This window comes from Rutidosis leptorrhynchoides, chromosome 8 (assembly GCF_046630445.1).
Source record: "Rutidosis leptorrhynchoides isolate AG116_Rl617_1_P2 chromosome 8, CSIRO_AGI_Rlap_v1, whole genome shotgun sequence".
In the NCBI taxonomy this organism is placed as follows: Eukaryota; Viridiplantae; Streptophyta; class Magnoliopsida; order Asterales; family Asteraceae; genus Rutidosis; species Rutidosis leptorrhynchoides.
The window spans coordinates 94,889,844-94,961,932 of NC_092340.1; the positions used below are offsets into that span (position 1 = coordinate 94,889,844).

The 72,089-nt window shown below is 32.9% G+C and overlaps 3 protein-coding genes and 1 long non-coding RNA gene across 11 annotated transcripts; 3 read left to right on the forward strand and 1 right to left on the reverse strand.

Annotated features, from left to right (window-relative positions):
* Nucleotides 1-14,560: 14,560 nt before the first annotated feature.
* LOC139861744 (UDP-glucose 6-dehydrogenase 3) lies at nt 14,561-17,047 on the forward strand. The gene is made up of 2 exons (XM_071850240.1): nt 14,561-14,602; nt 15,358-17,047. Exon 2 carries the CDS (start codon nt 15,370-15,372, stop codon nt 16,810-16,812), a length of 1,443 nt encoding a protein of 480 aa, XP_071706341.1. The 5' UTR covers nt 14,561-14,602; nt 15,358-15,369; the 3' UTR covers nt 16,813-17,047.
* Nucleotides 17,048-22,433: 5,386 nt separating this feature from the next.
* On the forward strand, nt 22,434-25,010 carry LOC139862140 (membrane-anchored ubiquitin-fold protein 2-like). Of its 5 annotated transcripts, none has more exons than XM_071850703.1 (5): nt 22,434-22,681; nt 23,026-23,071; nt 23,213-23,395; nt 23,588-23,752; nt 24,926-25,010. In XM_071850703.1, the coding sequence occupies exons 3-5, from the start codon at nt 23,263-23,265 to the stop codon at nt 24,979-24,981; spliced, it is 354 nt and encodes a 117-aa protein (XP_071706804.1). In that variant the 5' UTR covers nt 22,434-22,681; nt 23,026-23,071; nt 23,213-23,262; the 3' UTR covers nt 24,982-25,010. The 5 variants fall into 5 exon arrangements, with proteins under 5 accessions (XP_071706804.1, XP_071706803.1, XP_071706802.1 ...); XM_071850702.1 differs by having other exon boundaries at nt 22,434-22,676; nt 23,171-23,395; XM_071850701.1 differs by having other exon boundaries at nt 22,434-22,676.
* A 6,590-nt stretch (nt 25,011-31,600) lies between these two features.
* LOC139863632 (uncharacterized) lies at nt 31,601-32,969 on the forward strand. The gene is made up of 2 exons (XM_071852245.1): nt 31,601-31,649; nt 31,807-32,969. The coding sequence occupies exons 1-2, from the start codon at nt 31,601-31,603 to the stop codon at nt 32,967-32,969; spliced, it is 1,212 nt and encodes a 403-aa protein (XP_071708346.1).
* Nucleotides 32,970-34,682: 1,713 nt separating this feature from the next.
* LOC139861630 (uncharacterized) lies at nt 34,683-42,946 on the reverse strand. Of its 4 annotated transcripts, XR_011763859.1 has the most exons (6): nt 41,419-42,946; nt 39,987-41,196; nt 39,085-39,189; nt 38,024-38,208; nt 36,351-36,372; nt 34,683-36,000 (listed from the first exon to the last, which is right to left on the reverse strand). It is a non-coding gene; the product is annotated as an uncharacterized lncRNA (long non-coding RNA). The 4 variants fall into 4 exon arrangements; XR_011763858.1 differs by lacking the exon at nt 36,351-36,372; XR_011763857.1 differs by lacking the exons at nt 34,683-36,000; nt 36,351-36,372 and having other exon boundaries at nt 36,384-38,208; nt 41,419-42,108; nt 42,339-42,946.
* Nucleotides 42,947-72,089: the final 29,143 nt, after the last annotated feature.

A 72,089-nucleotide genomic window follows, 5' to 3' on the forward strand; every position in this document is an offset into this window, starting at 1 on the left:
TGTCATTATGTTTGTGGGCCATAGACATAGCCGCCTCAATAGTCTGGGGTTCACTAGACTCAACCCCGTGTTCAATCTTCTCGGACAAACCATCAATGTAAGCCTCAATTTTGCGGTCCTCATCCGCATAAACCCTAGGACACAGCAAAGTTAACTCAAAAACCTTCGTTCATAGGCATCTAACTCGGTGCCATGCATTTTCAAATTCTTGAGCTCAACCTCTAGCTTCTTAAGCTCACCCCGAGGTCTAAATCGGGTGATCAATCTTTCCTTAAAATCATTCCAGGCCAAACCATAAGCTACATCGCTTCCCAAACTACTAACCAGATTGTTCCACCATGTCAAGGCACTATCCTTGAGAGTGCAACTAGCAAAACTAATTTTATCCTCTTCACGGACCCGACTGACCCTGAAAATAGATTCGATCTTCTCGAACCAACGAGTAAGCCCTATTGGTCCTTCCGTACCACTGAATTCTTGGGGTCGACCAGCCATAAAAGTCTTGTGGGAGCATCCCACCTGGTTGTTGTTCACATTGGCATTAACATTAGCATTTGCTGCCATAGCAGCAGCAATTCCTTCATTGATCAGGCGTTGCATACGCCCTTCAGTGGACTCTCTTGGAGCCATGATTTTCAAAATAGAACAACACATCCGTTAGTACCAAGAATAATACTAGTGTCATAAAGGAATAGATCAAAACACGAAAAGATTAACCATCATAAATAATAGTTAACAAACACTATGAGTAATAACATGACAGTTATGATTGTTATAGAAATAACCATCACATGCATACATATTTTATGATAACATCATACGACATACATAGCACCTAACATACATGAACATATATTACGCATAATATAACATGCCAAGAGCCACAACATCAGAAATAAAACATGATAATGATAATAGATGTCATAAAAATAACCATCCATACATAATGAAAAATATCCCATAACAAAATCTTAATAAAATCCTCGGCAAAACGCCGTACATAACCCAAAATGTATGTATAAAAAGGACATTAAGTCTGATGAAATATATAATCAATATGAATAATCACATCACATTCGCTTAGAGCGGGTGTGATAAGCTGGTCCAGCATGAGTCTCAGCAGGATCCTCATACTTACGCAACTTCCCTTTCACAACATCCAACTCTTCCTTCAACACATGAACAGTGCTCTCGAGAGCCTCGAACTTAGCATTAACTTCTCGATCACGCTTACGGTTCGCATCCTCAACCCTATGCTTGAAAGTGATAAAGTTACCCATGTTGGCACGGATCTCGTCCATAACTTCATTATGTGGCAAAGTGCGCAAACAATCACTAAGGGTGTTAATACATGTCACCTCATTATAAGCCCGGTTCATATGAGTAATGGTAGAAAAATAGTAATGAACAGGATCATCGATCTCTGGTTGATTAGCACGACGTCTAGCAGGAGACGGTGGAGCAGGAGCAGCAACAGAGTTATCGCTCGAAGTCGACATCTGCAAACAGCAAAACCGCAAACCATATACCAAAAAGATATGAAAGCTAATAATATAACTTATACGAAATGAAATGCATAATAATGCTATAGCAAAAAGGTCGGGCTGTAGACTAGACTCTAATGCACCCTAATAACCACGGGTTGACCACATTAAGACCGCCTAGTTCCCTACAACCAACGCTCTGACACCATATGCGACGACCCCGTCAAAACACTTAACGGATCCGTCAGTTGGTCCCATAGCTTGATCGGACTTAAATGAATTAAATAAACAAAGTTGCATTCTTTTATTTCAAATGTTTCCCAAAAAGGAAACAAACCAAAATATGTAGTTTCAAAACAACCAACCATAGTAATAAACCAAAAGTTGACACAAAACCTTGCCAACAAACCCACAAGTTTAAATTATCCAAAAATAGAATGCAAGCTTAAGTTTCATAAATTGTTTCATAAAATCTGCCCAAATGCATGCAGACTCTTCTAAACACAGCGGAAGCATCACAAAACTCATGTACCTGTGAAAACATGCAAGTAAACTGTCAACACAAAGGTTGAGTGAATTATAGGTTTAAATTATAAGTAAACTTTAGACCACAAGATTTAAAAAAAAAAATGTTGGAAAACATTAAACATTATTCCATTATCAATGAGCCACGTGGTAACCACTTAACCCTTTATTTACCCTTGCCAAACACAATAAAAATATACACTTGGACAGTGTATCTACAACAAATTACGAAGTACTAAACATTCTGATTATAAATTGCTAGCGCGACTAGCTCGAAATGGGGTTGTCAAACCCGATAGATCTATCCATAGGTTTCGCGTTCACTGGTAGAAATCAATGATTACAGTTACCAGACTAGGGAATATTTTTGTCCAACTCACAATGAATAATTAAATTTAACTGTTACTTGTGTCTAAAAGTAAATAAAAATGCATGTAATCACATCCCAAAAATATACTTTGAAAAGTATGTAAAAACGAGACTATAACTCACCTTAAAAGCAACTGAAGAAACCACACAAACAAGCGAACAGCAAATAGAGTAAAGTGATCAGGAACGATCACAACGCCGACCTATAAATAAAGCAGGTCGATATAAATAACTAACTTAGGTCAAGTCTTAGTATGATAGCTATTGTACATGTTGCAAGTAGACATAGAACAATACTCGGCAAGCATCGGTTTGACTGGAACAGCGTACAGACACATACTTTCTATTTTTAGAAAGTTTCTATTTTTAGCAAGTTTCCATTTTCGGAAAGTTTCTATTTTTGGAAAGTTTCTATTTTTGGAAAGTTTCTATTTTTGGAAAGTTTCCAAATTTAGAAAGTTGCTATCTTAGGAAAGTTTATAAGTTAGGAAAGTTTCCTTATTTAGAAAGTCAACAAAAGTCAACTAAAAGTCAAAGTCAATCGAAAGTCAACTCAAAAGTCAACCTTGGTCAAACATAGTCAACATTAATTTAAAAAGTGTAAATTATAATAATAACATAAGTTATAATGTTTATTAAAGTTAAAAGTGTATAATTAAGTCATAACATAAGTTTAATTAAATAAAATGAATTATTAAAGTTAATATAAGTTGAAGTGATATAATTAATATAACATAAGTATTTAATTAATTAATTAAATATTAATCATAATATAAGTATTATTAATTAATAATAAATTTTTAAATCATATCATAAGTATTATTAATTAATAATGAATTATTAACCATATCATAAGTTTCTAATTATAATTATTAAATCATAAGTATTTAATAATTAAATCGTAATTAAATAATAATTAAGTCTTATAATAATTAAATAATTATTTAATCTTTATTATAAGTCTTATAATAATATTCTCATAAAATAAATTTAATACTTATCATAAGTATTTTCCAATAATAATAAAAGTATTATTAATCGTAAGTTAAATTAAAATGTTTATTAAATCATAAATAATAATTAAATGTGTAAGACCCAAATATTTATTGTACATAATGTATTTATAGTGTACGATGCGTGTATGAAGTGTACGTGTTGCTTGCTCGAACGCCGAAGAAAACTGGACGTTGTCTGAAGTGACAAGGTGTGTACGTATCTTTTCAACCCCAAATAAAGTTTGTGTTGATGTTTCAAAGCCTTACCATTGGAAAGGAAATCTTATTACGTTTCCAACGATATTTGATTCATCAAAAACGGAGCTACGGTCAAAAAGTTATGGCCAAAACAAGTTTCTGAAAACTGACCTGTAGGTTGGAGCGGCGCTCCACCTTTCGGCGCGGCGCGCCGAACCCGTCTGATGCAATTTTCAGCCTTTTTTAAAGGTTTAAATGAAGGGTACTTTGGTCTTTTCACTTAGGGTCGGTTTGGGGTCATCAAAGCTGATCTAGAACTCCATTGGAGCTCATTTCTCACCCACACAAACACTCTCATCCACATTTAGAGAGAGAGGAAGAGTTCTAGAGTGAGAGAGCTTGAATTGGAGAAGAAGGAGCTTGAATTGATCAAAGTCTCGGGTTTTAAAGTTGTTCACCTCGTTCCTAGCTACGTTTTGATTTTTGTGGTAAGTTCTAACTCCGAATTTCATTGTTTGATTTGATATTCAAAGTTAGGGTTTGAACTTAAATTGTTAAGAAACCCATTTAAACTCATGAAGTGAGTTTAGTGATGCTAGTAATCGGGTTTATTGTTAGTGTTGGTGGATTTTGGGTTGGTGAACAAATTGGTTATGTTTAGAACTTGAATTTGGGTTTAATCACTAGGTTTAGTGATTATGGAAGTATTGGAACCCATTTAGGGTTATTTGGTTGACTAATTTTGACTATGGGTCAAAATTAGGGTTTGGTGACGGTTATGATCCAATTGTTGATTTAGTAAGGTTTATAAACTTAAAATGGATTAAGTTGAAGTATAAAACCGAGTTAAATATGTTTTGGTGTCAAAACTTGCTAATGGCGTGATGTTGACTCCTTTGGGTCAAAAGTAGGGTTTAAGTGTCATTTTGGGCAAGATAGGTGTTTAACACCTATGATTGGGTTTGTTTGGCATATTAGGACCATTCTCACTTGTGTTAGTGATTATTGGTTAGTTTGGGCGCGTTTTGTGCTTGGAAGTGCTTTTGGGTCAAAATTGCACTAGTAGTCAATTTGGGTTGATTTGTATATCCACCCTAATTGTGTTACTTGTTATGTGATAAATGGAATAGGTACATTCCATCGGCGATTGCGGTTTATTTCGGTGGCATTATTCAAGACGACAAGGTGAGTGTTAATATCCTATGTGTATATGTATGTGTAGGATGGGTGCGGGTTGGGTGAAGCGGTTCTCGGTTATAGAGATCACTTCACATATAGGTTCTTGATGGCTCATTTTGGCGGTCATCTTATTGTTTAGGGAAATGAACCTCGGTTAGTGTGGATTCATGATGACTCGGCTTATGCGGTCGTCTTCTCGTAAGTTGTGAATTTCGGTTAGATCGGATTCATGGTGACTCGGTTATACGGTCACCTTATTGTTAAGGTTAAGTGTTTAGCCTTGGGTTCTAGGTTCGGGGATATTATTTTATCTTATGTTTTGATATTGATGTGTTGTAGCTAGTCCTTCGGGTGTAGCTTGGTAGTGTTGTTCATAACGTTGTGAGTGAACTTACATTGATGTTGTAGCTAGTGGTATCGCAATTGTACGGTAAGCTTAGTTTTGCTTGCTATATGCTCGGATGATCCGGTATGTGTTATTTGATATTGTGTGGCGTGTCCATTTTATGCATATATATGTATGTAGTATATTCTCACTCACTAAGCGTTAGCTTACCCTCTCGTTGTTGACATTTTTTTATAGATTGCTTGGATGCGGTGGCTCGGGTAAGCGGGGACTAGTGGACTTGCATAGTTGCTTTAGAAGGCTTGCTCTTGGATTGATTAGGATTGGGTAGCGTATCCCCAATCGCCATGCTCGGCCTTTATTTTGTATTACAAATCATGTGGTTGAAAACTTGTATTTTCGTACGAAAGTCGTAAAACGGCCGATGTGGGCCCGGTCTTCGTGAAACTAATTTTATTAATGGAACGTGTTAGTTTTATCTATTATAATATGTTGTGAAAACCGTTTAGTCTAAATGTGTCGGGAAGTGGTCAAACATTTTCGCATTTGGGACTTTTTGGGACAGCAGCCTGTCCAGGCCCTTTGGCGCGCCGCGCGGGGTCATGGCGCGCCGCGCCATGTGCTGCACAAAGAATTTTTTTTTTATTCCGCGTAATTGGTTGGTTAACGGGTTGGGATGTTACAAAATGATATAATAAATATTTATATCATAAGTTTTAAATAATAATAATTACTTCTTTTATCATAAGTAATTAATTAATAATGAAATTCATTATTTTTATCATAAGTTTTAGAATTAAGCATAAGTTTTAATTCAAAAGTTCATCGGGTCGTATCCTGAGCCCCGGGTGTCGATTTCTGGCGAGCCTTATATGCATCTCCGCCTATTCAAACCACCTGACACAATGGTGCACTCAAGAACACACCAAGAATAGTCCACAAGTCGTGGTAATCAGCCATGACACCACTTGGACCTTCAATTTACTCAAAACCGTGTTTTAGTCAAAACGGGTGAACCGTGGCTCGAATTTAGGTGACCCGAACATGAAAGTTCGTCCCACCATCAGTCCTAACACACTAACACACCCTAAAGACTCCAAGGAAGGTCACAAAGTCGGACCAAACCTGGTTCATGTCAATATCACAATTCAATTTTAACAAAATAGTAATTTGATCATAACTAGGGCTCCGGGAATCGAAACGACATGAATCTGGAGTCTAAAATTAATGTCTTGATGAGAGAAACTCATCTAAATAGTTTATTTTAACATTTATATCAGTCACAAACTCAGAATACACGAATTAGCTGCTGTCCAGAATTTTACAAACCGAATACATGTGATTTTGAGTACATCTATGCATACAAACACCATTACAATAATCCACAAATATCATACTACTAAATAATCATAAAAATACAGAAAATAAATGAAAAATTGAAAGTTCTAGGGTTAGAGTTTATACCCTAATCGAGAAACGATTAATGTTATCGCGTAGAGAACGGAACGAGGAACGCGTTTATACTAATCAATCCTTGATCCAAGCTTTAAATTTTGTGAAATGGAGGTGATGAAGGTGATGGTTGGTGATGGCACCCAAGGAAGAAAAGGGAGGAGAGCAAATTTAATTTTAGGTTTTGATAAATTGGACTTGGAATGAAAAAATGAAAAAAATGGAACAAAGTGTAAAGGGGTATCCCCCTCCCCCTCGGCTTCGGCCGATTTTGAGATGGGGTGGGCCCCATGGTGGGCCAAACTTGTTAATTGATAAATCCTTGTGGCCCGAAAGCCCGAACGTAACCCGAAACGCGAAAACGCACGTACGCGATTTAAAATCCGGAAAGATAACAAACGCGCGACGAAAAATAAATATAAATACACTATATAATAATATGATCTTAAAATATCATATTTAAAATATTTAGGATTTAAATGTCCCAAAAACTCGACCGTTGGTTTGAAAACCAAAAAGATTCGCCGAATGGAAATCCGCGAGACGTAGAAACGTATAAGTTTAAAATATGAATACAAATATTCACATAACACATAATAATTAATATATATATATATATATATATATATATATATATATATATATATATATATATTATTACAAAAATAATAATATAGGTCATAGAAATGACGTGGCACACTAATAGTTAACGGCCGTTAAATAATTAACTGAAAAAGATAACGGAAAAAGTAGGGTCGTGACACAATGTCCAAACCTTATTCCTATCAAACTGGGAGATCTCTTCTTGCATAGCTCCTGCCCAGCTTGGATCTTTGATTGCTTCATCATGACATTTAGGTTCAATGGTAGACACAAAGTTTACATGCATACAAAAATTGCTGGTTGCATGTCTTCTGGTTTTAACACCACTAGCCAGATTACCAATAACTTGCTCGATAGGATGCTCTTTTGTCCATCTAGTGTTATGAACAGGTGAGCTTGTCGTGGAACACACAGCATCTTGATCATCAGCTGGTTCGGAAGTATGAACAGCAGTTGGAGACAGCTGTTCATTATTGGTATAACCAGTATCAGCTTGTGATCCTTCAGAACCAGTAGACCTATGCTCAAGTTGTAAGACTTCAGTAGAGCCAATAGGTCTACCTGGTTTAGACACAGATGGAACAGAGTGTTCCATCTCATCATCAGAGAACCCAGCAGCATGAATAGGCGAGGGTTGTGCTGCTGGTTCTTCATCATCTAGAGCTGGCTGAGTAGGCTCTTCAAACAGTAGCTCTTCATCTTCATGATCAGAAGATGAAAAAGGAGCAGTTTCATCAAATGTAACATTAATGGATTCTTCAAAACAACCCCTTCTCTTGTTGAAAACCCTATATGCCTTTGACATATTAGAATATCCTAAGAATATACCTTCATCAGCCTTGGCATCAAATTTACCTAGCTGATCCCTATTATTGAGAATGTAACAGGGACTGCCAAATACATGAATAAATGAAATTGAGGGTCTTCTACCTTTGAGAACTTCATAAGCAGTTTTCTGATGTCTTTTCACTATAAGAGATCTATTCTGGGTAAAACAAGCAGTATTCACAGCTTCTGCCCAATATGAATTTTTCAACCCAGACTCAGCTAACATAGATCTTACTGCTTCAATGAGAGTTCTGTTTCTTCTTTCTGCAACACCATTTTGCTGAGGTGTTCTCACAGCAGAAAAGTTTTGTGAAATACCTTTGTCAGCACAAAATTCTTCTAAAGTTGCATTTCTGAATTCTGTACCATGATCACCTCTTAGCTGTTTCATCAGCTGCCCATTCAAAAGCTCCATTCGTTTGATAAAATTGATAATTTCATCAGCAGCTTCACTCTTTTGCTTCAAAAAGAATACCCAGGTGTATCTGGAATATTCATCAACAATAACCAGTGTATACTTCTTCCCACTACAGCTGACCACATTAACAGGACCAAAAAGATCCATATGAAGTAAATGAAATGGTTTCTCAACAGATGAGATTTGCTTTGATTTGAATGAGGCATGGTGATGTTTTCCTTTTTCACAACCAGGACACAGTTTATCCTTTACATAAGACATGGTGGGTAGCCCAGACACCAAACTTCTACTGGATAATTTGTGAATATCTTTGAAGTTGAGATGTGAGAGTCTCTTGTGCCATAACCATTTCAGGTTGTCTGCTGCCTTTAAATAGAAACAAGTATCAGTTGTTGTGACAGCTGTGTTCATGTCAATTTGATACATGTTTTCATGACGTTTTGCAGTCAGCAGTGGCTTCCCTGTCTTATCAAAAATAGTGCTAATTTTCTTTCTGAATTGGACTATCTTGTTCTTGCTTGTCAGTTGGCTTATGCTGAGTAAATTATGTTTAAGCCCAACTACATATGCAACATTTGAGAATGTGACATTCCCATTAGTCAAAGTACCAAAACCCTTTGTGTAACCCAACGAATTATCTCCATACGAAACAACTGGACCATCCTTTTCTTGATAGTCCATTAGCAGGGACTTACATCCGGTCATATGTCTCGAACATCCACTATCGAGATACCAGATTTGCTTGTTTTGAATGCCCTGCACAGTAGCTAAGAGATTAGTTCTTTTTGGGAACCCATCCAAGGATGGGTTCTGGAAGGGTCATCTTTGATGATCTCTTCCTGTCTGCTGGTTTGCTTGAAGAAGCATCAGCAGATGGGGTTAGGGTAAAAGGACACATGTTGGCTAAGTGAAACTTGCTGCCACATTTGTAGCACTTTCTCACATTTGGTATCGGTGATGGGTCATACACATTGTAAAGGGGATCGGGGCGATGTTTGGTTACTGCCTCAATAAGCTGGTCAAGCTTGACTGTCATAATCTCAGTGATAGACAGCTCTTCATTCGAGTCCACTTTTGCTTTTCCCTTAAGGGAAGCTTTCTTCTTGGAACCAGTACCATAGTCATGATGTATTGCTTTGCCTTTATCATTTGACGAGCCAGTGTGGGAAGTTACTGGCTTGTCAACTGAAGTTGATGAACTAGAAGATGTTTTTCCTGCTGCCTTGGACTTTCCAGTTTTACGTTTGACTGGCTTGTCTGCAGCTACTGGTTGACCAGTAAGTTTGTCATCAGCTGGCACAGCACAATTGAAACTCGAACACGAAGGGGAATCAGTAGATTTAACTTTTCTAAGATTATTTTCAGTGATTTCCCTTTTTATACGTCTTTCTTTTGGAGTCATGTAGTATATGCTTGAGGGGTCAGTAGTCTCATCAATTAAGGTACTGACTTTTCTTGCTCTAACCTCATCCTCCAAAATCTCTTTCATGGCAGGTGGTGGGGACACAATAGCAGGTCTAACAAATTTATTCGTCAAGACCTTTTTACCTTTAACTATCTTGGCAAAAGTATTTGGCAAGACAGCTTCAGGATCTGTTTCAAGAATTGGGTCCATGAAAGTAACCTCTGCAATAGCAGCAGCAGCAGCATAGTCACCAGCAAAGAAGGCTTCAACTTGGGCAGGCACCTGCTCGTTAACACACTTTGCTGTGCGTTGAGCAGATGTACACCATGAAGCGACAACCTTTTTAAGATTATCCAGCTGGTTCTTGACTTCTGCTACCTCAACGTGAAGAGACTTTAAAGCAAAATTTTGTTTTTCAAGTTTTGAAATATCATCTTTCAAGATTTTAATTTCATCATTTTTGCATTTAAGTTTCTCATTTAAAGATTTGTTGTCAGATATCAAAACTTCTTCACGTTTGCTGCCTCTACATAAGTCAACTCTTAGGTAGTCAAACATTTCGGCCTTTTCATCATCAGTATAAGTTCAAAAATTATCAACCTTATACATCAATTCAGTTTTCCATTGAGGAGAATCTCTTTTCTGATCAGCTTCCCTCATATCAGCCAAAAACTTGCTACCACTATCATCCTCATCAGACTCCTTGACCTCCTTGGCCATTAAACACAGCTTCTTTTCTTGAGCATAACCAGCACCATCATCATCAGTATCACTATCAGAGGAAGACGATGAGCTGGTTTCATCCCAATCATGATGCTCAGCAACTAGAACCTTTTCTGACTTTTTACCCTTCTTATCAGTCTTAGCACTTTCCTTCATCTGAGCTTTCATAGCTTTGTACTTGTTCTTGTATTTATCAGCTTTAGAGAAAGAGTTAGCATGTGAAGTTGCACGTTTCCTGGACATGCACTCAGCTGCAAAGTGTCCAACCTTCCCACAATTATAACACTCAGATTTAGGACCTTTGACTGATTTGCTGCTAAACCTAGCACTTGGTTTCTTACTCCCCTTGTATGACTTGCTGGTTCTATTATGATTGAACCTTTTGAACTGCCTAGCCAGCAAAGCCATACCTTCAGCAAACCCTTCTACATCACTTTCATCATCACTGCTTTCTTCAGACCCAGTACCACTACCCACATCACTCTCAGCTGTCTCTTCTTCTGCCAGCAGCTTTTGAACCAGTAAAGCCTTTTGAGTTTTCTTTTTAGCAGTAGTAAAAAGAGCAGTATCATCAGTTTTAGACGATTTTGAAGTGGTGGGGGTAGACCTAAAGTTTTCTTTCAAGTTAAGTTCAAATTTAGCTTCTGCCTTCTCATGGTTCCATAAGGAGCTATAGAGAGAAGACATGTTAAAGTTTTTTAAGGTCTGAGTGGTTCTTAATGGGTCAGTTACAGGTTTCCATTCAGCAGGCAGTGAGTCAATGAATTTGTTTACATGTTCAAATTATGTATACGTGACATTCAAGGTATTCAGGTCAGCAATTAGGGAGTTAAACCTAATGAAGGTTTGCTTAAGAGTTTCATTCTTGTAGGCAAAGAACATTTCATATTCTCTTTTCAAAGCTATCATTCTGTTCTGTCTTACCTCACCCATACCCTCATAGGTAACGTCTAAATAGTCCAACATAAGCTTAGCATTTTCTTTTCCCTTAATCAGTTTGAACAATGTGTTAGGTAAAGTTATAGCTAACAGGGTTCTGATCTTAGGGTCAAGTCCAACACGACGTTTATCCTCAGCATCCCATCTAGAAGGAGTGAGAATAACCTCTCTGCCAGGAACAGCAGGAGTGTCAGCAGTTGCTGGTACACTGTCAATAGTCTCAGTAGGAACAAATGGACCATTTGTGGCAATATCAGGCATGAGTGGGTCAATAGACTCAAGGTGAAGCATGAATCTTGCCTTCCAAGTTTCATACTCTTCTTCATCAAATTTGGGTGGTCTATTGGATGAGCCATTTTCAAGGTAAGCTGTATTGGAATATGCAGCCATGAGAGAATTCAGATCCAAGATATTAATTATCAAGACTGAAGCTCTGATACCAGTTGTTGGTCCCTTAATAACAACAGGAGTATTGTAGAGGGGGGGTGAATACAATTCTTTTTCAATTAACTAAACAGTTAAACTCGATTATGTATTCAAGCATGCAAATTAGATAGAGTCACAGGTAATTTTTAACGGTTATTCTTTATTGATTGAATCACAAAGAATCACAACTATCATTGGCGGAATGATAGTTGGTTGATACAGATTACCTAGATTATAGCTAAGAGGTAAACTAAAAGCTATTACACGTTTATGACTCTAAATAATAAAACCCACACCACTAGTTGATACAACAGTGAATACAACAATTATATAGTAGTCCTATTGTCCGTGTAATTAATCTATTGTCCACTAGTACATAGGATGCCTTGTACTTGTGGGGACAATTGTGTCAGAAGGCGTGCTCTCCTTCTTTCCTCTTAGGTAGCTATTTGCAGGAACACACCAATTCGGTTTGGCACTACCATTTGTTTTAAACAAATGGAATGTTGTGTTCCCTAGGTATGAATAAAGTATAACACATGTCTGCACATGCGTTCCACTTCTGCATTCCCACGTGGTCTTGTAAGGTCACTTGTCAGCCGCCGACTCCTGTCCTTTTCTGTTCAACTTTGTCTTCGACTTCTGTTGAATAGTGCGTTGATGTAGACCACTCTGGGAAACTACCATGCTTGTAATGGAGCATGGCTGTCTTGTGTTGTATGCTGCTATCCAGATCTACTGGTTCTTCATATGCTGAGTCACTTGATATTGTTAATTAGCTGAGTACTCATCCTGTGCTGATTCGAAGAATACACTCTACCTTGTGCTGGTAGATCAGCCAGCATACTACACACTCAACACAGCTATATTAGCTGACAGTACAGAAACAAACTTGTGCTGGCTGCACATAACATTTTAGTGTAAATAAACTACAGTTTTGTCATAATTAAATCCTTAATTATTTTGGGGACTCAACAAAAGCAACTAAAATGTAGGTTTTAATTATTTGACTCGTTGTATCCTTGCATCAGATCAGAGGTGTCTTCGAGCGTAGGCAAGATAAACAACTGTCTAGGACCCAAAATTTAGAAGGACTCAAAATTTTGAATATGTAAATATTTTAATTAAATCAAATAAAAAATTGTTAATTAAAGTTAACATACCTTATTTTTAATAGTTAAATACAATGTAAGTAAATAAATAGATAAAATTGGAGTATTATTTTATTATGGATAGTAAAATATATTTAACGTATATATGGGCTCATTTTTATTTTCGTATAGGGCCTTTAAATTGTTGAGACGGCCCTGCCTTACATACGACTGAATTATAAGCCTTAGAACTTCTATTTTACATGTATATATTTTCAACTCTAAATAAACACTACAATAGAACAGTAAAAACAAGACAACACTTTTAGAGACGATAAAATGTCGTCTCGAAAAGACCGTTAGACGACAAAAGTATACAATGTATTGCAAACTCCTAAAATACTAATCTCACTTTTCATTTGATCGAAAAGACTACGAAGTTTTTAGTTTTAACCTATTTTCGTCCTGTTAACACAAACGTAACACAACAGTTAAAACTAGAAAAAGTACGGACCGCGCGTTGCTGCGGTTGTATTTGGGTACCTGTTTGTAGTATCACACGATTTATGTACAAAATGTGTACGTATGTTTACTACTTATTACATACATAATGTTGTACACTTAAAGATTTTAAAAACACGATATTTTAAAAAATGATATTTCTGAAAGTAACATTCTTTTCGCTCATTTTCTCTTTTCTATTTCTATCAAATCATATATTGACATCATGATGTATTTTGGTGTTTTCTTTAACTCTCTCCACAGAAAACATATATACCTAATGGCATGCGCGTTGCGTTCTTTACAAACTCATAAACTTACCGCTTGCTTTAGATATCCACTTGATATAATTAGTTGAATACAAAATGTTTTCCTTTAAAAAAAAGAAGCTCCGTTTTGAATGTAGTTAGTTGCGTTTTGTTCGTAAAATTATTTCGAGTTAAACGGTGATGACGGAAAAAGCAACTCGCAGAGGGAAAAAAGATAAATCCCGTTAAAAAATTGGGTGAATTTTATTTGTTGATTATTATATTAAATTAAAAAGTTATATTTTAACCCCTTAAATTACTCTTTATACTCATGTGTAATCCCTAAATAATTACTACATATACCCCGTAAGTGTGTATGATTTGACCTTTTCTTTCCTTGGTCAAAACGGCTTACACATGTATGTGGTACGACCAAAATTTTCATTGCTATTAGTAAATTTTGAAATGAAATATGAATATGAATATGAATATGAATATGAATTCATACTCCGTAGATAACAAAATAAACAAACTCTTGATGGAGTTTTTTATTTTTTTACTTTTTGGGTCGAAAGAACGAATAATGAAACTTCATGGGTGCAAAATGCTAATAGCAGAAAGTACTTTTATAACTTGACCACTCCCTCTCACTCGTCTGCCAAATGCATGTAGTGTAGGTGGACGCGTTGAGCTGTCCACGTCAATCATTAAAAATAAAGAATTAATTAAATGTCATCTATTAAAACTTAAAGGGTAGATTCTGTACTTTTGAAATATTATATAAACATGCCCCCCGTTTTCTCTGTTTCGTATTACACATTACAGTAACAGATCTCTTTCATTTTCACACTTTCCGATCGTTGATCAATCAGGTAACGATTCGATTCATAATTATATGTCTTAGATTAATTCGATTGAACATTTTAATTTAATTTTAATTTCACGTCATTTCGATGGTCAAGCTTTATGATTAGATCAATTTACATTTTGTTAATTTAGTGTTGATTGAACATTTATTGGTTTTAGGTGTAGTGAGCTGAATTTTTAGGTTGTTAATTATGAATCGATAGTGTTACGTTTAGATCTGTGTTTATCGTATTGTTTAGTTGATGTGATCAATGATCCAAAACTAGATGAAATTTAGGAGTGTTTGTAGTTGCTTACATTGCTGAATGTTACCTAAAATCAAACTAATTTGTTTGATTGATGATTGATCATTGCATGTTCGATCTGCTTGTTATAAGGTCCTTTATGTTAGAAGTTAAGGTTTAATGCATTTAATTTTGTTCAATTAATCTTTTTATTGTGTATGTAAGAATTTACTTCTAAAATTATGTAGTAATAACTTTGAATGATGTGGCGCCCATGTAATGTGCCACGTCATCTCAATCATGTGGTACACTATCAGTTAACAAGTTATAGGAGGTCAGATGCATACAATAGCTAGAATTGAAAGTTTATCACACATATAAGACCATTTGAAAGTACATTACATTACAAATTAGTATGCAATAAGTTGGATACAAATCATAAAATTATGCGTACTTAGCTCTAGAATATATTTGATTGTGTGATGGATAAACCGTTTATATGTTGATTGTTTAAATTTTAAAATTGTGGTATGCAGGAACACAAGAAGATGGTGAAGATCTGCTGCATTGGAGCTGGGTATGTTGGGGGACCCACCATGGCTGTCATAGCACTCAAGTGTCCTGATATTGAAGTGGCTGTAGTTGATATTTCTGTACCGCGTATCACAGCTTGGAATAGCGACCAGTTGCCTATTTACGAACCAGGTCTCGATGATGTCGTGAAGAAGTGTCGTGGCAAGAACCTGTTTTTCAGCACCGATGTCGAAAAGCATGTGTGTGAAGCTGATATAGTGTTTGTTTCCGTTAACACACCAACAAAAACACGTGGTCTTGGTGCTGGTAAAGCTGCCGATCTTACGTACTGGGAAAGTGCTGCTCGTATGATTGCCGATGTTTCAAAATCAGACAAAATTGTTGTTGAAAAGTCAACCGTCCCTGTTAAAACAGCTGAAGCTATTGAAAAGATTTTGACTCATAACAGCAAGGGTATAAATTTTCAGATTCTTTCGAACCCCGAATTTCTTGCTGAGGGAACTGCGATTGAAGATCTTTTCAAACCTGATCGAGTTCTTATCGGTGGTAGGGAAACACCTGGCGGCCAGGCAGCAATTAAAGCGTTGAAAGACGTGTATGCTCACTGGGTCCCAGAAGAAAACATCATCACAACCAATTTATGGTCTGCTGAACTGTCAAAACTTGCTGCTAATGCCTTCTTGGCACAAAGAATTTCGTCTGTTAATGCCATGTCAGCTTTATGTGAGGCAACAGGTGCAAATGTTACCCAAGTTGCTTATGCAGTGGGAAAGGATACTAGGATTGGTCCGAAATTTTTGAACGCCAGTGTTGGATTTGGCGGTTCGTGTTTCCAGAAGGATATTTTGAACTTGGTTTACATTTGCGAGTGTAATGGGCTACCTGAAGTAGCTGAATATTGGAAACAAGTTATCAAGATCAACGATTACCAGAAGACCCGTTTTGTGAACCGTGTTGTTGCTTCTATGTTTAACACTGTGTCAAACAAGAAGATTGCTATTCTTGGATTTGCGTTCAAGAAGGATACGGGTGACACACGTGAAACCCCGGCTATCGATGTTTGTAAGGGTTTGTTAGGTGATAAGGCTATGTTGAGTATTTATGACCCGCAAGTAACAGAGGATCAGATCCAACGGGATCTTTCAATGAAGAAGTTTGACTGGGACCATCCTCTTCATCTTCAACCAATGAGCCCGACTACTGTTAAGCAAGTTGGTGTTGTTTGGGATGCGTATGCAGCCACCAAGGATGCACATGGTGTGTGTATTTTGACTGAGTGGGATGAGTTTAAAAATCTTGATTTTCAGAAGATATATGACAACATGCAGAAACCGGCTTTTGTGTTTGATGGTAGGAATGTTGTCGATAGCGAGAAACTGAGAAAGATTGGGTTTATTGTTTACTCGATCGGTAAGCCACTGGATGCTTGGCTTAAGGACATGCCTGCATTAGTCTAAAGGAATTGTTTGTTTTGATCATGTGGGTTGTGATGGAAATTTTCACTATTTTTGGTTGTTCAGTTCTTTTATTCTTATATTTTGTTCCTTGTAGTGAAAAACAATTATGTGGGTTACTATATATGTTTACTCAGCTTTATGTTTCTTCTACACTGTATCCTTTGATATTGATACATTATTCAATTTTACTGAACCTTGATATGACCTCTGTTGAATAAACAGTTGCTAAAATAGTTCGGGGAATATGTGATTTGAACATGTATGTATTCTTGTTGATTGATCATGGTGTTGTACTAGTTGGCTAGTTATGGTAGATTACAATTCATATTTGGTTTATATATACTTTCCAAGCAATGCAGTAATATTATGTATATGGCAATTTACTTTCTTCAAATGCATATTGCAATACTTAATTGTGTACATAATATTTTTTGAATGTATGTTTCCTTTTAGTCGGCCTCTTAAATAATCAATATGTTATGAGCTCAGAGTCACGTGAGAAGCAAGTGCAACATTTAAAATAGAAATCACGTGTGAAGCACATGACTGAAGGATTGTGAAGATAACATATTTAACGACTTGTTCCGCATTATTTTCTGCAATTACTTCTAATGAATAAATCTGTCCACTGCACTTGTTTGGGGGGGTTTACTCAACAATGTACCATCCACTCTGAAGAATTGATTGCATTTGAAGATCCAACCTTGACATCTTCAACGTCAAACTTTGGAAATTTCACCTTTGTCATTCTTGTCAATTGGTTTGATCCCCTTCTACTTGTTCCTTCTCCATTCTGTTTTTTTTTTTTTGCATTTCTACAGTTAAGTAATTATGTTGAACGAGCATGTTACTAAACTGGGCAGCGAGATCTGCTATAGTTTGTCTTACCTCCACCCTGGACGCATTCACGACCTCAGCTACATACTCTTTAGCCTGTTCATCCATGGTAATACTTCTGGTTGACATCACCATTGCTACAATTTACTAATTTGGCCAATTAGGATCTTGAAAGTTCTAATACCAAAGTAATATGGTATTTCTTGACTCGCAATTGAATTGAAGAAACACCTTTCAACATAATCTACTTCCTTGAATTAAGAATTGGAAATGAAATCGAGTCGAATTGACTTTTATTACAATAGTCAAAATTACAGAAATTGAGATAGATAAGTTGTTTACAACTAAAATTGATCAACTACTTTTGATCGCCACTAGCTCTAGTACATATACTGATTTGTTGTTGAGGTACTCGGATTTCGATTTGGGGCAAACCCATTCAAGGACACGAATGAATTCAAGAGGGAGGTATTGTTATGAGTCAGCTCATTGTCACGTGAGAAACATGTGCAGTGTTTAAAATAGAACTCACGTGTGAAGCACGTGACTGGAGGATTATGAAGATAACAAACGACTTGTTCTTCCCAAATTCTAACAGTTCAACTAAATCCGTTCCATTCTGTTATAGTTTTCCAATTCCTTTGTAGTTTGCACTAGAGCTAGTGGCGACCAAAAGTAGTTAATTAATTTCAGTTGCAAATAACTTATCTCTCTCAATTTTTGTAATTTTGACTAGGGATGAGATTGGGTAAAATGGGTAAAATGGAGAACCGAAACCGGTTAGTACCAATACCGAAATTGGGTAAAATGGAGAACTGAAACCGTAGCGAAATTTCAATACGGTACCGGTTTCGGTACCGGTACAGGACCGGTATTCTTCGATTTTTTACCCATTTTGTACCACAATTTTTTCACAACGATGTAGATAATACGCAATCAGCAATCAATATTTGGTCTAATGAAAGTGAGGATATTCATATACCAACAAAATTACTTGTAGTTGTTACACGCCGACCTTCATACATTATATACTTGTGTTTATAAGTCACTTACACATTTAGAAGTCAACCAACTCGGGATCAATGTTATGTTGTTTAGGATAACCAACTTGATATCAATGTGTTTATATGTCACTTCATACATTATATAAATATGTTTTATTCCAAATAAGAGCCCATCTTACATTTCTTGTAAACTTTAACGTTATGTGAAATTTACAAAATAATACTAAAAATGTATATAAATTAGTATACATGCGTTTTATAGGTTTATCTAATGAGATTCTAAGAGAAATTTATATATACAAAACAATATACAAATTTTAATGATTTATAAAATATTTTTAAATATTGGTCTACCCAAGTAGCTAATCGGATAGTCAAATAGTCAAGTGTGTCTATTAGTAGGGTTTTCAATTTTTCATTTGCACTCCCATGAACTAGAACTAAGTTACAAGTAATCAACCCCTAACTCTTTTCATCTGTCTGCACCAGATCACTTACATCATTCCTATGTACGAAGTATTCTGTTTGTTTGTTATATGTGTCTTGAAATTTTGCTTGCTGATTAAGCTTTATCTTATTCTAATATTCTCATTTATAGTATGGGTATAAGTTCGGTATCTAGTACCGAAATACCATATAAATACCGGAACCGGAACCGTAAAATTCCGAAACTGAAAACCTCGATTTCTTAAAACCGAAAACGATACCGTAAAATCCCGAAGCTGAAAACCCTGATTTCTTAAAACCGAAACCGATACTAATTACCGTTCGATACTCACTACAGGATCGATTTCGGTTTTTCGGCCCATTTGCTCATGCCTAATTTTGACTATTGTAATAAAAGTTACTTGGACAAGCAACTCTCACGGGCGGAGTTAAAGTTTCTTTTGAAGTTATTATTTATTATTTATTACTATTACTATTATTTATTGGATTCGTGAAAATTGAAGCATACAAATCTATTTTTAACAGATTCACCTATTGTTAATATACACTTTTAATTGATAATTTATTTATGCTTGAATTTATTTATTTGAGGATTTTTTGAAAAGATAACGTCAAATTAAGTTATCGTTATCAAGTTAGAATCTATCACATATGAATTTGGAAATATAAATTGTAAAGTTAAAGGACAAGGTGATTAACTGATTATCGTAGAAAACCCCAAATTTATCAATTCATAGACAATGCAACCACCAAACCCTAACCCTAACCCTAACCCAAACTATCCTCCAATTCATAACGAATCACACTATACCACCGCTCAAGTCGATTCTAATCTATCCAGCGTTGACGCCCATTACTCTTCTTCTTCATCATCATATCCGGTCAACCACGCCGGCGGTGTTTATAGTGATCACCGTGCCGCTGCCTTGACATACTCTCACACAATTAGTGCCCATCCACCGTCTACTTACGCTACCGACCCGGTGGTTTATGATTGGGCAGCAAAGAAACCTGTTCTGAATTATGATCATCTCAACACTATATATACAACTGTAAGTCATATGTTACTCAAATTTTTATATTTTATTATTGTGGATTTTTGTTATAACTAGTTAAGAAATGGCTCGCGCGTTGCTGCGGGTGCGTTTTAACTGCTATGTTTTTGTAGTCGATTAGTAGTGGGTCATAAGTTAATATTATTCGATAGCGTTACGCGTAGCGTTGAGTATATACATCAATAAAATGGCTACGGTCGCGCGTTGCAGCAAGTATAATCACACGTTATCTTTGAAAATCAATAACGATGAAAAAGAAAATTTCACTAGCATTGCATCTTGGGTGACAAGAAAAAAGGTTATTTAATATATAATACTCCATAACCAGAGTTATGAAGCCAATTCAAATGACATATATAGTTAAAGAGTTAGGTACATAGGGACAAGATGCATTCCTTGTACTAAAGAAACAAGAATAACAAGAAAAGTATAGCATTTAACCAAAGGTGGAACCTTTGAAGTGGACTATTGAGCATTGACATGTGTTTAAATTGAATTGTAGGGTATAAAGTAGTAAGGTCCTAAAAGCTTTATGTTAAAGCTTACAAGAGTGGAATCAAAATACCCAAACCATGTGCACCTTGCTTTTTTAAAGACATGAACTGTGCGCTCATGCGTCATCTTAATGTCAAACAGTGGGGGATCCATGAATTTTTTTCGTCGATGTCAAAACGTTAACATTTTGAAAAGATAAATAATCGGTGGCAAAACTTCGAACTAAAATAATTATCCTAAAAAAAATTCGATCGCTGGGGGCCGCTGACCCCGGTTGCCCCTTCGTAGGTACCCTTTAATCCCACTATTCACCGTGTTGTTACTCTGACTTCTTCTTTTTAGATCGTCATGATAATATCATTAGTGGTCATAAGTCTACAACCCCTTAATTCACCTTTGGGGTGATTAGAGGTGTGCACAGTTCGTATAGAACCGAGAAAACTCAGAAAATTCAACAGTAACCAACCTGAAATCGAAATACGCGAGAATATTTGGTCAGGCTCATGGTCCATAGTCTTATTGTTTCGGTCGGTTGAAGTGCAATCAAGGAATAACTGGAAATTTGAAGAGGCGACTATATGTGAACAACGAAAGGGATCGAATATCACAGATTCTAAACTTATAATTGACTTGTACATTAACAACCCACTTTATTATAGTACGTAGTATTTGTTTTATTTATGCCTACTACGAAGCTTGAACTATCAATCTTTTGTTAAAGATGTTTCTTATGTACTGCTAAAATATAATCTCTTTGATAGAATCAAAGAATTATAATTAATTAGTTTATACTTTATTCTTGCTAGCATCAACTTGAGAACAACAATGATAAAAGAGGCGTAGGAAAAGAGAAGTGTAGAAAAAAAGAGGGAATGCTAGATTTAGAAAACCATAAAGGTAGGTGGTAATTGCATAATCACGAGTGGGTAATGCAAAAGAAAGATGGTAAGGCGGCAACCAATCATTTTTGGTGTTGGTGGCATATCGTTTTATGGTGGCAACATAAAAATAAGGATGAGAACGATAAAAACACTAAACAAACATCTGATACCATGTAGAATAATGTGAACTCATTAGGTTATTATGTGTTATTCATCAACAATTTTTAAAATACAATGAAACCTAATTAACTTTAATACTTATATACCAAATCTAATAGCTAAAAAACAAACTAGCTCAAATTGAAAACGACCAAACAACTTATATCTCTCAAGAAATCTCAAAACGAGGCAAAGAAGTCACACGCACGATCAAACAAACGAAACAAATACACAAAATCCATGGATGAAGACACCATGTATTCACCGCCTGCGAGTGGATCGCAGGTGAGAGAGAAGGTAATCAAACATCTAAACCCAAAACATTGATACATATAGTCATCTAACCAATCAATGCACCGAAATTATTACTTAGGAGTTACGCACGCTCAAAACCCTCAATTGTGGCACCAAAACCCCAAACCTGTCAAAAGACGAAAACCCAACCACAAAAAAATGATCCGGCTAGATATACATGTAGTCGACCGAAGTAAACATAACTAGCCCAAAACCCTCAATAGCAAGACGAACGACATCCAACTAACACCACCATTAGGCTTTATATACTAGAAAATTACAGAATGTCATACGAATATACATGTACATACATATACACATATACTGATATACATACATATACAATAATGTAAAATGGATTTTTTTTTTTAAACCGTACAGAATTCGGAGTAATCGAAGAAAATAAAAGTTCGGCGCCTTTGATTTGGCCACACATTTTTCCAAGACTTTCGATAAACTCCCAAATACTAAATACCCCATCTCATCTCTTTTTCCCCTTTCTTTCTTCCTTTGCATCTTTTTTTTCTTTTTCTTTTTTCTTCTTTTTCTTCAGATTGACTTCAATTGTCTAATTTAGCATCCCAATTAAGAGTTTTATTTCTTTAATTCGTGGATTATCAAGATTCTTACAGTCTATATTTCATCAAATTTCAAGTGTTTGAGAGACAAGTCCAGATAATTTCCTGATAAAAGTAAGGTTTTTTTCTCTTCTTTTAATCATCTTACATGTTCAATAAAGTTATAGTCTTGATTTAATTTGATTTATAAAGATACCCACTTTATGATTTGAGTAAAAGTTTCGATCTTTGATGTTTGTTGACTTTAATTTGGACCAATTTGTGTGATCTTGTTGATAGGAATTTAGTGTTTTGTTATTTTATTTATTGAAATATTAATATATAATTACTAAAATAATTTATGGATACTAGGTTTTTTAAAGCTAGAAGGATCTTGATTTTGGTATTTAAGCGGTCAATAGATTTGATTAATTTATGCTTGAATTGATTGTTATTAGCTTGGTTGTGATTTTTTAATTGTTAGGTGATTAAAAATCAGCTAAGAGATCATTCAGTTTCAAAGATTTGAGGTACTTAGAGTTCACAACTTGTATCATATTTTGATGGTCTTGATTTTAATCAAGACCATCTTTTTATAATTCTAGGGTTCACAAACTAAGTTTGTAAAGATTGTTTTTTTTTTCCCTGGACAAATACCCATAAAGTTGTAGACTTTGGGTGTTTGGATACTGGGATTTTTGTGTCCTATAGAAGGTGGAAGATGTCCGGAGTTCAAGATTCGCTCGAGATTAAATTTCGCTTAATAGATGGATCGGATATCGGTCCGAAAAGCTTTCCAACAGCTTCAAGTGTTGCAAACTTGAAAGAAAGCATATTATCTCAATGGCCTAAAGGTCAGTTAATAATACTTTGAACATCTTTCTCTTATGTAAGACTAATTAAGGTATTTACTTTGTTATTTTGAGAATATAGTATTGTCGAAAGTGCTCTCTTGTAGTTTATATATATGCTAAGATTCTGTAATGATTATTATTAATAAGATATATATGTTACTGAATTTGGGTATGTTTTTTTCGGTGTAACAGATAAGGCTAATGCTCCAAGAACAGTAAAAGATATAAAGTTAATTAGTGCTGGAAAAATATTGGAGAACAATAAAACAGTAGGAGAATGCAGAAATGCACTATGTGATGTTCCTGGTGGAATTACAACTATGCACGTTGTCGTTAGTCAACCTCCTCAAGAAAAAGGTATCACTAAAACTGTGCTCATAACTTTTTGTTTGTGCATAGTCAGCGTTCTCGTTGATTTGCGATATTTTGGGTTAGTTTTTCTTTCTAAAAAATACGTATCAGTTTTTGCGTTACACTATTACAGTAAATTTTGAAAATTTCTATAGTAGGTATTATATCTTCAACTTATGGTCAAATACTAGGTAGAACTGCGTCCAAGGTTATTATTTATATCGCGAGTTTAGATTCATACACCAAAACCGTACATCAAGAAGTTGTACCAAGTGAATAAACAATGTGAAATGTTGTATGAATCTGCAACGTAGTATAAACGAGGGATAAAAACCCTCGCTTCGCTGCGGGGTGGTTTTGGTCGGTTAGCCGAACGTAAAAAATATAAAGGGTATTTTTTACTTCTAAAATACTTGGGGGAAAAAAGAAAGGGAAATAAGTTGTAAAGAAAGGATTGAAAAAAAAATTGTAAAAAAATCGGAAATTAGCAGTTTGCTCTTAGTCTTGGGGATAATTACCTTTTGGCAATATGAACAGCAGCAAAAGGGATCCCTTTTAGTATAAGAGTACAATACAATATCACCTCCCTAGGTTTATTACAGAATGCCTATTATAGCTCATATATGAAAGTTTGTACGGAGTAATATTTATGTGGCTTAAGTGTACAGAAATGTAATTATTTATACTCTAACATTCATAGTGGGTACCAAACTTTTCTAACATACATTGTACAACAACTTTTCGAACATACATTGTGTGTAGTGAAATTGTTGAGTAGTTAATGTATGTAATTTTTGGTACTTTTGTTTGTGTATCAATTGTATGATGTCGACATGTGTCATCATCAGAAGTTGACGCGTCACCAAAATACATACAATATAAATAAAATGAAAGTTCGTTACACACAATGTAACCCCGACTACTTTGTTGCATACTTTGAATGTCAGTATCAAATAATTACATTTTCGTGCACTTAAGCTTATTTATTTATAGTTAAAATTAAAATTAATGCTGTACAATAAATTTTACAATGTCATGCTATAAACTTCCAGGAAAGTAAATGCTTGACAGAGTTCGATATAATCATTTGCTTGTTACTCTTACGCCCTGTACGCGAATTTGATTGTAATCTTGTTATATCTAACTTTACGCAACCTTCTTATTTTGGTGATTTACCAGAAAAGAAAGCGACAGATGAGATGAAACAAAACAAATGCTCGTGTGTTATATTATGAGAAGCAACCCCGGGCCATGCCGTTTGCAGGTCAGTCATCTTTGATTCCTTCAATGTCAGTTGACACAAAAAGGAAAAACGTAGTCCCTCCATTCCAAAATAAATGTCTGCATTTTCATTTTTATTTGTCCTAAAATAATTGTCCACTTCAGATAATCAACTTTTTTCACCCTTTATTTATATTTTATTTCACAAAAGTACGTCTAAATCAAAGAGTAAAAGTGACATTTTTTTTTACGTTAGAATGAGGAATCTTAACTATATTTAAAATTGGTTACAAGACTTGTATTAATGGTACTTGTTTTTCTTTCCAATTTGTTGCAGATAAAAGTTATTGGTGTAGTTTTCAACATTGATGGACTTGAGGGTATCGCAAAAGACTCCAAATTTCTTATTTATACAAGTATATTTAAATGGGAAAAAAGAGTTACCGTTCAATATATGTTTGTTATAGTACGTAATACAACAGTAATATTTATATATATATCTTTTTAATACTGAATATATGTTTGTGACATGTTATAATTTCTTTTTTTTTTTTTGGAAGTCAAAAGTCTAAAGTGTAATTATAATTATAATTATAATTATTATATTATAAATATAAATATACTCAATAGAGTATAAAATTACTATTCACTCCATTATTTTAATTCAAAAGGGTGTTTTTGCAATTTTACTCCACCCTATTTATTTACTCCCTCATCCAGAAATGCCAGAAGCTTCTGGCGATGATTTTCTGGAGAGTATTAGCGACGCTTCTACACCATACATATTTTTAAGCACTTCTTAACTCTCACAATCACAATTCCACTATCACCACTAACCTCCTGCCACCAATAACCACCACCACCATCACCACCAGTGACCGTCATTCGATCTCCAACAAACACCATGGTCAACACTTCCACCACCTTAATTAACCTACGGCCACTACCACCGTGATAATCCGTCCGGCACCACCATCGACCTACCACAAACTCTGTCCATCATAGCCATCAAACAGCACCAACGACCACCGAGAATATAGATCTGAGTAAAAGCTTACAAAAATGAATAGCGATGGGTGGTGAACGACGGTTAAGTCGGAACAGAAGAAGGTAGAGGCGGTGTGAAAGAAACAATGATCTGAGCATCGGTGGGATGGTGGTAGTGTCGGAACGGTCGGCGGCGTTAGGACGGCCGGCGGCGGCTGAAAATCAAGGAAAATTAGGGTTATGATTTGAAGCAAAAAAAAAAAAAAAAAAAAAAAAAAAATTTGTGACTGCTTGATCTATCTAAAAATATTAGCAAAAGTGATTTTTTTCAAGCCTTTTTAGGGGCCCAATTTTGTTTTATGTAATTATTGAAGATAAATCTTAAGCTTTTCTTTGATGAAGTTTATGGTAGTAGTATGTGCGAAGAAGATGATCAAAAAAGTGGGGAAAAGATAGCAAAAAAGAATTGGTGAGGAGATGATCACGTATGGTGTTTTTTATATATTTCAATATACTCTTTTTACAGAAAACCCTCTAGAGATTGTTTTATATATCATATTACCCCCTACATGTTTGAATGTTTGTTACTTTACAATGTAAAGTTTACATCTCATATTACAAATACAAAGTTCATACGCAATAGATACTAAAACATACTAAAATAACTAGTATGTGCTTACTAGATATTTATCTAAATATTAGTTAATTATTATTAATAGATAAAAAATAGATGTACTTGCATTAAGAAGGATACATGGTTGTGATTTATTAACAAAATCTTATATACTCCTTAGTATAATCAAAGTTTTGAGGATAATGAATAATCAAGCGTTTAATCTTCGTGTTATGTTGAAGTTAAAAAATTTGTTATTGGTCACAACTTTTAAGGGGCCTATTTGACGGTTTCGCACAGGGCATCACAATCTTCAGGATCATTAACGTTAAAATAAAATATTTTTATGTAACTATATAGTTACGCATTAACAAAACCTTATGTATACGTCGGAGTAGTGGCCGCCGCAACGCGCGGCTGGCCACCTGCTTGTTCATTGTAATTGAATTTGAGTCTTCACTATTCACTATAGATTTTAAAGTCCAGACCACTAAGCTACCCATTAGGGTTGACATGTATAATTTTAAGACAAATGTTTTAGCAAATAGGTTAAATCTTATGCTTCAAAAGTTGAGATCAAATTATAAAACATGCATATTTTTAAGTGGCTTATTTTTATTTTCTCTTCATAGTTGGTTTAAATAGTTTAAATTTGACGATTTAAAGTTAAGATCAAACATGTTGTTGACGTTCATAATTAAATTCAATTAGATGCTTTGAATTATTTAATTCTGAAGCATTCACATTTATCGCTTAATTTTTATGTTTTTATCAGACGTACTGTAAATAACATATGTCGTCTCGTCTATGTTATTTTTACTAGTTTTCATCTTTTTGAACTTTATTCGTATATCTTTAAATAAATAAATTGACAACAATAAGATTAGGAACTAAACTAATTATAATGTCATTTTCGGCACTAGACTAATTTAAGTGACATTTTCATTCTTTTTAATTGTAAAAAAAACGTATATTTTCTTTTAAGTAATACATGACGATTACAAATTTTATTGTTTTATATATGTTCTTCAAATTAAATTACATAATAGCTAAAAATCTATCTTAAGATCTTATCAAGAAAGTCGTTCAATAATAATCATGGTTGCAATTACTATTTCCAACTAGCACATATGCACAATAGTTGACCCCAATTCATACCTCACCATCACAAGTTGCTCCTAGTTGCATTTTATTCTATTTACCAAACCACAGATTTATTTATTTATCTGCCGCAAAATCATGCAAAACATTGAAAAAAGATAATACCCAAAAATCCAAGTGGCAAAATCCGCCATATCGTCCTCCACATGTCAAAAATGTAACATTTTACTTGGGCTGGTGTTTAGCTAGTTGGAAAGTGAGCATGCTGTCATATGGTCAGTGGCGGAGCTTGACCATTTTTATTGAGGGGGCGAGTTTGAACGCTAGAAAACCTTCTGATTAAATTCGATAAATTTTAGCTCAAAATAATTTAAAATTTGAATAAGTATCTTAAAAACAATAAACTTTACAAAAATATAAAAGCATCTCATTATTTAGATCAAAGAAAAATTATTAAAACCATCATTCATAGTAAGTAACTAGATAAAAAAAATTGTGTAGATTATGTTTTATGGGAAAATATTTTTAACTATATGTAGTAGAAAGTATACTCAATATATACCTTTAAACGTATTTACTACTAGTGATACTAGTTACAGTAATAAAAAAATAGATTCATGGAACCCTCACCAATGTAAAAATTGAAGACATCTGGTATTCCAAAAACCGCTCAACCAAATCCATATATTTGAATGTATATCTAAGATACAAGTTATAGCTCAAACTTTTGTGGGGTTGGGTGGTGTGTGTGTGTGTGTGTGTGTGTGTGGGGGGGGGGGGGGGGGGGGGGGATGGGATGTGGCAAGAGCCTTCCCCTGCCCTCAATAAGCTTTGCCATTGCATATGGGATGGGATGTGGCAAGAGCCTTCCCCTGCCCTCAATAAGCTTTGCCATTGCATATGGGAGCCGTCTAACCAGTGGCGAATCTAGCATGACTCAATAGGGTCCTAATTTTTTTTATAAAGTATTCTTCATAATTTGTAGTTGTTTACTTTCTACAAACTATAGAACCTACAAATATATGGGGTCCCGTAGTTAAATTTAGTGGTGTCCTATACGATTTTTGAAGATATTTAATAGAAATATTTTTAAACATAGTGGGGTCATGGGACCCATGACCCTCTATGTAAACTCGCCACTGCGTCTAACGTTGCTTAAATCGGTTCTAGGAGCTCTTGCAACATATTTCTTCTCTATTTTTATAGTTCCAAAATGACTGCTTAATTGTCTTGAATCTCTTTGTGCAAATTTTCTTTGGGGCGGTACAAAGGAAGATCGGACAATCCATTGGGTCAAGTGGGGTGATATTGTTAAACGTAAAGAAGAAGGCGGTCTAGCTAGGTGTTGTTTCCTTAACAAAGCCCTCCTTTATAAATGGCGTTGGAGATATGTTTCATGTCGTGATTGGTTATGGGTCATGGTGGTTAAACCAATACGTGGTGTTCAATTAGATGTCATCTCACCTATTGTTAATAGGTCTGCAGGAGGCTCTTGGGCTCACATTAACCGAGTTCTTTTGGACCTTCATGGAAAATACCCTTCGATTTGTAACTCGCTTTCGATCAAATTTGGCAATGAATGTAACACCTTATTTTGGTACGATAACTGTTGAATGGCAGCTCTCCAAAGGATCAATTTCCTCGTCTCTTCGTACTAGAATCTGATAAATTCTGCAAGATTTCTGATCGACGTGACCATGTTGGTTGGTCTTGGAGATGGCGTCGAATGGTTAGATCAGGTGTGGAATCTCAACAACTTACTAATATGCTAGTTGCTATGGATCATGTGCACTTTTCGAATGCTTCTGACATTTGGGTTTTCAACAGCTCTCCTAATGGTATTTATTCGGTTAGTATCTTTCGCACCCTCATTGATCAGAGTTCTTCAAGTAATTGGGTCACTCATTGGTGTAAGTACGTTCCTCCGATGGTTTATTTCTTTCTTTGGCTAGCTAACTTTTTTTTTTTTTTTTTGAAAGGCAACATATGTATTAATTATATGAATTCACAAATATTACATCTCAAGTGAGCAAACATACAGCCATGAAATATTGCCCACACCATTAAACACATATACACATTGATGCCAAGGTAGCAACAAGTTCCTACACTAGGTTCACGACAGTAGACTACTCGGGTTATGAAGCCAACGTTCCCAATCGATTGTTTTATCTCTACAACTCTTCGTGACCCATTCGTAACTTTTGATTTTAATCTCATTCAAGGCGACCGGAACGTTCCAACGTTTCTTTTTGAACACCATTTGATTACGATTTTTCCAAATTATATATGCACATGTCCAAGTCGTCGCTTGCCAAATCCTTTTTCCCACTTCCGAATTCGCTTGTACTACACAACCTTTAAGGAGTTCGGCAACATTGATGCTTGAAACACCACCCACACCCCACCAATCTAATACCTTACGCCACAACTCATTCACCTCTTTGCAAGTGCCGAGAGAATGATCCACCGACTCAATGTCATTATCGCAAATCGGACATCTCACCGAGTGGAGGTCAATCCCCTGTTTATCCAATTCCATAAGTACCGGTATTCGTTTCTTCAATGCTCTCCAAAAAAATACTTCTACTTTTTTAGAAACATATTTATTTTGAAGAGTGCCTTGTGAATTCGAGCCTGGAATTAATGTCATCGAGTTGATCATAGCCGTAAGCTGTTTAGTGGTAAACTTCCCATTATTACAGCTCTCCCATTTCCACGAGTCAGGCCTCCCCTTAATGAATGAAACTGTTTTAATCAGCTCTTTTAGTTCTTCCAACTCCCCTTTGGCTCGCCCCATGGGTTCTCGCAGCCAACACCAACTTCCATTGCACCCGTCGCCATCCCAATTGATTCGGTCTTTAACAGTTACCATTGGATCCGCATCTAGCCGAGCAATAACTGGAATTTGTTGGAAAGTGGTGTTGTGGTGGATAGTCTTCGATGTTCGTCTTTTTCTCTCCACGTTGAAGACTTTTTTGAATGTGAAATCACTACGCAAGTTTGAGCTTATATGGCTACTTGGATTGAAGTTAATATCCCTAAGTGGCTACTGTTTGAAAAAATGAGGACCTGAATCTCGTCCCCAAATCGCACCTCAAAAGCTTCTTTGATAATTAAAGTGATTTGTTATGTGACGATGTGGGCGTTATGGTATTTTAGAAACGGGAGTATTTTCGAGCCTTCAAAATTTAAGAAATGTCATATAAATGATTTTATTGTTTTATCCTCTTTGATTGACTTTCGTCTCATTATAAGTTAGCCAATATTAATTGGAGTCTTTGGTTGCAAAACCCTTTAATGTCCATGTAATTCTCTAGCTCCTTGCTACTAGGTTTTAATATATTTTCAGCTCTTAAAAAAAGAACAATCCTTGTTAGATATTTTTTATTTATTGTTTTATTAATATATATTTAAATTGAATTTATACTAGGTCCCTCTAGAAAACCGTTGGGTCCACAACTTTATCCACAAACATTCTTACTTTTGTAATATCCCCGCCAATTTCTCGAGCCAACTAACCTAAAAGATCTTTGCCTATTTCAATCCCTTCACACCAATTCATTAATCTAAGAACATTACCTCTTCTAATCAACCCTTTTTTATATTACACCCCTCTCTTTTTTCTTCATCTGAGGAAAAAGAGCCTCGAGTAATTGAAAAAAAAAAAGGTATGTAAATTTATGTTTACATCTCATCTTTTTCATTTTATTGTATATATATTTTATTATTATTATACCCATATACATGCATCATTGATCATGCAACAACCTTAGCTACCTTTGTATGTTTTTCCATCAATTGTTATTTTCTAATTCTTCTGTTTCGACTATTTGTTTCTGATTGATTCCTGTTTTCATCTGAGATCGATTTACGTATCTGTTAAGTAATATATTGTGCTTTGCATACGTACGGGTGTGGCTTCCGATTAGATGGCTACTACTAATGACATTCATACCTCCCCATACCCTGCAAACGCAGGTTTGGGTATCGTTGTTGTACTAATGACATTCATTGAAACGGTTTGTAACCGATTCGTTAATGATTAGCGCCAAAAACTCTCTGCAAAAAGTTGACATTCTTTTGTGTTTTTTGGAGTTTAGTTTAATCTTATGTGACATGTTTTGTTTGTTGGCAGGTTTAAGATTTCTTCTTGTTGAAATGGCTACACCAATTAAGAGGACACCAGAAAACAGAAAAACGATAACATCTGTATCTATATCAGGACCTGCATACATGGTTGCGGTTGGGGGTACTCCACGAGGTTCTAAACCAAAAATCGTCCTCTCTCGTTATCTCAGACCTCGGATTCGTTCTTGTCATGATTTGTGTAAAAACGGAACGAACAACGAATCTTTGGAAATAAAAAGATGTACACGAAGTTCGAAATCAAGAAAAATATCAGTCATCAAGGAAAAAGTAATTAAAACTAATGTCATTCCTGTTGAGAGAATGAAAAAATCGAAAACAAAGCTTAAAACGTTTCCAAATCCCAAAACCCGTGCACCCGCCGATCCAAATAAAGTCATCAAACAAAGAAACTCGTTACCATCTAAAGCCACGGTTTCAGGGCATGGTTCGTCATCAAACAGAGAAGCAACTAATAAGGGGCAAAAAATAGCTAAAAACCGTCCTACAAAAGTGAAACGCAAGTCAATTTCTTCTTCTACGGTCAATGATTCAGCACGATTAAATAGTAAAAAATATGAAAATCGCATTAAGACTATAAATAATACAAGAGTAAACACTCAAATCAGAACGAAAAAAACCGAGACTCCAGTGCTTGAATTTAACAATCCAGCAGTTGAAACAGATCAATCGCAGACTCTAACAATAAGGGTAATCGAACTTCCAAATTCTGAAAGCTTTAAAATTTGTGAGCATGTTAACGATAAAGAGGTCAAAGAACAAGAAACATGTGAAGATGATTATGAAATGGAAACTATAGATGGGAATCTTAAAAACTATATAGTAGTAAATTGTTATGGCAAAGATGGAGAGGTTAACGTAAAGTTCAAAAGGGGAAAGATCGTTGAACTTGAGTCTGACGATGATGGTCCCACGAGGGTCAAATTTAGGAATGCGAAGGTACTTGACAATGAATCTTGTAATGATTCTGAAGGGGTAACTTTAAAGCATCAAGAAATGCAAGAAAAAGAGGCTCGTGAATTGCTTAATCGTATGATTGAAGAAACAGCGAGTAAGCTTGTGGTGAAGAGGAAGACAAGGGTAGGGGCGTTGGTTGGTGCTTTTGAAACAGTTATCTCTCGTCAAGATGATACTACGACTTATTCTGATTGATGAGAATAATTAATTTTTCCCAAAGTTGACTTGTAAGTATAGATGAGGGTTTGATTTGTAACATGGGAGATTTTTAAGGTTGGTTTTGAAATGAAAGAAAGGTTAATGGATTAATGAAAAGTTTTAACAAAGTTTGTGCGTCGACTTTTACAAGATTAGTTTGATCATGTATATGGCATTGTATATGTATATTTTATTTGCTAAAGGCCAAAAGTAGAACTATGCGAATTATAAGGCAAAGCTATGCAATATTTGCTGAAAACAAGTACAGCGGTTATGTTTTCGCATTAATGCAAGACCGCGGTTTAATCCGCTGAGTTTTCGCGGATAGTTAACTAACTCGCAGACCGCGGATATTCCAAATGCTATAAATAGGGAGCTTGACCTCTCATTTATAGGTTGTTGATAGGGGTGTTCGTTCGGTCGATTTATGGTTTACGTGGTTTATTCAGTTTGGTTTATTTGGTTTTCGAGAATATTTTTGTGAACGAATAACCGAACCATATTTGACAAAACCAAACCAATCCAACCAAATAAAAAATCGGTTTACATGGATTGGTTTTGGTTAAACCATAATAAAACTTTTGGATAAAAAGTGTGTATTATTTTTTTTTAAAAAGCAAACATATTTTTATTGATTAAACTATAAGTATACAATTAAAATATTTCCTGCTAAGCATGCAATATGAGAAGCAACACATTAATATACAACCCATATATACAATCAATACTATACAAATGAACTGAGTGGCACAAAAATAAAACGAAACGAGCGCCAGTTAAGTTTTCAGGTATAAAAAATTCATAATACGGAATAATTGATAAACAAATTTAATTGTTAAAGTGGAACTAAACCAATAATAACATTAAACTCAAACAAGAACAAATAAAAGATAACCCATACTTAAAATCCAAAATAAAATAAAACAAATATTTAATATATACACCATAAATAAAAGTATATTTCGGTTTTTCGGTTTGAAACCAAATATTAATTTTACAAACCAAATCCAAACCGAAAACCATAAATATTTTTGGGTAAAACCAATTAACCAAACCAAAACTAAATAAGCCAACCCACTTTAACCAAATCAATTTGGTTTGGTCGGTTTCGTGGTCGAAACCGTTTAATGTACACCCCTAGTTGTTGATTCTCTGTCATTTTGCCCAAGCCTTTGTAATTTCCACTTGTGATCTTGCTCAAGGGATTTTTACATCGCGCAAATGTGAAATATGCTAATTAACAATCAAGACCGGGTCGGGGTGGTTGATCACTTGATAGTTAAAGTGAAAGACGATCATCGGGGCCCAAAACAATCATCAAACATTTCATCCTCCATTATAATCTTATTGCACTCAATCCGTAATTAAGTAACATCATTAATTAAGATTAATTAAGGATTGATCAATAACATTCAAAGTGTCGATTGAGAATCGGTTACTGATTATTTAATTATCAAAAATGAGAAAACTCACCTCTTTAAAGCTGTAAACAATGTTAGAATTTGGGCTTAAAAACGACACTAAAAGAGACAATTTGTACAGTTTTCATACAACATACATGCCAGTCTATAGTCCTCAGTCCTCACCCCTGTGCTACGTTCCCTGTCACATGCTAACTCTATATTCATAACTACACATTTATTAACAAATAATGAAGAAGCATTTCACGTGATATACTTATTGAATAGCATCAAAGTAATGGAGCAATACAAGTGCCATAAACCGCATAACAAACAGAATGAGGAAGATGAACAAAATGACCCGAAATTGACCTGTCTAGTAACAAAACCATAGATGCCATTCCTTCCATTTTCAACTCCTCAACTGCTACTTCTTCATCTTTGACATCTTTTACTTTTTCTACATTTAACATAATAAAAGAAGGTAAAATCATACTACGGTTTAGGTTAACGAATTTGTGAAAGCTCATTTTGATCTTCCATTCGAAAGATCTTTGGATTGGAAAGAGGGTTTTGGGGAAAATGGGCGCCTTTTACTATCTTGATTCTTGAGAGAAGAGAAGTTTCTATTTTATGGTAGCACGTCCTGCAAAACAAGTTGTACGCTTGATTAATAATTAAAAAAGAAAAACGAAAGAATTTTATTGTCAACCAAAAACCTTTTCAGCATAGTGTCTAAACAGGTCTCACATTCTGCTCAGCGAACCCTGCTTACTTCAGTATCATTATTGTCTTTCTTGAAATTTGTGGCTTTTGTATTATATGTATATCCATCTGTATCTATATACTGTCCTATGTGACTGAATAAGTGAAAGTTACAAACTTGAAATCTGGGTTTGATTTATGGCTACATCTTTGACAACTTCGGTTTCATTTCATGTTACACCTCCCAAGTTTACTGAATGTTGTCATATCCAGAAGAATAAGACCTGACAAGTCTATACCCAAGGTCTTATTTGCATACGGGTCAGTTTCCAAAGTTCGTGCTCCTTGGGATGATGAAGGCGAAAAAGTTGTTCACAATATTTTTTGAGCATTTAATCAGTTGTGAGAATAGGCTGCAGTTTTTACGTGTCTATGGACTACTTGGGTCTTAGGCCAGAATCGCGCACGTTTAATGATCTCCTATAGTCCTATCTTGTTTGTTAAGGAAACAAGAACTTGATGCTTTATGATAGAAACTCAAAAGCAGCAGTAAGCAATTAACAATTAAAATAGCAGCAGCAGAATTAAGAAGAACAGCAACAAATTATAAAGAACAGATGATGATAGCCAAATACTTAAATTGATAATAAAGAGAAATATAATAATCAGATGACATCTTTAATCTCACTGCCAATTTCAGAGAAGAACCAAAGAAAGGTACATGGCCGATACAGAGCTCTAAGAGCACTCTTATCCGTTCGTCGTTCGATACGTCGTTGCCAACTTTCTTCAAGGGCGCCTATATTAGTAATTATGTCATGGGCATTCTTCAAGCACGCGTCCTTCACTTTATCATCGGATGAAAAAATGGATCACGGAAGATATGCTGTTATTTGTTGTAAATTTTGCCATACTACTTGTACCTGTAAATAATTAATTAATTTAGTGGGTGTGAGGAAGAGTGTGATGGGTACGTCATGGTTGTTAGCATTTAGTCTTTGGTTAGTGATGGAAGAAGGTGCTAATGTGACGCTGATGTGGCACTCCGTAATCTCATGACGGGCCGTCATGGATAAGAATGGTCTAACATAATTCCCTCACTGACACCCCTAGTACATATATAGAAATTGATAGTGAAACCCTAACTGACTATCTATTGGGCTACTTATAATATTGGGCTTAGCCTTATCTTCTTCTCTATCAGTTTTACATGTATTCAAATCAATGAAAACAAATGAGAGAGCGAGTGGACATAGTTACAACATAAACTTACAAGGGATTGCGATGGCAAGAAGCTTTAAAGGCAACATTTGTAATGTTTAAGGAACTTGTAACCAACAAAGATCACAAAAAGAAAGTTGACTAATTTCTATCTAAGAACTTGATGATGCAAGCAGATTGGTGCTCCGAGAAGGGCGTCACAGATTACCGGGTAACGAGTCTACTTTTTTGAAAACCAACTTTTATTGCGGGAGCTAACCATTTGAAAACACCGCGACTTCAGTGTCCACTGATATGGTGCCTTTATCCTTGAAATCTCCCCTTAATATACCCTTTGTGAGCTCCTTTACCATGTGTTGTTAAATCACCCGCTTCACCGGTCTTGCACCATAGTTCGGAGCATACCCCTGACTTCCTAGAAGCTCAACTGCAGCTTCACTTGCATTAATCTTTAGCTTGCGATCTGCTAGCCGTTGTTGTACACGTTCCAACTGATTATCACAACGAAACGACAATCTTGAAAACTTACACGACCAGGAGTGGAACACTGCAAGTTACTTGTAATCAAACTATTAGTGAGCGGTCAAGGGGCTGGAATACTATATAGTCGTCCACCCGGTTCATGAACTCGAGACGAAAGATTGACGAGGGTGCATCCATGAACCCTTTGTATCGAGACGAAAGATTAACCAGGGTGCATCCATGAACCCTTTGTATCTGGTATCGTAATCTCGTTTTTTGGCACGAACGAGTCTTTAGTGGCTAGTATGAACTGTGAACCCACGTTTGAGGTCATGATGATGACTGTGTTGGTAAAGCTGAATGTACGACCTTGTGAGTCAGCCACCCTGCAACCATCAAGGATTTGCAAAAAGACATTAAACACGTCAGCATAAAACAGAACTAGCAAAAGCTCATGCTGATGTGTTTAATGTCTTTCTACAAATCATGGATGATGGCAGGATGACTAAAGCACATGGTTGTACGGTCAGCTTCACTAATACAGTCATCATCATGACCTCGAATGTGTGTTCACGGTACATACTAGACACTGCCACATTGAAGACTCCTCGGCGCCAAAAGAACAAGCTTACGAGACCAAAAAAACAAAGGGTCATGGATGCAGCAAGGTCAATCTTTCGTCTCGAGTTCATGAACCGGTTGACGACTATATTGTATTCCAACCCTTTGACCACTCACAAATTAAAAGAATAGTTCAATTACAGGTAAGTTGCATAGTTTCGATCATAGTCCTCCAAATGTTATAATTTTACTATATGCTTTTTGACATATTGTATGTGCCGTTGTGATTATCAGTTGAAACGTATACAAAAAAAAGGCTAGTGTATTGGAAGCTAAAGATTAATGTAAGTGAAGCTGCAATTGAGTAACTAGGAAGTCTTAGGTACGATCCAAACTATGGTGCAAGTCTAGTGAAGCGGGTGATTCAACAACACGTGAAAAAATGAGCTCGCAAAGTATATTAAGAGAAGATTTCAAGGCTGAAGACACCATATTAGCTGACAATGAAGTCGCGTAGTTTTCAAACAATCAGCTCCCTCAAAAAAATTAGTTTACAAAAAAATAGGCTCGTTACCCAGTGATCCACAGCGCACTTCGCTAAGCACCAATTTGCTTGCATCATCAAGTTCTTAAACAGACATTGATCAATTTTCTTCTTTTTATACGAATATCTTTTTCTTGCTCAAGAAGTCGGCTTCTTACCCTAGCCCAACACGATCTGCTTCTGACTTCGGCCCCAAGTCAGCGATGCCCAGTTCTTCCCCAAGTTAGCCTCTCCATTTCTAGTTTCAACACTGAACGATTGATCTCATCATGTCTGGTAGGCATTTAAGTGATCTCCATTTTTAGTTTAGGATCCGCTTCCGCTTCACCTACCAGATTAATGGCTGAAATTCACCAAATATATACACCCTTTATGAAATATTAATAATAGAAAGACATGTATGTTGTTATCGGTTGTCACAAATTACTATTCGTAACTAATAATGCAAATAAAGTAATAGCAATTAAAAACCCATATACAGAATTAAAGATTAAAGATTCAGAAACTTACGATCATTCCAACTAGTGCACATATTTAAAAGTATTTTAATTTAAATGACTTTCTTTGTGTAATATGCATACCATTCTTCTGTACTTAACTATCATCAAATATAATATACCCAAATAAGTCGGTGAAATCCTTTTTCGCGCAACTAAAATTGAAGGTTAAAAACATATTATGGAAGAAAATGGTCCAAAGGTATTCTCATGCACACACAAGAGCATTCGTATGAAAGCTGTAATATAAACAAATGGGTCGATATCATCTCTACACCTATATATAAACAAATGTATCATATAACTTTCATCCATTCTCTGTTCTCTATTTAGCTTATCTAACACTTGTAAAATACATTTTCAATCAGGAAAATATCTCAACCTGTTATTATAATGGCCATAATCAGTTTTGTCTCAAAATGTAAAGTTAAACAGCCCACTTATCATATACTCCGTAAATAACTAAAACATATTGATGAATACAACTAAAGCAATAAAGCATTAAGTTGTACTGCTGGTATTATCATGCTGCTGGTACTACAATATTATGTTTCCACATAATGTATCAATCAACTTGTACATCAAATTTGGAGGGATATGATTGTACATAAAAATAAATAAATAAATAGAAATTAAATTTTTAATGCAAGACACCTAAGAAGAAAATAATATAATGTACATTTTATTGAAAAAAGAGCCAAGTGAGTAATCAGAAGACATACTATATTTGAATCCTAAATTTGTGAACTGTCATTAGCTAATCCAGCCTTATTTTTTGCTGCAACGGCACCCGTCTTGGCCACAACTACTGGCTTGTTTAGTTCCTCCTACATAAAAAGTAAAATGCCAAACATTAAAGAAAACGCCCATAATGCTTAGCCAAATAACACGAGCATCGAGAGATAGTGATCCAGCTGAAACAAAGCATGTGTTGAATATAGAATATGTAACGCTAAATCTAACTTTTATTTTACATATATGATGAAGTGAACAGTTTTAAGTACATATCGATGACAACGGACATTGAACGCTGAACTTGGCGAAGATGCATCAATTATAACTAAACTAAAGTATCATCTTAAAGGTTCAAGTTAATTATGTACATATATCTAGTTATTTGTCTCAAAAATAGATGCAAGCTTTGTTATTTGTCTTATTTCAAAACACGAATCCAAAAGAAAAGTTAGCTCATATTATGCTACAAAACTCCAACAATGACATAAAAAGCTTTTATCACTAACAGAAACACACATACAAACCTTCTACAACCTTTATTTGATATCTAACCAGTAATCAACCATGTCACGACTGATCAAGCGTGGTTTTAACTCTTAAAGTATACACAGTTTAGATAATTATGTGTAATTACGACCCGTTTATATTTATTAAATGGGTTAACTACTAATATGTTATCTATATATGTATATATTATGTATCCTAAAGTATATTATGTATAGATGAAATGACAAATTCAAGCAAATAGCGGACATAAAATCGTTTTACATTCGGTCATTAAATAGTTGAACTTTTAGTTTCAAGGTAGGTTTTGAAATCCATACTTCAAGAATATAGCAGATATTAGCTAAAAAACAAAATAAAAAACTTAAATAATAAAAATGTGTACCTTGATTTCTTTGAACAAAGCCTATGAATACGTTTGGCGTGGATAATCATCTTCTCTGAACAATTAAAGTATCAAACTTCAAGATTAAGAAATATCAGGAACAAAATATCTCTAAAGATCGATTCACGGAAGTGGTGATGGAGGTTGATGAATCAGATGGGTAAGTCATCCTTTTTACTGATGAGATCCATACTATTATTGGGGCAGGTTAAATACCTGAATAATTGTTTTTTTTTTCCTTTTATGAGATATAGTAAGTATATAATATGTATAATAATTTCAAATGCATGATCATGTACTCTCAACGAGCGACTTGTGTTTGTATGGGCTACCAGCGGTGGTGCAATAGATGTTGGAGAACTTTTGAAGCCTATGCTTGGTCGTGAAGAGTTGCGATGCATCGGTGCAACAACATTCGATGAGTACCGTATATATATTGTAAAGGATCTGGCATTGGAGCGTCGATTTCAACAAATTTATGTTGAACAACTTAGGTTTGATACTTCGTCGACTGCGTGAAAGTTATAAACTGTATCATGAAGTACAAATTTAGGATAGTGCACACTTTCAAGCAGCAATTCTCTCAGATCGCTACATCAGTGGACGCTTATCAGTGGACGCTTATGGCTACATCACTGGACGTTTCAGTGAACGCTTAAGCGTCCACTGATGTAATGATCCGAGGAATTGCAGCTTCAACGAGTGCACTGTTGAAATTCGTACACCATGATGCAGTTCATATCTTTCACGCAGTCCACGAAGCATCGACGCCGTATCTTCTACTGTAGGGTGAACATAAACTTGTTGAAAAAGACACTCCAATTCAGGATCCTTTTCAATATATTTACGGTACTCATCCAACGTTGTTGTAATAATGCATTGCAACTCTCCACGACCAAACATCTGCTTCAAAAGATTGCCAGCATCCATTGCACAGTTGGTAAGCCCTACAAACAAGTTGCTCGTTAAGACTATAATTGTGCACTTGAAATTATACCTATTATATTCCACAGAAGAAAAGAAAACTATCCGAGCTTCAAAAACACCTGCTCCGACAACCGTATTGATCTCATCAATAAAAAGAATAATCCGCCCATCTGATTTTGTAACCTCCTTCGGCACTGTCTACAATCAATCTTCAAATTCCCCACGATATTTTGCTCCAGCAATAAGTACCATTATCTGATTCTGTAACCTCCTTCAGCACCGTCTACAGTCGATATACCCAACAAAGTTAAATAATTCATCCAACTCCAATTCAAAACTTTAAGAATCAAATAATCCAAATCACAACCTATATATGTTAACCTCCACACTACTAGCTATCTCATCCAATCCATCAACTACGTAAGCATTTAATGAGTAACTAACATACTCAGAACACATAAAATGAGTTAACTAGGGTTTAGTGAAGTAAATTATTAAAATTTACCCTTCCATTAGAAGAAGAAGCATCACAACTAACAAGTGATCGATAGCTTTTTGCACTACGATACAATACATCATTACTAATCCTGGTCTTCAATTTCAACGATTGCACGATACAAACTTCCCGAAAATGAATTGAAGGATACCGGGGGTTAACAAAATAATGTCGTTCTGACGATGGAATTGGATGGCGGACCGTGGTGGATGCGGATGGCGGGGAACGGTGTTGTTGCCGCCGCCATGAATAAACGAAAAAGTGAGAGTTAAGTAAACTCTAAATTAGTTAGTTACAGTATAATCTTTGTTAAAATATTACAGAAATGGGGACGGTAAAGAGAGGATGGTTTAGTGGAAATATGGAAAAGATACGGGTTTTAGTAGGGGTGTTCGAAACCGGATATCCAAATTTTCGTTCGGATAGTGGATTTAGTCATCCGATATCCGAATTCGAAATTTCAGATTTCCGAAATTCGAATATTCGAAACTTCGGATTCGGATATCGGATTATCCAAATATCCGAATCATATAGTCTTCGTGAATTTTACTAGATCCTATACTTCAATGAACAGATCATTGTCTCAAATTCTCGATATGTTTTTCAACTTGCTACTTTGTACTATGTTGCTTTCACCACTTTAATACCCCTTTGGGCTGTGGAGGGTATAAATTGAATTTTTAAACATAGACAAGCCACCTGTATTATATAAAATATAAAGATCAACTTATAGTAACCTCAAAATTGAGTTGCAAACTACATCAAAAACTTCAAGCTTGATAAAGAACAAAAGAACAACTCTTGAACATAAAAGAACAATATTTACAAAAAAGCTAGTTCTTTCCATGCGTCAAAAGAACAAAATCAGTAACATAATTAATTGTAACAAAATATGGAGTAACAAAATCAAAGTTTAAACAACTTGATACCTCCGTAGACATGTCCTAATTGAGTACCATGTCAAATTTAAGAAATAGAATGCATCGTAATCTAGATCTAGATCTGGAAAAGTAAGATACTTTAATTAGATGAAGTTTAACTTCTTTAAAATCGAAGATAGAGACGCGCAGATGAAGGGTGAAGATGATATGAAGAAGATGGAGGATGAAGATGAGAGTCGTTCACTCGTGACTGGTTAGACAATGGAGGCGCAGTAACTTTGATCTAGGGCAAGTTATCCATCTCTATCTCTTAAATGGAGACCCAAAATGAATTAAATTAAATTAAAAAAAGTATAAAATAAAAGTAAAATCTCTAAGACCATCAATAACCCAGCGTCAAAAGCAATCCGGCATACATATTGGCACAAAGCTGACGCCGGTAACGCCTCTAACGAAGCGTTACCGGAAACGCCGACCGGGCGTTAGTCAAGAATTTGACGGAGAAGGAGAGTAGCGTTGGGGAGATGTGGTGCTTTCTGATTGGTTGGAGAACTTGCTATCTTTCTATTCCGTATTTTCCTGGACTTTTTTTTTCTAAAAAATAAAAGAATTGGTGGCTGGCAATTTGAAGATGAAAATGGTGGCTGGTTGTGATGATGAAGAAGAAGAAGGATGAGATAGGGTTTAGAGTATTTTTTTTATTTAACGAAGAGCCCAAACTTTTTTTTTTCTTTTTGGGCTAAACCAAATATTATTATCTTGGCCAACCTTTAATTATATATTTTATTTAGTTTATATTTTTTTATTTTATTTTATAGACCCGCGAATTCGCGGGATTTTTTTAGGAGACGAATCAAAAATTTATTTGTAATAATTATATTTTATATAATATTTATTAGGTTGTTAAGATACGAAAATAGTTTCAATAGTAATGTTGAAATACTAATAACAAAGCAAGTAAACTGTATTTTAAGACCTACAAAAAGAGTGAACAATAATGTTGTAAACTTCATCAGTAATCTAGAAAAGAATTAGCGTTAGTTAACAAATTTTACAATCATACTATATAGTAAAAGAAAACAAATCCATGTATAATTTAAAATGGGAGACACACATGAGATACTATTTAACCAGCACGTAGTAATATCTGTCGATTTTTGAGCCATTACCCACAACCCATTTGAGTTGCCAAGTGTAAGATTAAATTTTATTAGTCATAGACAATCATCTACATAACATATGCCCCCTTCGAACGTCGTATTACCTGCTCATAACAATTCACTAACCACTGGGACATTTGAACTGATACTCCTTCAGATAAACTTTAAGATAAAAGCATGTGAAATTGATTTCCATTTATTTATAAACTGATGAAAACACCGTCTCAAACATATCACCGTAGTCAGTGAGTAAAAATTGTCACCTGCAACGATATACAAAGGTATTATTAAAACACAGTTGTAATATTGTTGGTATAGTGTATAACAACTCGAAAATTTCTGACTAAAATTTAACTTAATCTTTATATGATTTCGACTGTTTCCAACGATTCACGAACAAATAATTAAAAATAACTATGTATATATACATATAATAATTTGAAATATAAATTCAAATATGATTTAATTGTTATAATTAAATATGTAAAATATACAAGATAATATATTTATTATGTTATTACTTTTATTATTATTATTAATATTAATATTAAAATCAGTATTAGTAATATTATTATTATAAGAAAACTCGATAAATATAATTTCTTATAATACTATTATATAAAATATTATTTTCACTAGTAATGCTAAATATTATTACTAATATCACGAATATAATTAACATAATAATATTATCATGATTGTTAATGTTATTAATATTATTATTATTATTATTATTATTATTATTATTATTATTATTATTATTATTATTATTATTATTATTATTATTATTATTATTATCATCTTTATTATTAGTATTATTATCATTGTTATATTAATACAACTTAATTATAATAATAATATTATTATTATTAATATTATTATTAACATAATTATTATTATTATTATGAGTATTACTATTAATATCTTTATCTATTATTATTAATTAATATTATAAATATAATTATTATTATAATTATTATTATTATTATTAATAAATTAATTAAATTAATATAAATTAAACAAATACCTAATTTAACCTAAAAACTATATCTGCTTTTGATTTTTAAATTTTGATCGTGATTCTGCATTATTAGGATTCAACCTGCTTTATGTTTTTAACATATCTGATCGAGTTTCATTTTTTATTATCTCTGCCTATTTTTTTTTTCTTCTTGACTAGATGTTGTGTCGACACCCACCCTTTATGCATCAATCACCTCAAGTGTTAAATGACACATACTTCATTACCATTATCGAATTAAAAACACTACAACTTTAGGTCTGATTGAATTTAAAATAGAAACTTACAGTATAAAGCTCGTACCTTTGTATTTCACTTTTAAATCAAAATCTCGAAATCAAACGAAATTCCAAAATGTATAAATGTAGTTATGTTAGGATTCTCATAATCAAACTTTCTGCAAAGTTTCAAATCTCAATTTTATGAATCGAGTTCTAATTTTCGAGTCAAAGTTATTTTTCAAAAAAAGTCAACTGTTTGTTCTTCATTAAAATTTGTAAATTTGTTGATGCTTCTGAATCAATTGACAATTCCAATAGTTTCTAGGGTTTATTTGCAAAATATTTCGCGTAGAAAGTTTGATCTAAAACGTCCTTAAATTCGAAAATCAATTTAGTTCTTCATTTTTTTTCTTCTTCGAACAGCAGCAGCTGCTGCTATTATTATATATTTTTTTCTTTCTTTCTTCAATCCATCAAAACGAATATATCTGGTTCTGTTTAAATTCACAAATCCAATAATTAATTCGATTAGTATGATTCATAAAATCTCTGTTCGATCCAGTTTTATAAGAAGATGAAGAAGTAAATAGAAAATAAATACGAGTTATAAGAAATAAAAGGGAGAGTTAAATCAGAAAAATGGGTTTGGCTGGATGGTTAAGTGTGTTGACGGGTTAGTGAGAGGTCACGGGTTCGAGTCCTGTCTTGGGCATTTTTTTTTAGAAAAGCTATATAAGGTAGTTCTTTTCTCATAATTATTATTATTATTATAATTATTATTATTATTATAATTATTATTATTATTATTGTTATTGTTATTATTGTTACAATTAATTTTTGTTATTATTACTAGTATTATAGTTGTTAATAGTATTATTACTAATAAAAGTAGTAGTTACCACTTTAGTATTATTATTATTATTATTGTTATTATTATTATTATTATTATTGTTATTATTATTATTATTATAAAAACAAAACAACTTATTATTATTTTCATAAATATAAGTATTAGTATCATTTCCTAAATATTAAGATTATTTTTATCAAAAATACTATTATTAAAATTATTATCATCAATAGTGAAATGGTTATTTTTACAGTTATTATTATTATTGGTATTATTATTAACATAAGTAATACTAAAAGTATCATTATTTTTAAATCTATCCATTTATTTAAAATTATCATTTGTATTAAAATTATCACATTTAATAAGATTACCTTTATTATTATCATTATTATTATCATTAATAGAATCTTTAATATTGTTATCATTATTATTGATATTAATATTATTATTATTATTATTATTATTATTATTATTATTATTACCATCTATCTATATATATCTAAATTTTGACTCCCATCTCCATTAATTAGATCATTAACTTCATTAATTTAACTTTTTTACCCATCTTAACACTTAACCACATGATAAATCACTTTTATTTAAAAAGAAAATTATTGTTTGCCATTAATATAATAATTAATTATAATATATATATATATATATATATATATATATATATATATATATATATATATATATATATATATATATATATATATATATATATATATATATATATATATATATATATATATATATATATATATATATATATATATATATATATATATATATATATCTAAATATGTTCATTAACCCAACTTAATTACTATTATTTTTTATTATCCAATATAATCTCTTAACCACATGGTAAAAATTAATAATCTTATCTTTATTATTATTATTTTATTTATTATACACTTAAAAATTGAGTCCTAGACTCATTAATATAATTTACTCATGTATTAAATTATAGTAAAACGGTAAAAAATTTACAGTAAAAAATAAAACTTTTAACCAAACATTTAATAATATTAAAATAGTAAATAGTAACTAACAGTTAAAAAGTTAACTAATTTAATACCTAAGGTAAATAAATTTTAAGCCTATTGAAGTTATATCTTATATAATAGTAATAGTTATAAACTTTTCATTTTTCTTTAATTAAATAACTCATCTTACTATTCCTTTCATTTTCCATGATATGTTACAGTTTTTTTCCTATAAATACTCATTCTCATCTTCACATTACTCACATATTCAAATGTAATCCATCAGCATCATTATTTTTGTAGGTTGTTTTGCTCTTTTTTTGTTGATTTCATCAATCACATAACATCAAACGTATATTGCGATATCACTATATAAAGATGTTATTGAGGTTCATATAATTGTTTTCTTCAATTTTTGTAATTGTTTATCAATGGTGATAGTAATTTAGAGTTCATTTATATATGTATATTTTTTATACAAGTTATTTTATAATTATGTATGTAGTTTACTTTCTTAGATTTCATTCTAATATTATTAGCATTTGTTTTGTATTTGTATATTAGTTAAGTAATTATTACTCCGTAATATGTAACAATCGTTTAATTTGTGTGTATGTATATATATATATATATATATATATATATATATATATATATATATATATATATATATATATATATAATCTAAATATTAATATTATGATAATAAGAACCAAATTATTATCATTGATTTTATTATTATAAAAAGAAATAATTTAGAATTGTGATTAAAATTTGGTATAGTTCAAGAAGACTTGCAAGAAAATATAAGGTTTATGTATTATTCTTTTATTTTTGAGATTTAATGTAATAAAGGGAAATTATTTATAATATTGATTTTTTTATTATAAAAAGAAATAATTTAGAATTGTGATTAAAATTTGGTATAGTTCAAGAAGACTTACAAAAGAATATAAGGTTTATTTATTATTCTTTTATTTTTTAGATTTAATGTAATAAAGGGAAATTATTTATAATAAATAAACATAAAAAGTAATAAATTAGTATATATATATATATATATATATTACTCAATATTGACTCCTTATTGTAATTGTGATTAATTATCATATACGAAATGATAAGTGATGATGTAGTAAAGTAGTAAAAAATGAAAATGTAATAATTATGCACTACTCATTATGTATACATAAATTATAATAATTATAATAATAATAATAATAATAATAATAATAATAATAATAATAATAATAATAATAATAATAATGTACGAATTAAAATATATTCACTTAAAATAATGGTTAAGAGTAATTCTCTATATTCCTTTATTTTTCTAATTGATGAAAGCAAGAAATTACATTTATTTATTTACATTCATTTATTTTGTAAATATAAATAAATTCATTTATTTATCTCAAGATAGTAACTATAAGTTATAAAAATAATTTAAAGTTGAGTTTTAAGATAGTGAGTTAAGTAGTAGTAAATACAGTTTGCTTATAGTAAAATCTTGAAGATTCATAATTTTATACATAATAATAATGTTTAATCTTTAAACATTACTATTTTTGATTTCAACACACTAATTTTTAAAGCTTACTATATTTTTTGATTTAGATGATAATGATGATGATCTACTCATACAAACGATACATTTATCTCTATCGACTTTGAATTTTTCATCTAAATACCTAATGAGAAATGTATTTTGAGTTCTTGATTCTTTATAACATAGAGTCTGTGCGCATATAAGATTTTTTCCCATATATATTCCTTTATTCTTGCATTATAATTGTGTTTTTAATTATTGTTAGTATTAAGAAAAAGAATGTTAAAGTGGCACATTAAAAAATATGGGGTCTTTTCTTAATATTGCATGGATAACACTTGATTTTGTTTATCCTTGAGGGATACAACTTTTTTATACACATTGTTAAAATTGTTTGTGGTTGATTTTTATTTTTATATGATTATATATTGTATTATATGTCCAATAATAAAGTGTACCTATAAATAACACCTGAATCTAAATTGTAATGCGTATATGAATATGTACACGACAATTGCTATATATTAAACTAAGTAAAATAATCCAAAACAATTGATATTATGAAAAAACGTAATAAAAATTGTATGTTCATTATAATTAAATGTATGTAAACTTTGATAAATTTAATTTATGTTTATTGTGCTAATAATTTTTTGTTCATTTGAATTTTAATACATTAGTCATACATTTTAACAATGTGATGGTAACTATTTTTCTAATAGAAGAAACGATTTTTTTTTGTTTACTTTGGTGTTTATTGTTTATTTTGTGACATATCGGTTTTAAGTTGTTTGATTAAATGTAAAACCTTAATACATTTTATTATCGAAAGCTATGAGTTTGTATAGGACAACATCATGGTTTACACAAGATTTTATGTGATTATTTACGTTAGTTAATTGATTTTACATGAATTTGCAATGACGTACTCATCAAAGATCATAGCCAACTCGATGATGGAATCATTCAAAAAATTATTATCAAAATCTTGAAATTTGGGGACAACCCGTGCAATGCACGGACATTGTCTACTAGTTACTAATATTATTTTAATAATATTACAATTACTATTTTAACAAACAAATGATATATATATATATATATATATATATATATATATATATATATATATATATATATATATATATATATATATATATAAATATATTTACCCATAACATAATAAAATTTATATTCTTAACTATTTAGAATATATATATAAAATGAATATAAGAAACTTATATGTTATTAATATAAAAAAGGCATAACTAATAAATTTATATATATATAAATTTGTTCGATTACGAATATATGTGTTAATACATATACTTGATATAGGTTCGTGAATCCGAGGTCAACCCAACTCTACATCTGTTCAGTGTCATCATATGTATAATTACTACAAACTATCGTATCGTATCGTGAGTTTTCATAGCTCCCTTTATATATATTTTTGGGCTGAGAATACGTGGGCAACTTTTATAACTGTTTTACACGTTAGATACAAGTACTCAAACTTTTATGCTATATACGTGCTTTGTCATGCTAAATCCCTACCGTAATATCGTTAATTGCTGAGGTATAAGATGCAAACTTAGTTATTATGAATAGCGCTATTGGGAGTAACGTTCCGTACTGTTGACCTCAGGTCAATTGGTGGTATAATAATGATCTCGACAATTACATATGTATTGTTATGGGGTAAAATCATTTAGTTTTGATATTATACGCTCATGGCATACTTTTGATATACATGATATATCGTCTTTTATTAAATCTTGTGTTCTATTACTGAAATCATTATTTATGACAAACCTATGAACTCACTCAACCTCGTGTTGACTTTTTAAGCATGTTTATTCTCATGTACTTAAATATTGTTTCCGCTGTATATCTGCTGCTTTGATAATGATTGCTTGTTATGCTTGGAGTCTTCATTACATATCATATCAATTAAAGACATTTAATGCTCTAAATACAATGTAATCTATTTATCTTCCGCTGCAATACTCAATAAAACGTCTCATATAGAGTCGTTCTCATTTATATAACTGTGCTTTGATATAATTAGTCACAAATACCCCATGCCTTATTTGGGGGTGTGACAGTTTGGTATCAGAGCAGTTTTGTTGTAGAGAACCAGGATTGCATTTTAAGTGTGCCTTATACAATTAGTTACCTTAGCAATGTAGGACTACAACTTTCATTGACTATAGTGCCTTTAATTGTTGTCTTTAATTGTTAAATGCTACACTATACCTTAGAAACTATGCTTATTAAATTCTTTAATCTTCCTTAGAATGTCAAGCCAATCTAAGAACTCTGCTCACTCTCCTAAGTACGATCCAATTCCGCCACCATATTTAAATGCGACACCATGATTCTGAAATTCTCGACATTCCTTTATCATCTATCATGGTATTGTGTATTACATATGTATTACATGAAATGTTATCCATGATTTTTGAAATCTCTACTATTCATATTCATTACTTTCAAAATCTTTGATTTCTCGTTATTTTTGATCATTGAATTTTCTTGACGAGTGGCGTCTACGAAACTCTAGAATGGAAGGGTTTGGATTACCGATTTAAAGAATCATATAGCTCAAGCCCCTAGACTTGAATAGGCCATTACGAATTGAAAGTCTTTAATCGAAAGATTATCTGATTACATACTTATCATTTTTATCTAGACACGTCATACTGCAATTATTGCATAAATGGAGTATAGACAAATCATATTTTATCATATCTATCCCAATAGACTTTGTCTAACACTTTTTCTAAATTTCCTCCGTAAATTACGGAAATCTTTTTGCTATATATACGTATTCAAGGAGACGAATATATTATTCAGTATCCAACACCCATCTCATATCAAACCCTATTCCAAACATATAATATGGATTTCTCACCTGATTCCTCAAGTTCTTTTAGCTCCGAAGATAGCGTGACGGGAGCACACCCACCGATCAATTACCGTGATTTCTTCAGAAAATGGGGATGGGTTCGCGAAACACTCACCCTATGGAGAAATGAAGAAGGTACTCCTTATCACGAGCTAAACTTACCACCAAACATCAGAGTACTCGATCCGCTTACCGGCGAACCTGTTCGCAATATCGTTTTCACTCTTTTCACAAGGATTTTCTGCCTCGAAGGTCGACTCGATGTTGCCCAAGACAGTATTCGTCCTTTACTCCTGAATTCTAACCAGATAGGGTTATTAGAAGAGGTTAGAAGACTTCGAACTAAATATCAAGAATTGACAAACCTTACAGAGGAATGGGTAGAACAAATCCATAGACTCGAGCGTAAAGTAGAAACCCTTGAGGAAACAGTGCACGATTTGGAAGCTAGGCTCACACCTACTACCCAAGTACCACAAACAACACCACCAACATAACCAGTACCACCAGTACCAGCAATACCGCCAGCATCACCAACACCGCAAGCACTGAAAGCACCAACAACATCACAAGCTCCACAAACTCCTAAACTACTGAAGACAGCAACACCATAGATATCAAGGAATATTAGTAATAATGAGTTAATATGTATTAACTCATTCTTTCTGAAGAATTATATATGTATACTTTATATATATATATATGGTCTGGAACAATAATAAATCTTTTCGTACAAAGCTATTTCGTGTGAATCTTAACTAGTATGTACTACTTGGTTAATTCATATCACTAATATGCTATAATGTACATCCTTTGTTAATGACTTAGCAATCATTAATCACTGCTTCAAAACAATAAACTCCATTTCATAATAAACCAAGTGTATTATTCGAATACATGTTTGATTGTATACTTTCATTTTCGATGTACTCGAAACTTTCTAGAAAACATCATTCGTGCCTTACGAATTTCACAAGAATTTCACGAGCATCAACATCATATATCGAGGTATATCAATAACAATAAACGATGAAGTATTGATTCATAACTTTATTAAAGAAATATTCCGCGACGATTATAAAGTTTTGGAGATTATTTATCCTCATTTTAACCGTAAATCAAATGAGTTTAATATTATATTAACTCATTAAATCCATGATTACATCTAAAGGAAAATATATATGTAAGTATATTTTCATAAAGATTGTAATTAAAAATTCTTTTGTACAAACTGTTGATTGTGAAAATATTTTAACGGGTAGGTAATACCCGAGAAATATTTATATCTCACATTAATATGTTACATTGTACATTCTTCAATTCTGATTCAATAGTCAGTAACTATCCTACTTATGTTCACAAGATGTATGTATCCGTTCACTAAAGAACAACCATTTTCATACAAATACAATTGCATATTCTGATTTGGACATATCAGAATCCAAGTAAAGCTTTAGCAGGTGTTATCTTTCTAAAGACCACTACATTCCTGAATTATATTCATTCGTTTTCGGTGATGAATTATCACATCAAAATACCGAAATTATCATTCATTACTTTTGAAATTTACGACATTTCTTCAACAACCGTTAGATCCGTTGACAGTTACATCCTGCATTCAACGCTCAAATTCAAAATTCTTGAAAAACACCTCGGATTGATAACCAATGATTCAGATTCATCAACCTTATGAAAGCTGATGAAGCAGCAAAAGCTGTAAATAGGTCTTAATGGCCAAAAGCTTGATAAAAAAGAATGGTGTGTTGGAAAAGCTCAAAAGAAAATCTGATATTGAAAAACGGATTGAGCAAAACATGAAGGAAGTTGTAGATAAATCACAAAGACTAAACCTATACTTAAAGAATCTAGATGATTCGATTTCTGATGGAAATTACAGAAGACGTATAATCTCCTTACACATTCTAAATCCTTACAGAAGAATTTCTTCATTATCCTTTAATTTTAGAAATTCTAAGATATCATCGTATCTTTCATTATAAATATCCTCTATATTTCTGAAGATATCTTCATAACGATTCTTGTCCGCAATTAATTATCTCTTGCGATATCTTTATTACATCATAAAGGAAACTGTTTTAGTTTCTATATTTTGTAAAAATTCAAGTTTAAATTATAAATGTTTTGAAGAAGTGTTGAGAATTGAAGCATGAGTTAGTATAATATAATGACGCCAGACCAACGTGATTATATTATAGTAAGTCATGCTAAATTTTTAATGGAAGATGATGATTCATAGACTTTATAATCATCATTTGCCATGTTACACGACTCTTACATTCTACTTAACCTCTGAACATATCTAGAACATATATTCTTGATAGTTCTATACTCAGTAATTCTGGTAATTTAACAAATCAAATTGTGATATTACGTTCCTTTCTACTTAGAACAATAGGTCCATTCGAAACTTCATACCTACGAATTCTGGACCATTATTTGCTCCGACATATAAGGGAAAATATAAAACCCGACAACAACACATAAATTACAAACCGTGTATATCAATGCGTGTAGCAATATAAAGACACGGAAGAATAATAAACACTATAATCCCTAAAGCATAGTAGAAGTAAACAGACTCCTCTGGTGGGAGTTGTAGAAGAAGGATGATTGTGGCGATAACCTATATAAGGTCAAGAACAAGAACTGGATTGAGCATATTAACAAATCTTTTGGAAGTATGAATTGAGGAAGAAAGTATAGAAGTGGTGAAGATAATGAAATGGAAGAAACTAATTTATAGCGAAATTCCAGACACAACAATCGAGGCAATTTACCGCATTTAATCAAAGAAAATCATAATTTCCTTAATTACCGAAGAATCAAATCTTATAAAGATTATAAAGATTTTCTTTAAATCCCTTAAATTCCGGAAATCAACTTTAACCATATCAAAAGTTAAGGTGAACATTTAATTTCCTCATAGCTTCATTTATACTCTTTCTATAATCGAATCATTTTATCCATATTATTTAATGTCGATAAAACTCTAATTTTCAACTCATATTCATCATTCTTGTTGTAAAGAATGACGATCTCTATCAAATTTCATGACTATGATTTTCATGAACTCCTCTCTGTTTTGTCTACCCTAATATTGTGGCATAAACGCTTAAGGTTTAAATAAGCTCACTATTATTCATAACACATTTCATGTGTATTGAAATGCTTGTATAGCGTCATTATCTTTTTATGAGAAAACCTAATCAATGACACTCTTGTTAAATCCTTTAGATAACCTCCGCATTAATAATAAAATGCACTTCGTAGAATTTATGGTTCGTATGATTTAAAACGCTAGAAATAAAACAATATTCTATCCGTTGAAATTCACGCAAGGCCCTGAGTATACCTGGGAACATGAAAACCAAATAAAACAAAAATATCCTCACCTGTTTACAAACAACGCCGACTGATAGCAACAACTAAAATTTCGGGACGAAATTTCTTTTAACGGGTAGGTACTATAACAATCCGGAAATTTCAGACTAAAATTTAACTTAATCTTTATATGATTTCGACTGTTTCCAATGATTCACGAATAAATAATTGAAAATAAATATGTATATATACATATAATAATTTGAAATATAAATTCAAATATGATTTAATTGTTATAATTAAATATGTAAAATATACAAGATAATATAGCTGTTATATTATTACTTTTATTATTATTATTAATATTAAAATATTAATATTAATATCAGTATTAGTAATATTATTATTATAAGAAAACTTGATAAATATAATTTGTTATAATACCATTATATAAAATATTATTTTCACTAGTAATGTTAAATATTATTACTAATATCATGAATATAATTAACATAATAATATTATCATGATTGTTAGTGTTATTAATATCATTATTATTATTATTATTATTATTATTATTATTATTATTATTATTATTATTATTATTATTATTATTATTATTATTATTATCATCTTTATTATTAGTATTATTATCATTGTTATATTAATACAACTTAATTATAATAATAATATTATTATTATTAATATTATTATTAACATAATTATTATTATTATGAGTATGACTATTAATATCTTTATCTATTATTATTAATTAATATTATAAATATAATAATAATAATTATTATTATTATTATTATTAATAAATTAATTAAATTAATATAAATTAAACAAATACCTAATTTAACCTAAAAACTATATCTGCTTTTGATTTTTAAATTTTGATCGTGGTTCTGCATTATTAGGATTCAACCTGCTTTATGTTTTTAACATATCTGATCGAGTTTCATTTTTTTTTATTATCTCTGCCTTTTTTTTCCTTCTTGACTAGATGTTGTGTCGACCCCTGATAATGCTAAAAACAAACATATATTTCATAGCATTATTCCTCAAGAAAGACAAGCTTTTAGTTGCAATTGTTCTATTTACAAGTGATATTCGTTTAAATAATAAAAGGTGAAGACAAAAGACAGATTCGACGAATTGAAGACGCAAACGACCAAAAAGCTCAAAAGTACAAAAGACAATCAAAGATGTTCCAATTATTGATAAGAAACGTCTCGAAATTACAAGAGTACAAGATTCAAAACGCAAAGTACAAGATATTAAATTGTACGCAAGGACGTTCGAAAATCTGGAACCGGGACCAGAGTCAACTCTCAACGCTCACTAAAAATTACAAGTCAACTATGCACATAAATATAATATAATATTTAAATAATTCTTATAATTATTTATATATTATAATAAATAATAAAAACCGTCGGCAAGAAAGACTCCAAACTGGACTGAGCTGTAATTTCAATCTCCGTGACTCGCAGAGTTTGAAGGCCAAAAATGCCGCGAGTCGCGGAGCCCCAAGTTTTGAAACTCCCTATAAAGCCAACCGAATTCTGAGCATTTTAATCATCATATATCCATCCATCTCTCTATCTATATCGTAAAATATATATATATTTATAATTTATATTTTAATTTTAATTCTAATAATAAGGGTATGTTAGCGAATGTTGTAAGGGTATAAGTCGAAATTCTGTCCGTGTAACGCTACGCTATTTTTAATCATTGTAAGTTATGTTCAACCTTTTTACATTAATGTCTCGTAGCTAAGTTATTATTATGCTTATTTAAAACGAAGTAATCATGATGTTGGGCTAATTACTAAAATTGGGTAATTGGGCTTTGTACCATAATTGGGGTTTGGACAAAAGAACGACACTTGTGGAAATTAGACTATGAGCTATTAATGGGCTTTATATTTGTTTAACTAAATGATAGTTTGTTAATGTTAATATAAAAATTTACAATTGGGCGTCCCTATAAATTACCATATACACTCGATCGGACACGATGGGCGGGGTATTTATATGTACAAATAATCGTTCATTTAACCGGACACGAGAATGGATTAATAGTCACTAGAATAATTAAAACAGGGGTGAAATTATGTACAAGGACACTTGGTATAATTGATAACAAAATATTAAAACCTTGGGTTACACTCAGTCGACATCCTGGTGTAATTATTAAACAAAGTATTAAAATTTTGTTACAGTTTAAGTCCCCAATTAGTTGGAATATTTAACTTTGGGTATAAGGATAATTTGACGAGGACACTCGCACTTTATATTTATGACTGATGGACTGTTATGGACAAAAACCAGACGGACATATTAAATAATCCAGGACAAAGGACAATTAACCCATGGGCATAAAACTAAAATCAACACGTCAAACATCATGATTACGGAAGTTTAAATAAGCATAATTCTTTTATTTCATATTTAATTTCCTTTATTTTATATTTAATTGCACTTCTAATTATCGCATTTTTATTGTTATTGTATTTAATTGCACTTTTAATTATCGTACTTTTTAATTATCGCAAGTTTATTTTATCGCACTTTTATTATTCGCAATTTCATTATCGTTATTTACTTTATGCTTTAATTTAAGTCTTGTATTTATTTTTAATATTTTACATTTGGTTTTAACTGCGACTAAAGTTTTAAAATCGACAAACCGGTCATTAAACGGTAAAAACCCCCCTTTATAATAATAATATTACTTATATATATATATTTGTATTTTTATAAAAGTAAACTAATATAGCGTTAAGCTTTGTTTAAAAAGATTCCCTGTGGAACGAACCGGACTTACTAAAAACTACACTACTGTACGATTAGGTACACTGCCTATAAGTGTTGTAGCAAGGTTTAAGTATATCAATTCTATAAATAAATAAATATCTTGTGTAAAATTGTATCGTATTTAATAATATTTTCTGTAAAAATATAAGCTATTTTATATACTACTCTGCTAAAACATCAAGTATTTTTGGCGCCGCTGCCGGGGAACTTCTTAAACGCCGGAAGCGCAACGCTAATAGAAAAAAAAAATTTAGTTTACTTTTATTAAAATTCATTTTTATAAAAATACGTTTTAAAAAATTCGAAAATATAAAAAGAAAAAAAAAATATAAATATTTTTAGGAGTTTGAAGGGTCCAAACACCGCGAGTCGCGGGGTTTAGTGCCTTGAATACCGCAACTCGCGGAGGGGACCTGACACCAACAGGAAGCCCTAATCCTGCATTTATTACGAAGTATTATTAATTATTATTAATTAATTTGTAATTAGGGTTAAATATTTAATTAATTTAGTATTTAATTTAAGTTTTAATTAATTTGTATTATTTAGTAGTTTAATTAATTTATAAAATTAGTTGTTTTAATAAATAAATAATATAAAAATAATATTTTTATAAAAATTGTACTTTTTACAACTTTTTGTATATTTTTATATTTTATCCCTTTTTAATTGTTTTAGCATAATATTTGTATTTTTAGCTCATATTTAGTTTTAAACTTAGTTTTTGCCATAGTTATATTTACTTCTAGATTTTTAGGCTTTGCCGTAAAATCTCTTAAGTGCTTTTTATTTAGACTAAGATTTAGGTGCTTTAGAATTTTGCGACGCCTTTTTAAGTTTTAGTTTCATTTTAAGTTATTTCCATTTGGGATATAGTTTTTCCTGTAAGCTTTAATATTTTTAGACACTTTTTACTATGTATCAATTATCATTCCAATTAGTAATCTCAATTTGCGATTATAATTTTAAGTTAGTTGTAGTAATAAGGTTAGGTTAGTCAAGTGTTTTAAGTTTTATAAGTTTCTTTTATTTTTCCGTCACCTTTTATTTTTCAACCATTTTTCTTTTTCGACCTTTTTCGACGAACTCTTTTTCTTTCTTATTTCTCGCTATTCTAGTTTTAGGACATAGATTTTTATTCTACTTCTTATCTAAATTTTCTTAAAATTACGAAAATTTATTTTAAGTGGTTAAATTGATAGACATCAAAATTTTCTGGTTCGTAGTAATAGTTGGATTTGTACGTGGACCGGGTTATTGGAGCCAAACAGTCCTCAATTATATTGAGACCAAACGAATCCTGCCCCTCTGCTGCATCTTTTGGCTATTCGAAACGTGGGCAAAATCAGAAAAGTCTATTGATTGGATAACTTATTATAATTTTTCTTTCCTTTTAAAAACTAATAGGATATTCAGTGAATGCACCGAGCAAGACGTTCACCACCTTTTGTACGTTCACCACCTGTAACTAGATCAAGACATTTAGCAAATATTACTGCCGTTGATTTTTCTTTAGAATCGTCATCCAGTCGACCAAGTACTTCAGTTCAAATTTCCAATAATCCATTTTTTTGAACCCGACCTCACAATTGAGAATCCGGAGAATATTCAGGAACGGTTCGTAGATCCTGAACCACTAAACTTTTCTCCGGAACCACCAATCATTCAAACAGAGATTGTCGAGGAACGAACCATTAAATCAGAATCCTCTAGTGATTCCGATTCAACAAATTCAATTATGGAGAATCTGGAACCTTTAAGTATGGAAGACCGAATGAGAGCTAAACGCACTGGCCAAGGTCACGCAATTACTCATCCAGACATTAATGCGCCAGATTATGAAATCAAAGGACAAATTCTACACATGGTGACTAATCAATGCCAATTTAGTGGTACGCCGAAGGAAGATCCAAATGAACATTTACGTACCTTTAATAGGATCTGCACACTATTTAAAATCCGAGAAGTGGAGGATGAACAGATATATTTCATGTTATTTCCCTGAACTTTAAAGGGAGAAGCCAAAGATTGGTTGGAATCATTACCTGAAGGGGCGATCGATACATGGGACGTTTTAGTTGACAAATTTCTTAAATAATTCTTTCCGGCATCTAAAGCCGTAAGACTTCAAGCAGAAATTGTTACGTTCACACAGAAACCGAATGAAACTCTATACGAGGCGTGGACAAGATATGGAAAGTTGTTAAGAGGATGTCCGCAACATGGTTTAGACACCTGTCAAATAGTACAAATATTCTACCAAGGATGCGACATCACTACAAGGAAAGACATAGATATAGCAGCTGGTGGTTCTATTATGAAGAAAACCGAAACTGATGCTTACAAAATTATTGATAACACTGCTTCCCACTCACATGAGTGGCACCAAGAAAAAGATATCGTTAGATCATCTAAAGCAGCTAGAGCTGATTCTAGCCATGACTTAGATTCCATTTCCGCAAAGATAGATGCTGTCGAGAGACGAATGGAAAAGATGACTAAAGATATTCACTCAATACGAATTAGTTGTGAGCAGTGTGGAGGACCACATTTGACAAAAGATTGTCTCAGTATTGAATTAACAATGGAACAAAGAGAGAATATTTCATACATAAACCAAAGGCCTGGAAATAATTATCAGAATAATTATCAACCGCCAAGACCGATTTACAATCAAAACCAGAATTATAACAGAAATATTCCATACAACAACCAACAAGGTCCTAGCAATCAACAAGTATCCAATAATACTTACAATCAGCAAAGACCTAATTTTCAAAACAAACCACCACAACAAACCGATGATAAAAAGCCGAATTTAGAAGATATGATGACGAAGCTAGTTGAAACTCAAACGCAGTTTTTCACATCTCAGAAACAAACTAATGAACAAAATGCTCAAGCATTTAGAAATCAACAAGCTTCTATTCAAAATCTGAAACAAGAAGTAAGTAACCTAGCAAGGTTAATAGGTGAAAGAAAACCGGGAAGTCTACCTAGTGATACAAATGCTAACCCCCGGAATGAAACAGCTAAAGCCATTACCACAAGAAGTGGTACAACACTTAAACCACCTGAAATACCTGTAATTTCTGATGAAGCTATTCCTACTCCACAAGAACCACAACCTGATCAAGATAAGGAAAAAGAACTGGTAGTTGAAAAGGTTAATGAAGATAACACAGTTAAGGCTAAACCTTATGTTAAACCATACCAACCACCACTTCCTTACCCGAGTAAAATGAAGAAAGAGAAACTTGAAGCCGAGCAATCCAAATTCTTGGATATGTTTAAACAGATAAATGTAAATCTTCCTTTCATTGATGTGATTTCAGGAATGCCTAGATATACTAAATTCTTGAAAGATCTAATCTCAAATAGAAAGAAAATGGAAGAACTCTCGACTGTTACTATGAATGCTAATTGTTCAGCAGTGCTGTTAAATAAGATACCAGAAAAACTATCTGATCCAGGAAGTTTCACAATTCCATGTTTTCTGGGTAGTCTTAGTTCAATAGAAGCATTGGCAGACTTAGGTGCTAGTATAAATCTAATGCCGTATTCACTATACACTAAACTAGACCTTGGAGAATTGAAACCAACAAGAATAAGCATACAACTAGCCGATAGATCAATAAAATATCCTAGAGGGATAATGGAGAACATGCTAGTTAAAGTTGGTACTTTAGTATTTCCAGTAGATTTTGTTGTTCTGGACATGGAAGAAGATTCTCAAGTTCCTCTCATATTAGGAAGACCATTCTTAAACACGGCTAAAGCAATGATAGACGTGTTCGGTAAGAAACTGACCCTAAGTATAGAGGATGAGAGTGTTACCTTTTCAGTTGATAGAGCAATGCAACAACCACAATCTGCAGATGATACATGTTATTATATTCAAACTATAGATGCACATGCAGAATTATTAGAAGAATTTCTAGAATTACAAGGAACAGGATAATGTTCTTTAGGAGAAGGTAATGAACCAATTGATGAAGCTGAAATGTTAGCTACACTTATAGCTAATGGATATGAACCAACAACAGAAGAAATTCAAATGCTAAAAGAAGAAGACAGATATCGATACAAATCATCGATAGAAGAACCTCCGAAATTAGAGTTAAAGCCACTTCCAAACCATTTGGAATACGCTTATTTACATGGTGAATCTGAATTACCTGTAATAATATCGTCTTCTCTTACTGAAAATGAGAAATCGCAACTCATTTATGTGTTGAAAGCTCATAAACCAGCCATTGCATGGAAGATTCATGATATTAAAGGAATAAGTCCTTCGTATTGCACACATAAAATCCTTATGGAAGAAGATCATAAAACGTATGTGCAACGCCAACGAAGACTAAATCCTAATATGCAAGATGTAGTTAAGAAAGAGATTATTAAACTGCTAGATGTAGGTTTAATTTATTCAATCTCTGATAGTCCATGGGTAAGCCCAGTTCAATGCGTACCTAAGAAGGGTGGCATGACTGTCATTACAAATGAGAAAAATGAGCTTATTTCTACTAGGACTGTAACAGGATGGCGTGTGTGTATTGATTACAGAAAATTAAATGACGCCACCAGAAAAGATCACTTTCCCTTACCTTTCATAGATCAAATGTTGGAAAGATTAGCCGAAAATAGTTATTATTGTTTTCTAGATGGATTTTCCGGATATTTTCAAATTCCAATAGCACCCGAAGATCAAGAGAAAACCACATTCACGTGCCCTTATGGTACTTTTGCTTACAAACGCATGCCATTTGGACTTTGTAACGCCCCTGCAACCTTTCAAAGGTGTATGATGACGATTTTTCACGACATGATAGAAGAATGCATGGAAGTATTCATGGATGACTTTTCAGTATTCGGTGATACATTTAAATCATGTCTAGTTAATTTGGAACGAATGCTAATTAGATGCGAACAATCAAATCTAGTTCTTAATGGGGAGAAATGCCATTTCATGGTTAAAGAAGGCATCGTTCTTGGTCATAAAATTTCAAAAGAAGGAATTGAAGTGGATAGAGCTAAAGTAGATGTAATTGCTAAACTTCCACATCCCATCAATGTTAGAGGAGTTAGGAGTTTTCTAGGGCATGCCGGTTTTTACCGACGTTTCATAAAAGATTTTTCTAAAATTGCCACTCCTATGAATAAACTCCTAGAAAAGGATGCTCCATTCATCTTTTCAGATGAGTGTATCAAATCTTTTAATATTCTTAAAGAAAAACTAACTAATGCGCCGATCATGATAACACCAAATTGGAATCTACCATTTGAACTAATGTGCGATGCAAGTGATTTTGCAATGGGAGCCGTTTTAGGACAAAGGATTGAAAAACGATTTCAACCTATATATTATGCTAGTAAGACGTTACAAGGAGCACAAACGAACTATACAACTACTGAAAAAGAACTCCTTGCTATTGTCTTTGCTTTTGACAAATTTCGATCATATCTCGTTCTAGCAAAAACGGTGGTCTATACCGACCATTCTGCTCTTAGATACCTATTTTCAAAACAAGATGCTAAACCAAGATTAATCCGCTGGATCTTACTCTTACAAGAGTTTGATATTGAAATCCGAGATAAAAGAGGAGCGGAAAATCTCGCCGCTGATCATCTTTCTCGTCTTGAAAATCCCGAATTAGAAGTTCTAAATGAATCGGCCATACAAGACAACTTTCCTGATGAATATCTATTGAAGATAGATTATAAAGAAATTCCATGGTTTGCAGACTATGCAAACTATTTAGTATGTGGATTCCTTGAAAAAGGATTATCGTACCAAAGACGAAAGAAATTCTTCAGTGATATAAAACACTATTTCTGGGAAGATCCACATCTGTTTAAAAGTTGTCCCGATGGAATAATACGCCGATGTGTATTTGGAGATGAAGCTAGTAAAATATTAAACCATTGTCACACAGGACCAACAGGAGGGCATTATGGGCCTCAACTAACAGCAAGAAAAGTTTATGATGCTGGATTCTATTGGCCTACAATTTACAAAGACGCACACCTTCTTTGCAAATCCTGTGATGCTTGTCAAAGGGCCGGAAAAATAAGTCAACGTGATGAAATGCCACAAAATGTCATCCAAGTATGTGAAGTATTTGACATTTGGGGTATTGACTTTATGGGTCCATTTCCAAAATCTCATAATAATCTATATATACTCATAGCCATTGATTATGTATCTAAATGGGCGGAAGCACAAGCTCTCTCAACTAACGATGCACGAGTTGTAGTCAACTTTTTAAAACGTCTTTTTGCAAGGTTTGGAACACCGAAAGCTTTAATAAGTGATCGGGGTACTCATTTCTGTAATAATCAACTTGAGAAAGTTCTTAAAAGATATGGAGTAACTCATAAAATCTCCACCGCATATCATCCACAAACAAGTGGACAAGTTGAAAATACCAACCGAGCTTTAAAACGTATTCTAGAGAAAACCGTAGGATCAAATCCAAAGGAATGGTCCATTAAATTGGAGGATGCACTCTGGGCTTTTAGAACAGCCTACAAAACTCCAATTGGAACTACACCTTTTAGACTTGTTTATGGAAAAGCATGTCATCTTCCAGTAGAAATTGAACACAAAGCATTTTGGGCTTTGAAGACATCTAATCTTGATTTACATGAAGCCGGACGTTTACGATTAAGTCAACTAAATGAATTAGAAGAATTAAGACATGAAGCATACGATAATTCGTTAATCTATAAAGAAAGAATGAAGAAATGGCATGATAAAAGAATCAGAAGTTCAAAAGAATTTAAAGAAGGAGACAGAGTTCTTCTTTTCAATTCACGATTCAAGCTATTTCCTGGAAAATTGAAATCAAGATGGTCTGGACCATTCATAGTCAAAAGAGTTTTTCCATACGGAACGATAGAATTAATAAATTCAAAAGGGATTGAATTTAAAGTTAATGGTCACAGAGTTAAACATTACATACATGGTCCGATGGAAGTTGACAACTAAGTTAATCACAATTTTGACACCACAGCTAACTAAGTGTGGGGAGAATCAAGTCTTTAAAGGATAATATGTATTTCTGTTAGAGTTAGATTATCTATTTTCGTGTAGTTCTCGAAAATGGAACCCGAATGGTCTTTCCCTAGCAGACCCTAAAGAACTAGTCTTCTCCCCCCATTCTGAATTTTTATTTTTTTAGGTTTTTACAAAATGAAGACTGCCTGTAAACTAAACCATGGTCTAATGCTACACGCTTTGATCACTAAACGTAATAATGACATACTACCGAGTGAACTAGTATCAGTAATCAGAGAAAGAATGGACGGAGTTAGAAAAGAATCCAGATGCAAAGATAATAAGTTACAATTTGGTAAAGGAAAATCAAAATCCGCAGCGAAAAGAAGAGCACGACACCTAGAAAGATGTCACAAATGCGGAAAATGGTCACATGGAGGTAAATGTTCAAATAATCAAACCTATTCAAATACCGAATTTGTTACTTTATGCAGAGACGGACCATTCATATGTTTAGAAGAAAAGACACTGAATGCTCGAGGTTACGCCTATGTAGCTATGGAAAACTAATTAAACCGACTATCTTATGAATGGGATAGATCATATAACTAAGAAATCTATTTCACAGGTAAGTCTGTACAGTTTTTATTTATTTTATTTTTTTTATTTTATTTTTAACCTTTTGATAATAAACGCTAATTTGTTCGCTAAAAAGTATTAAATTGGTATTGAATAAAATTAGGTTTGGCGACCGAAATTATTGATATCATTCAAAAATTTATTACATCACTGCGAAATTTAACGTTTATTCTTAAGTTATAAATATCTTTAATCAATCAACCCAAAATATTTCAAAAATTCGTCATGAGTTAAATTAGGTATTGGAACCGAAATTACTTTACCGAAAAGAGGGACGCATATTTTTGAAAATATTTGATTGATTAAAGTGGGATAAAAAGCCAAAAAGATTTTTAATTTTATTTTTACCATGTTTTTAAAATTAATATTTAAATCTTAAATTAATATTGTAAACTTTGTAAAATCAATATTTTTAAAATTGTAAATATTTGAAAAATTAAAATAAGTTTGGTGTGAATTTTTAATATGAATTTTAATTTTTAAAATATGAATTTTTAATTTTATGCATTTTAAATTGTAAGTTTGGTGTGAATTTTTAATATTAATTTTGAATTTTATAATTAAATTGTGTGAATTTTAAAACAAAAAAATTTACTTTATCTCATTAAGTTAAAAATATGATTTTTAAAATTCGTCGTAAGTTGAAGACTAGGTCTTTGAACCGAAATTGCTTTACCCAAGGGAGGGACGAGAACTTTTATTATCATTATTTTTAATCTTATTAAATTAAAGTATGCCAAAAACATTAAAAAACCAAAAATATTAGCTTTTAAAACAATCGCTACAAAAAGACAAATTTTAAAATTTTGTCGAGGGACAGACTAGGACATCGATCCGAAACGACCTCGTCCTCAATAATAAGGGAAACAAAATTTTAAAAATTATTTACTTAATTGTTTTATAAGTTAAAGATTATATATAAAAAAAAAATATATATATATACCAAACTCCGCGACTCGCGGAGTTTGAAGGCTTAAATGCCGCGAGTCGCGGGAGGACCGAAAATCAGAAAAAAAATAAATAGCTGGAACAGATCAGTCCCAACCCACAAAACACACAAATACTGCGAACATAAACACGCAAAAACCCGAAAAATACACCCCAAAATCACAATTTTTAACCGTTAATCACCAAATTTTTTACTAAAATCTTGTTGAGAAGGATGCTATCTAGGAATTACTCAAGAAAAACGGTAAATTTCTACACCTAAATACCATTTAATCCGAAATTTGGTGTTTTTGAGCAATTTTTTCCCCAATTTGATTTTGATGCTTTTTAGTGTAATTAGGCTTAAATTGTTTATGTATTATGCTTGTATAACCTAGATTGATGCTGTTTAACATGATTAAAAGCCTTAAACTTCAAATTTTGAGTAATCTAGGGTTTGTGTTCTTGAGCAAATTTGGGGCTTTTTGATATAAACAGGTTATGGCCAATTTTTGTCATGAATTGTTGCTAAATTAAGTAGTGTAACATGTCTAGGTAGTTAAATGATACAAAATTTGAGCCTAAACATGATTTTGAGAATTAAAGTGGACTTTTTCAAGTCTAAAATTCATGAACTTGATTTTTGAGAGATAATGTCAATTGAAACTTGCTTAATTGCTAGTAATGATTATTTTGACATGTTATTTGAGTTGAATGCTTATGAACTTGGCGAACATTTTCGTATATGCTTATTTGAAAAAGTGTAGATTTGATGAAAATATGAAAATGAGCTTAAGTTTGATATAAATTGATCATGTCATTGTAATTATTTTGATTGATGATTTTGCTGACACTAATGCATATTTGGATGCACAAAAATTGTGTTTGATGTGTTTTGCAGACTGAAAGGGGTGAATCTTCATCCCAAGACCGCAATGCTCCTGCTGAGAATGCGGAACAACAGGAGGTGGATAACTAATACAAGCAGGATATACCTCATCCAGTCATGACCTTTTCTGATATGCACTTGGAAGAGTTGCACCCGAACCTGAGATTTGACAGACTTTGGATAGATTATCCAAAATATCAAAGGGGTTTGCATACTCTTCATTCTAAGGTTGTTGAGGTACCGAGGGTCATAGAATGGGGACCCTTAGAAGCTGTAGAATTGGCCGGGCCAATTAGGGAATTACTTGTACAGAGGTATGGTAATTCTACTTTTAATGACTGGGTACGTTTATTCACCATGCGTAGACCTGTATATAAAGTATGGTGTAAAGAATTGTTGTGTAGTATAGAGTTGAATGATCGGGTAGCTAGTTTAACCGATCGTTCTTTTATTAGATTTTTGTTAGGCGGTTCGATGCGCCACATGTCTTTACTAGACATGGCTCAGGCTTTACGTATATATACGCCTGAGGAGTTAGCATCTGCCGATTGTAGAGGGTTGATACTAAATGGTAGAAAGATAGATGAAAATTTTGATACACACGGTGTGTGGAGTCAAATGACAAGCCATCACCGTTTCAAAGGGGGAAATTACTCTTATTTGGATATAGATAGAGCTGAATTAAGAGTAATTCATAGGTTTTTAGCTAATTCGATTACACAAAGGGGTAAGAACAAGGAAAAGGTAAATGAACAGGATTTGTTTTACCATATATGTATTCGAGACCCACAAAGCGCTGTAAGTATACCATATTGTGTGGGTTATTATTTATCAGCTATGGTTAGGGGGATGAGACCACATAGCATAATAGGAGGTGGTATTTTTATTACTTTGATTGGTGAATATCTCGGTGTGGATATAAGTCGGGGGGATTATTAGTAGAAGAACCAGAACCCCGCGATACTATAGGTTTAAATGTATACCATGGTGCGAAAGTTTTGAAGAGGCGAAATAACGCCGCAGTACAATACCATGGTAGACATCCACAGGTTGAGAGAAACCAACAGCAAGGTAATGTAGGAGGGGGGAATGAGATGCAAGAAATGCAAAGGTTTATAGCTTCTCAGGAGTACGAAAATGCTAGACATAGAGCATTTGAAGATTGGCAAGTTCATCAGAACCAAATCATAGCTCATTGCCAACATATAGGTAGAAACTATATTCCTACACCGAAACCCATCTTCCCTCCCTGGTCTATAGAGATGCAGCCACCGTATCCTACGTATAACCCTGCCGAAGCATTCTATAGCACCTATGGTTATGCCTGGAACCCCTATTGGTATCAATATCATCCCTAGTCTACTTATTATTTTTTTTATTTTGTAATTTGTAATGATTGATACGTTTAATACTTTTGTTAATATTGTAATAGTTTTTATAATTGTCTAACTTTTATTCTTAGATTTTAATAATTTTTGAATGTGGGGTAATATACCAAACTTCAAAAATATGTATATATGTTTGCAGTTTATCTTATGTACACAACAGGGTAAAACAACGCATTTTTAAAGACTGGCATTAAGTTCAGCAAAAGCAACTAATTTTGACGACAAGATGCAAAATATATGTGAAATAACAGCAAGACGGAATGAACAAATGATGTGCACCATTTATCATTCAGCAAACAAACGCCAATATATTTGGAAACTTTGGTAAAAATTTAATCATTTTCACACAAATCACCCTCAATAATTTAAATTGTTACTGATTTCTTGCAAATGAGGGCATTGCAAGATCTTAAGTGTGGGAAGGGGTTAAATTCTTTCGGATTTTAAAATTTTTACTTTATACACTTGGTTACCATTAAAAATACTAGTAAAGCAGTAGTTGTATTAGAATCTAGTGCTCTCTGATAATAAAGAACAGCCCTAGTCTTATATACTGACTACCCAAATCTAGTAAAATTTTTCAAAATTTTCAATTAAATGAACTCAAAATCATGTTTATACATATTTATGAACGATAAAACTAGGTTTTAACACCGAAATTATTGTTACCTCAAAAAGGACATAAATTGAGAAACAAACCAAAATGTTAAAATTCATTTAAAATGGAATAGAGGACGATAAAAAGGAAAATAAAAGCCAAGTGTGGGAAAATTTACCAAGTTATCTTAAACATATGTCACATATATCTGTAACAAATAACTGAAAATACTTTTGCTTTGGACTAAACTAAACTGTTTTACCCGATGAAAGAAAAGAAAGATGGATCTACACGATGAATCAATTCCATCATTAAAAGGAAGTAAAGTCTTCCGAAAAAGAAACGCGCTTCTTGATTTAGGTCATGAAGTTGTCGTCCAGACCAGCTGTAGGTTGAAAAAAAAAATATCTAGAAAAGTCATCACTAAAATCAGCAGAAAATCCACGGACCTCAGCATTAAACAGGGTCGCCAAGTGGTCAGATTTATCCTAACCATGAGAAGGATTTATCTCGTAAAATGGGGGGGCACCATGCAAATTAGCTGGATAAGACTAATGAATCAGATCCCCAGAAAGGATAATCTCCTTAAAGATTAAAAATCAGCTTTTAAGCCTGATATTACTCAATCCTAGAGATTGACCTTAAAGATTGAGAATTCAAACTCATGGAATTCAATGATATCTAAACTCGAGCTTGAACGAGAAAATATTTTGATCAAAATTATAAACCGATTTATTTTCTGAAAACCCTATTTTCAATGCGTTCATTACCATTGAACGTAAAATCCTAGGAATTCACCTGGAATTCATTAGGTCACCTGAACCAAATCGGGTGTCAACCGTAAGAACGGTGGTTGCATAGTGGTCAAAGACAGGACCTTGTGCCAGACCGAAAAATCATAAGGGTGAGCTTTACTATTGCTCCTACCAAGGATAGTAATTGCGTCCGACACGTTATAGACCATAATTAAAAGCATGTCAGGGGACATTGCCTTAACAGTTGCTTGTTCAACGCTTTCCTTTACAACCGGACGGTAGTTTACCGAAAGGTAATATACGGGACAAGTAAACTAGACGTGTTGCTTTCCAAATACAAGGTTAGCAAGTGGGTGACACAAAACCGCAAGTTTTGAGCTAAAATTTTCAAATCTAAAACCCACTAAACCCTCAAAAATATTTTGCAAACACCGGTAAAGGGTTATTCCGGAAAACTTATCTAGGGTAAAAACTAGATTTAATTTTCAAAAGATCAAATGTTTTCATAAAGATCCAATTTCCTTAATGGATCTAAATTTTTATAGTCATGTGGGACTGTAAACCATATCGTTACTACCGTTGTTTATACCACCGTATAGAAATCACTGATGTACAAAGTGTGAAGAATAAAGAAGTGATTCTAGTATTTCAAGACGATATTGCTTGAGGACATGCAACACTCAAGTGTGGGAATATTTGATAATGCTAAAAACAAACATATATTTCATAGCATTATTCCTCAAGAAAGACAAGCTTTTAGTTGCAATTGTTCTATTTACAAGTGATATTCGTTTAAATAATAAAAGGTGAAGACAAAAGACAGATTCGACGAATTGAAGACGCAAACGACCAAAAAGCTCAAAAGTACAAAAGACAATCAAAGATGTTCCAATTATTGATAAGAAACGTCTCGAAATTACAAGAGTACAAGATTTAAAACGCAAAGTACAAGATATTAAATTGTACGCAAGGACGTTCAAAAATCCGGAACCGGGACCAGAGTCAACTCTCAACGCTCGACGCAACGGACTAAAAATTACAAGTCAACTATACACATAAATATAATATAATATTTAAATAATTCTTATAATTATTTATATATTATAATAAATAATAAAAACCGTCGGCAAGAAAGACTCCAAACTGGACTGAGCTGTAATTTCAATCTCCGCGACTCGCGGAGTTTGAAGGCCAAAAATGCCGCGAGTCGCGGAGCCCCAAGTTTTGAAACTCCCTATAAAGCCAACCGAATTCTGAGCATTTTAATCATCATATATCCATCCATCTCTCTATCTATATCGTAAAATATATATATATTTATAATTTATATTTTAATTTTAATTCTAATAATAAGGGTATGTTAGCGAATGTTGTAAGGGTGTAAGTCGAAATTCTGTCTGTGTAACGCTACGCTATTTTTAATCATTGTAAGTTATGTTCAACCTTTTTACATTAATGTCTCGTAGCTAAGTTATTATTATGCTTATTTAAAACGAAGTAATCATGATGTTGGGCTAATTACTAAAATTGGGTAATTGGGCTTTGTACCATAATTGGGGTTTGGACAAAAGAACGACACTTGTGGAAATTAGACTATGAGCTATTAATGGGCTTTATATTTGTTTAACTAAATGATAGTTTGTTAATGTTAATATAAAAATTTACAATTGGGCGTCCCTATAAATTACCATATACACTCGATCGGACACGATGGGCGGGGTATTTATATGTACAAATAATCGTTCATTTAACCGGACACGAGAATGGATTAATAGTCACTAGAATAATTAAAACAGGGGTGAAATTATGTACAAGGACACTTGGTATAATTGATAACAAAATATTAAAACCTTGGGTTACACTCAGTCGACATCCTGGTGTAATTATTAAACAAAGTATTAAAATTTTGTTACAGTTTAAGTCCCCAATTAGTTGGAATATTTAACTTTGGGTATAAGGATAATTTGACGAGGACACTCGCACTTTATATTTATGACTGATGGACTGTTATGGACAAAAACCAGACGGACATATTAAATAATCCAGGACAAAGGACAATTAACCCATGGGCATAAAACTAAAATCAACACGTCAAACATCATGATTACGGAAGTTTAAATAAGCATAATTCTTTTATTTCATATTTAATTTCCTTTATTTTATATTTAATTGCACTTCTAATTATCGCATTTTTATTGTTATTGTATTTAATTGCACTTTTAATTATCGTACTTTTTAATTATCGCAAGTTTATTTTATCGCACTTTTATTATTCGCAATTTCATTATCGTTATTTACTTTATGCTTTAATTTAAGTCTTGTATTTATTTTTAATATTTTACATTTGGTTTTAACTGCGACTAAAGTTTTAAAATCGACAAACCGGTCATTAAACGGTAAAAACCCCCCTTTATAATAATAATATTACTTATATATATATATTTGTATTTTTATAAAAGTAAACTAATATAGCGTTAAGCTTTGTTTAAAAAGATTCCCTGTGGAACGAACCGGACTTACTAAAAACTACACTACTGTACGATTAGGTACACTGCCTATAAGTGTTGTAGCAAGGTTTAAGTATATCCATTCTATAAATAAATAAATATCTTGTGTAAAATTGTATCGTATTTAATAATATTTTCTGTAAAAATATAAGCTATTTTATATACTACTCTGCTAAAACATCAACCCCCACCCTTTATGCATCAATCAATCACCTCAAG

Coding starts and splice junctions, on each gene's coding strand:
- LOC139863632 (XM_071852245.1), top strand. CDS start 31,601: ATGGCTACTACTAATGACATTCATACCTCCCCATACCCTGCAAACGCA. Junction 31,650..31,806: donor CCCATACCCTGCAAACGCAG/GTTTGGGTATCG, acceptor GTTTGTTGGCAG/GTTTAAGATTTCTTCTTGTT.
- LOC139861744 (XM_071850240.1), top strand. CDS start 15,370: ATGGTGAAGATCTGCTGCATTGGAGCTGGGTATGTTGGGGGACCCACC.
- LOC139862140 (XM_071850703.1), top strand. CDS start 23,263: ATGTCCGGAGTTCAAGATTCGCTCGAGATTAAATTTCGCTTAATAGAT. Junction 23,396..23,587: donor ATTATCTCAATGGCCTAAAG/GTCAGTTAATAA, acceptor TCGGTGTAACAG/ATAAGGCTAATGCTCCAAGA. Junction 23,753..24,925: donor TCAACCTCCTCAAGAAAAAG/GTATCACTAAAA, acceptor GTGATTTACCAG/AAAAGAAAGCGACAGATGAG.